Source organism: Malaclemys terrapin, chromosome 20 (assembly GCF_027887155.1).
Source record: "Malaclemys terrapin pileata isolate rMalTer1 chromosome 20, rMalTer1.hap1, whole genome shotgun sequence".
Lineage (NCBI taxonomy): Eukaryota > Metazoa > Chordata > Testudines > Emydidae > Malaclemys > Malaclemys terrapin.
Window position 1 is genome coordinate 12,544,978 of NC_071524.1, and position 67,314 is coordinate 12,612,291.

General features: G+C 63.5%; 2 protein-coding genes across 6 annotated transcripts; one reads left to right on the forward strand and one right to left on the reverse strand.

The window, feature by feature from the left end:
- Positions 1 to 2,352: 2,352 nt before the first annotated feature.
- On the forward strand, positions 2,353 to 38,702 carry ERCC2 (ERCC excision repair 2, TFIIH core complex helicase subunit). Of its 3 annotated transcripts, XM_054010083.1 has the most exons (23): positions 2,353 to 2,424; positions 7,312 to 7,411; positions 9,639 to 9,716; positions 10,143 to 10,205; positions 10,554 to 10,667; positions 11,809 to 11,925; positions 19,032 to 19,148; positions 20,003 to 20,126; positions 21,014 to 21,110; positions 21,186 to 21,319; positions 21,945 to 22,113; positions 23,481 to 23,599; positions 27,231 to 27,300; positions 27,426 to 27,495; positions 28,059 to 28,160; positions 28,383 to 28,446; positions 29,082 to 29,203; positions 30,335 to 30,427; positions 30,865 to 30,937; positions 31,244 to 31,314; positions 37,275 to 37,418; positions 37,589 to 37,732; positions 37,857 to 38,035. In XM_054010083.1, exons 1-23 carry the CDS (start codon positions 2,420 to 2,422, stop codon positions 37,947 to 37,949), a joined length of 2,283 nt encoding a protein of 760 aa, XP_053866058.1. In that variant the 5' UTR covers positions 2,353 to 2,419; the 3' UTR covers positions 37,950 to 38,035. The 3 variants fall into 3 exon arrangements, with proteins under 3 accessions (XP_053866058.1, XP_053866056.1, XP_053866057.1); XM_054010081.1 differs by having other exon boundaries at positions 37,589 to 38,702; XM_054010082.1 differs by having other exon boundaries at positions 37,275 to 37,732.
- On the reverse strand, positions 38,339 to 48,103 carry KLC3 (kinesin light chain 3). 3 transcript variants are annotated; one of them, XM_054010097.1, is made up of 13 exons: positions 47,824 to 48,101; positions 46,241 to 46,520; positions 45,547 to 45,774; positions 44,592 to 44,670; positions 42,278 to 42,503; positions 41,859 to 41,946; positions 41,165 to 41,266; positions 40,908 to 41,081; positions 40,005 to 40,104; positions 39,815 to 39,858; positions 39,514 to 39,641; positions 38,892 to 38,964; positions 38,339 to 38,790 (listed from the first exon to the last, which is right to left on the reverse strand). In XM_054010097.1, the coding sequence occupies exons 1-13, from the start codon at positions 47,880 to 47,882 to the stop codon at positions 38,719 to 38,721; spliced, it is 1,653 nt and encodes a 550-aa protein (XP_053866072.1). In that variant the 5' UTR covers positions 47,883 to 48,101; the 3' UTR covers positions 38,339 to 38,718. The 3 variants fall into 3 exon arrangements, with proteins under 3 accessions (XP_053866072.1, XP_053866071.1, XP_053866073.1); XM_054010096.1 differs by having other exon boundaries at positions 38,339 to 38,964; positions 47,824 to 48,103; XM_054010098.1 differs by having other exon boundaries at positions 38,339 to 38,964; positions 47,750 to 48,102.
- Positions 48,104 to 67,314: the final 19,211 nt, after the last annotated feature.

The following is a 67,314-nucleotide window of genomic DNA, read 5'->3' on the forward strand; positions in this document are numbered from 1 at the left end:
CCAAAGCTTAATTGACCTGGTTCTGTGGATCCTGCTGACTACGCCACTGTGACAATGCGGTTCTGGCGGAACCCAACTGAGAGTGCCAACTCAGGACAAATTGCTCAAACAGGGCAGTTACAGCCCAAGGCTGGGGTTTTTTCCACCTCTAAGGCAAACCAAACCAGCCAGACTAAGAGGACTTCGGTCTCACGCCACTGGGTAACCGCAAGTCTCACAAGCAATCTCCTTAGACACTCCAGTTTCCCAGTATCACCACCAGTGCCACTCATTATGGCGACAAATGGTTATGAAAACCAAGACCCCAGTAAAAGAAAAAGGTTCTCCTGATCCCCAAGGACCAAGCCCCAGACCCAGGTCAATATACAAATCAGATCTTACCCACAAATCACACTGTTGCCAATCCTTTAGAATCTAAAATCTAAAGGTTTATTCATAGAAGGAAAAAGATAGAGATGAGAGCTAGAATTGGTTCAATGGAATCAATTACGTACAGTAATGGCAAAGTTCTTGGTTCAGGCTTGCAGCAGCGATGGAATAAACTGCAGGTTCAAATCAAGTCTCTGGAATACATACCCCACTGGGATGGGTCCTCAGTCCTTTGTTCAAAGCTTCAGCTTGTAGCAAAGTCCCTCCAGAGGTATGAAGCAGGATTGAAGACAAGATGGAGATGAGGCATCAGCCTTATATAGTCTTTTCCAGGTGTAAGAACACCTCTTTGTTCTTAGGCTAGGTCTACACTACCCGCCTCAATCGGTGGGTAGAAATCGACCTCTCGGGGATCAATTTATCGCGTCCCATCGGGACGCGACAATCGATCCCCAAATCGGCGCTCTTACTCCACCAGCGGAGGTGGGAGTAAGCGCCGTCGACAGGAAGTCGATTTTGCCGCCGTCCTCACAGCAGGGTAAGTCGGCTGCGATACGTCGAATTCAGCTACGCTATTCACGTAGCTGAATTTGCGTATCTTAAATCGACTCCCCCCTGTAGTGTAGATGTACCCTTACTGTGGAAAATTACAGCAAAATGGAGTCTGGAGTCACATGGGCCAGTCCCTGCATACTTTGCTGAGTCTCAAGGCATATTTGCCTTCTCTCAATGGGTCCATTGTATAGCTGATGGTCCTTAATGGGCCATCAAGCAGGCTAGGCAGAGCTAACACCAGTTTGTCTGGGATGTCACCCAGCAGCATAGCATAAGTTTGCAATACAGACAGTATAGAGCCAATATTCATAACTTTAACTACAAAATTGATACACACATGTAGACAGCATAATCATAACCAGTAAACCATAACCTTGTCTTAGACACCCCATTTGACCCCCTTTATACAAGATTTGGTGCCACTACAGGACCTTGGTTGCAACAATGATCTATATGGTCCCAGATTATATCAATAACGTCACACCCGTGTCCCCCAGTGAGACCCTTGTGCCACAGCAACGGCGTCCAGCCGTGTTATGGAGCCCACGTGGCAGCAGGGGGAACACTGTAATTTAAGGTTTCGCCTGCCAGTCATACATTTTAACGTTTTTAGAAGGTCTCTTTCTATTAGTCTATAATATATCACTAACCTATTGTTGTATGTAAAGTAAATAAGGTTTTTAAAATGTTTAAGAAGCTTCATTTAAAATTAAATTAAAATGCAGAGTCCCCGGGATTGGTGGCCAGGACCCGGGCAGTGTGAATCACTGAAAATCAGCTGTTGTCTACCCCTGCAGTAGATACTCCATCACTGGCAAGGTTGGATGTTTTCCTAAAACCTCTGCCCTAGGAATTGTTTTGGGGGCAGTTCTCCGGCCTGTGCGCTACAGGGGGCCAGACTGGATGACCACAGTGGTTCCTTCTGGCCTTGAAATGTATGAATCTACAACCTATTAAATAAACTGTGGCTCCCCCCCCCCCGCCCCCCAAAATCCATGACTCCAGAGCTGGGGCATCAAACATTGTGAGACTGGCCATAAAACCCTGAGAACTGGCAGCACCGCCTCGCCATAGGGTCACCCTCCCCCTGGCCCCTCCCTTACCCCCATCCACCCCAACCCAGCACCCAGGGGCGCCCTAGCCCCAGATCCCCCCCAGCAGGGCTGCTCCTGCAGCTCTGGGCTCGATTGCTCAGGCCTGCCCATCCACAGCGCTCCCCTGCGCTGCTCAGACCTGCGCAGTGCAACCAAACCCACCACGCGCGGCGAGCGGTCGGCCTACCCTGCCGCCCAGGCGGACAGGCCCCGCCTCTCCGACGTGACTGACGGGGGATTCACCCAATGGCCGTCGGAGGCTTCACACCTGGACGACCCTCCAGCCAGTAGGCGGAGAGGGCGGGCGTGTCGGACCGAGGTGGGAACCGGCAGGGGGCGGGGCAGGGCCGGGATGAGGCGTGTGCGGGGCTGCGAAGAGGGAAGGGGCCGGGCTCGGAGCCATGAAGTGAGTGAGGGGCGCGGGGAGGGAGGGGGCGGGGACGGCGGGGAGGGGAGCTGCGGGGGGCGCTGGGGGGGGAGGGAGGAGGAGGGGACGGCGGGGGGGGGGGAGCTGCGGGGGGGGAGGGGGAAGGGGCGCTGGGGGGGGAGGGAGGAGGAGGGGACGGCGGGGGGGGGGAGCTGCGGGGGGTGGAGGGGGAATCATCATAGAATCATAGTCTACCAGGGTTGGAAGGGACCTCAGGAGGTTCTAGTCCAACCCCCTGCTCAAAGCAGGACCAATTCCCAGCTAAATCATCCCAGCCAGGGCTTTGTCAAGCCTGACCTTAAAAACCTCCAAGGAAGGAGACTCCACCACCTCCCTAGGGAACCCATTCCAGTGCTTCACCACCCTCCTAGTGAAATAGTTTTTCCTAATATCCAACCTAGACCTCCCCCACTGTAACTCTGGACCATTGCTCCTTGTTCTGTCATCTGCCATCACTGAGAACAGCCGAGCTCCATCCTCTTTGGAACCCCCCTTCAGGTAGTTGAAGGCTGCTATCAAATCCCCCCTCATTCTTCTCTTCTGGAGACTAAACAATCCCAGTTCTCTCAGCCTCTCCTCATAAGTCATGTGCTCCAGACCCCTCATCGTTTTCGTTGCCCTCCGTTGGACTCTTTCCAATTTTTCCACATCCTTCTTGTAGTGTGGGGCCCAAAACTGGACACAGTATTCCAGATGAGGCCTCACCAATGTCGAATAAAGGGGAACGATCACGTTCCTCGATCTGCTGGCAATGCCCCTACTTATACAGCCCAAAATGCCGTTAGCCTTCTTGGCAACAAGAGCACACTGTTGACTCATATCCAGCTTCTCGTCCACTGTGACCCCTAGGTCCTTTTCTGCAGAACTGCTGCCTAGCCACTCGGTCCCTAGTCTGTAGCAGTGCATGGGATTCTTCCGTCCTAAGTGCAGGACTCTGCACTTGTCCTTGTTGAACCTCATCAGGTTTTTTTCGGCCCAATCCTCTAATTTGTCTAGGTCCCTCTGTATCTGATCCCTACCCTCTAGTGTATCTACCACGCCTCCTAGTTTAGTGTCATCTGCAAACTTGCTGAGAGTGCAGTCCACACCATCCTCCAGATCATTAATAAAGATATTAAACAAAACCGGCCCCAGGACCGACCCTTGGGGCACTCCGCTTGAAACCGGCTGCCAACTAGACATGGAGCCATTGATCACTACCCGTTGAGCCCGACGATCTAGCCAGCTTTCTATCCACCTTACAGTCCATTCATCCAGCCCATACTTCTTTAACTTGGCGGCAAGAATACTGTGGGAGACCGTATCAAAAGCTTTGCTAAAGTCAAGGAATAACACATCCACTGCTTTCCCCTCATCCACAGAGCCAGTTATCTCATCATAGAAGGCAATTAGGTTAGTCAGGCACGACTTCCCCTTCGTGAATCCATGCTGACTGTTCCTGATCACTTTCCTCTCCTCTAAATGTTTCATAATTGATTCCTTGAGGACCTGCTCCATGATTTTTCCAGGGACTGAGGTGAGGCTGACTGGCCTGTAGTTCCCCGGATCCTCCTTCTTCCCTTTTTTAAAGATGGGCACTACATTAGCCTTTTTCCAGTCATCTGGGACCTCCCCCGATCGCCATGAGTTTTCAAAAATAATGGCTAATGGCTCTGCAATCTCACCCGCCAACTCCTTTAGCACCTTCGGATGCAGCGCATCCGGTCCCATGGACTTGTGCACGTCCAGTTTTTCTAAATAGTCCCGAACCACTTCTTTCTCCACAGAGGGTTGGTCACCTTCTCCCCATGCTGTACTGCCCAGTGCAGCAGTCTGGGAGCTGACCTTGTTCGTGAAGACAGAGGCAAAAAAATCCTTGAGTACATTAGCTTTTTCCACATCCTCGGTCACTAGGTTGCCTCCCTCATTCAGTAAGGGGCCCACACTTTCCTTGATTTTCTTCTTGTTGCTAACATACCTGAAGAAACCCTTCTTGTTACTCTTAACATCTCTTGCTAACTGCAACTCCAAGTGTGATTTGGCCTTCCTGATTTCACTCCTGCATGCCTGAGCACTATTTTTATACTCCTCCCTGGTCATTTGTCCAATCTTCCACTTCTTGTAAGCTTCTTTTTTGCGTTTAAGATCAGCAAGGATTTCACTGTTTAGCCAAGCTGGTCGCCTGCCATATTTACTATTCTTTCTACACATCGGGATGGTTTGTTCCTGCAACCTCAATAAGGATTCTTTAAAATACAGCCAGCTCTCCTGGACCCCTTTGACCTTCATGTTATTCTCCCAGGGGATCCTGCCCATCTGTTCCCTGAGGGAGTCAAAGTCTGCTTTTCTGAAGTCCAGGGTCCGTATTCTGCTGCTCTCCTTTCTTCCTTGTGTCAGGATCCTGAACTCGACCATCTCATGGTCACTGCCTCCCAGGTTCCCATCCACTTTTGCTTCCCCTACTAGTTCTTCTCTGTTTGTGAGTAGCAGGTCAAGAAAAGCTTTGCCCCTAGTTGGTTCCTCCAGCACTTGCACCAGGAAATTGTCCCCTACACTATCCAAAAATTTCCTGGATTGCCTGTGCACCGCTGTATTGCTCTCCCAGCAGATATCAGGGTGATTAAAGTCTCCCATGAGAACCAGGGCCTGCGATCTAGCAACTTCTGCTAGTTGCCAGAAGAAAGCCTCGTCCACCTCATCCCCCTGGTCTGGTGGTCTATAGCAGACTCCAACCACGACAACACCCTTGTTGCTCACACTTCTCAACTTTATCCAGAGACTCTCAGGTTTTTCTGCAGTTTCATACCGGAGCTCTGAGCAGTCATACTCCTCTCTTACATACAACACAACTCCCCCACCTTTTCTGCCCTGCCTGTCCTTCCTGAACAGTTTATATCCATCCATGACAGTACTCCAGTCATGTGAGTTATCCCACCAAGTCTCTGTTATTCCAATCACATCATAGTTCCCTGACTGTGCCAGGACTTCCAGTTCTCCCTGCTTGTTTCCCAGGCTTCTTGCATTTGTGTATAGGCACTTAAGATAACTCATCGATCCTCCCTCTTTCTCAGCATGAGACAGGAGTCCTCCCCTCTTGCGCTCTCCTGCTTGTGCTTCCTCCCAGGATCCCATTTCCCCACTTACCTCAGGGCTTTGGTCTCCTTCCCCCGATGAACCTAGTTTAAAGCCCTCCTCACTAGGTTAGCCAGCCTGCTGGCGAAGATGCTCTTCCCTCTCTTCGTTAGGTGGAGCCCGTCTCTGCCTAGCACTCCTTCTTCTTGGAACACCATCCCATGGTCGAAGAATCCAAAGCCTTCTCTCCGACACCACCTGCGTAGGGAAGGGGCGCTGGGGGGCGTTGCGGGCGATGGAGGAGGCGGGGACGGCGGGGAGGGGAGCTGTGGGGGGTGGAGGGGGAAGGGGAGCTGGGGGGCGTTGCGGGGGATGGAGGAGGAGGGGACGGCGGGGAGGGGAGCTGTGGGGGATGGAGGGGGAAGAGGCGCGGGGGGGTGTTGCGGGGGAGGGAGGAGGCGGGGACGGCGGGGAGGGGAGCTGCGGGGGGATGGAGGGGGAAGGGGCGCTGGGGGGTGTTGCGGGGGAGGGGGGAGGAGGGGACGGCAGGGAGGGGAGCTGTGGGGCGATGGAGGGGGAAGAGGCAGTGGGGGGTGTTGCGGGGGAGGGAGGAGGCGGGGACGGCAGGGAGGGGAGCTGCGGGGTGATGGAGGGGGAAGAGGCAGTGGGGGGTGTTGTAGGGGAGGGAGGAGGCGGGGACGGCAGGGAGGGGAGCTGTGGGGCGATGGAGGGGGAAGAGGCAGTGGGGGGTGTTGTAGGGGAGGGAGGAGGTGGGGACGGCAGGGAGGGGAGCTGCGGGGCGATGGAGGGGGAAGAGGCAGTGGGGGCTGTTGCGGGGGACGGAGGAGGCGGGGACGGCAGGGAGGGGAGCTGTGGGGCGATGGAGGGGGAAGAGGCAGTGGGGGGTGTTGCGGGGGAGGGAGGAGGCGGGGACGGCGGGGAGGGGAGCTGTGGGGCGATGGAGGGGGAAGAGGCAGTGGGGGGTGTTGCGGGGGAGGGAGGAGGCGGGGACGGCGGGGTGGGGAGCTGTGGGGGGATGGAGGGGGAAGAGGCAGTGGGGGGTGTTGCGGGGGATGGAGGAGGTGGGGACGGCAGGGAGGGGAGCTGTGGGGGGATGGAGGGGGAAGAGGCAGTGGGGGGTGTTGCGGGGGACGGAGGAGGCGGGGACGGCAGGGAGGGGAGCTGCGGGGCGATGGAGGGGGAAGAGGCAGTGGGGGGTGTTGCGGGGGACGGAGGAGGCGGGGACGGCAGGGAGGGGAGCTGTGGGGCGATGGAGGGGGAAGAGGCAGTGGGGGGTGTTGCGGGGGACGGAGGAGGCGGGGACGGCCGGGAGGGGAGCTGTGGGGGGAGGAGGGGGAAGAGGCAGTGGGGGGTGTTGTAGGGGAGGGAGGAGGTGGGGACGGCAGGGAGGGGAGCTGCGGGGCGATGGAGGGGGAAGAGGCAGTGGGGGGTGTTGCGGGGGAGGGAGGGGGTGGGGACGGCCGGGAGGGGAGCTGTGGGGGGATGGAGGGGGAAGAGGCAGTGGGGGGTGTTGCGGGGGATGGAGGAGGTGGGGACGGCAGGGAGCGGAGCTGTGGGGCGATGGAGGGGGAAGAGGCAGTGGGGGGTGTTGCGGGGGAGGGAGGAGGCGGGGACGGCAGGGTGGGGAGCTGGACAGAGAAAGGGGGCTAATAAAATACAGTGTGTGGGGAAACCCGGACGTACTGTACAGTGTCTTCGCTTGCCCATTGCTGGCGCAGCCTCCTCTGCCCCGCTGTGCCAGGGTGCCCCTCATAGCACCGGCTCTCTGACCCCATGACTTGATCTCATTGTCAGGCTGAACATCGATGGGCTGCTGGTGTATTTCCCCTATGACTACATTTACCCGGAGCAGTACTCATATATGCTGGAGCTGAAGAGGACGCTGGATGCCAAGGTCCCTCCCGGGGGTGGGGGGTCTGCGCGGTGGTGGGGAGCACTGGGGGGCGGGGGGTTGGCACATCTCACTGTGCATGGCTAAATACCCGTGCTTGTATTCACCCATGTACCCTTCGGAGCCCCTGAGCCCTGCCCAAGTGGGGCTCAGGGCCGGCTCCAGGCACCAGCCCTCCAAGCATGTGCTTCGGGTGGCACCTGGAAGGGGGCGGCACTCACCAGGGGAGAGCGGGGACGCGGCTGTGCTCTCCGCCCTTCTCCCGGTGCTCTGGCCGGTCGGGGAGAGCGGGGCCGCGGCCGGGCTCTCCGCCCTTCTCCCGGCGCTCCGGCCAGTCGGGAAGAGTGAGGCCGCCCTCCCCTAGTCCTCCGGCCGGTCGAGGAGAGCCGGGCTGTGACAATGCGATTCTGGCGGAACCCAACTGAGAGTGCCAACTCAGGACAAATTGCTCAAACAGGGCAGTTACAGCCCAAGGCTGGGGTTTTTCCACCTCTAAGGCAAACCAAACCAGCCAGACTAAGAGGACTTCGGTCTCACCCCACTGGGTAACTGCAAGTCTCACAAGCAATCTCCTTAGACACTCCAGTTTCCCAGTATTACCACCAGTGCCACTCGTTATGGGGACAAATGGTTATGAAAACCAATACCCCAGTAAAAGAAAAAGGTTCTCCTGATCCCAAAGGACCAAGCCCCAGACCCAGGTCAATATACAAATCAGATCTTACCCACAAATCACGCTGTTGCCAATCCTTTAGAATCTAAAATCTAAAGGTTTATTCATAAAAGGAAAAAGATAGAGATGAGAGTTAGAATTGGTTAAATGGAATCAATTACATACAGTAATGGCAAAGTTCTTGGTTCAGGCTTGCAGCAGCGATGAAATAAACTGCAGGTTCAAATCAAGTCTCTGGAATACATCCCCCGCTGGGATGGGTCCTCAGTCCTTTGTTCAAAGCTTCAGCTTGTAGCAAAGTTCCTCCAGAGGTAAGAAGCAGGATTGAAGACAAGATGGAGATGAGGAATCAGCCTTATATAGTCTTTTCCAGGTGTAAGAACACCTCTTTGTTCTTACTGTGGAAAATTACAGCAAAATGGAGTCTGGAGTCACATGGGCAAGTTCCCGCATACTTTGCTGAGTCTCAAGGCATATTTGCCTTCTCTGAATGGGTCCATTGTATAGCTGATGGTCCTTAATGGGCCATCAAGCAGGCTAGGCAGAGCTAACACCAGTTTATCTGGGATGTCACCCAGCAGCATAGCATAAGTTTGCAATACAGACATTATAGAGCCAATATTCATAACTTTAACTACAAAATTGATACACACATGTAGACAGCATAATCATAACCAGTAAACCATAACCTTGTCTTAGACACCCCATTTGACCCCCTTTATACAAGATCTGGGTGCCACTACAGGACCTTGGTTGCAACAATGATCTATAGGGTCCCAGATTATATCAGTAACGTCACAGGGGCCGCGGCCAGGCTCTCCGCCCTCCTCCCGGCGCTCCGGCCGGCCGGGGAGAGCGGGGCCCCGGCCGGGCTCGGCGCCCTCCCCTGCTGCGCTCCCCACCGGGAGGCTTTTTTGCCTGGGGCGGCAAAAAAGCCAGAGCCGGCCCTGTTGGGGCTCCTGGCATGCAGCCCATCTCCCGGCTTGGGCACCCTGGGCTGGACGGCACACAGGGTGCCCACTCAGAAATTAGCATGGTGAAGCTGTGGGGGCTCATGCCACCAGGCCAGATTGCCAGGCTGACACAGCCTCCCCGCCCCCGAGGTTGGCACGCTGCTCCAGAAGACGGAGAGGTGCCCCAGAGGTCCCCTGGCTGGACAGCCTTAGGGGTGCAATGGGTGGTGGTTGCTGCCCCTAGAGCCTGAGATCTGGTTGTGGGTGCAAGGGTCATTGACCGTGACATGTCCTATCCCTGTCTCCCCCCCACCCCCAGTGTGACACTGCCCCTGCACTGCCCAGGCCACTCTGCAGGGAGGGACCAGTGTGGCCTGGCCCAGGCAGTGCGGTCCTTCTGCAGCCGCCGCTCCTCCCAGGCCTGCCTCTGTCCCAGGCTTGGTGATTCCAGCTCCCAGGGGCTTTCCTCGCAGGACTCTTGCTGTCTCCCCTCTCTTCTCTGGCCCTTCTGGGTCCCTGCCGTAGGCCCTGGCTCAGCCTTCCCTGCTAGTCCCCTGCCCACCCCCTCGGGGCTCCCTGTGTGACAGCTGTTCCTCTCTCCCAGGGCCATGGCGTGCTGGAAATGCCCTCAGGGACTGGGAAGACCATTTCCCTCCTGTCACTCATTGTGGCCTACCAGCGGGTGAGTGCCAGGCAAGAGCTGGGGGCGGGGGCTGCCAGGTGTGTGTCTAGGGGTCCACTGGGAGAGGCACTTTTCCCCCAAGGCCAGAGTGGCCGGGCGGCAGGTGCTGGCCGAGCACTGGCGCTATCCCGCAGACCTCGTGGGTGGGTCTGGGCCGGGGCTGGAGCTGCCTCTCCTTGCTCCACTGGCAGAGCCCTGATCTGGGGACTCTTGGGGTGGGGGTCAGGGCCCCTTCTGGGAAGGCTACGCCCCTCAGCTCCCATAGCCAGGTGGGAGTGCTCACACCATCCCTAGGGCTGTAGCTGTGACGGTGGTGGGGAGGGGAAAGCAGCCTGGGGAGTTTGGTGCCCTGGCTGCTCTAGGCTCGGCATTGGTGGCCTCTGGGGTTAGCGAAGCCCCATGCCATCCAGTAGCATCTCTCCCCAGGCCCATCCGCTGGAGGTGACCAAGCTGATCTACTGCTCCAGAACCGTGCCTGAGATCGAGAAGGTGACCAGTGTGTGTGGGGGATGGACCTGTATGCGGTGGGGCCCCTTGTGGCCCTGTGTTGGGGAATCATGGGGGGGCCCCTTGCTGCCCTGTGGTGGGGAGATCGTGGGGGAGCCCCTCACTACCCTTGTGGGGGGAGGGAGAGTGTGGGGGGGATGGTGACGGGATCCTTGCTGCCCTGGGGGAGGGATGTGGGGGATGATGATAGGGCCCCTCACCGCCCTGGGAGGAGGAGAGAGAGGGGGTGGGGGATCGCAGCGGGGCCCCTCGCTGCGCTGCGGGGAGATGGGTGTGTTTGGGAGGATGTGGGGGATCATGGTGGGCTCCTCACCACCCCTGCTCCGGCAGGTCATTGAGGAACTACGGAAGCTCCTGGATTTCTATGAGAAGCGGACGGGGGAGAAGCTCCCCTTCCTCGGCCTGGCTCTGAGCTCCAGGAAGAACCTCTGCATCCACCCCGAGGTGAGTCGGTTCTGGGCTCCCCACCCTTGGGTCCCTGGTTCTGGGGCACAGCCAGGATTCAGCTGCCCGGCAGGCTGGGGAGGAGCCCAGGGCTGCTCTGCCCACCGTGCCTGCTGCCCCACGGCCAGGCTCTCCGGTCAGGGACCTGCCCTGGGCAGGGGTTGAGGCTGCTCCATTGAGTGACGGTGGAACTGCTGCCCCCTGCCCTCCCCTCCTCCAGAGCCAGATCCCCCTGCCCTGCCCCTTCCTGTGCGTGTCCTGGCCCGAGAGTGACAGGTGACTCCACTGCCCTGTGTGCCCCAGCAGCTGCCCCTTTATATGAGCATGTGTGGTTGAGTCTCAGGGCTGGGCTAGCCGGGGGGCTGCGGGTCGGGAGTGAGGGGCACAGACAGAGCCGTGGGGGTGGAGCCCAGGGCTGGGCTAGCCGGGGGGCTGCAGGTCGGGAGTGAGGGGCACAGACAGAGCCGTGGAGGGGAGCCCAGGGCTGGGCTAGCCGGGGGGCTGCGGGTCGGGAGTGAGGGGCACAGACAGAGCCGTGGGGGTGGAGCCCAGGGCTGGGCTAGCCGGGGGGCTGTGGGTCGGGAGTGAGGGGCACAGACAGAGCCGTGGGGGTGGAGCCCAGGGCTGGGCTAGCCGGGGGGCTGCGGGTCGGGAGTGAGGGGCACAGACAGAGCCGTGGGGGTGGAGCCCAGGGCTGGGCTAGCCGGGGGGCTGCGGGTCGGGAGTGAGGGGCACAGACAGAGCCGTGGGGGTGGAGCCCAGGGCTGGGCTAGCCGGGGGGCTGCAGGTCAGGAGTGAGGGGCACAGACAGAGCCGTGGGGGTGGAGCCCAGGGCTGGGCTAGCCGGGGGGCTGCGGGTCGGGAGTGAGGGGCACAGACAGAGCCGTGGGGGTGGAGCCCAGGGCTGGGCTAGCCGGGGGGCTGCGGGTCGGGAGTGAGGGGCACAGACAGAGCCGTGGGGGTGGAGCCCAGGGCTGGGCTAGCCGGGGGGCTGCAGGTCAGGAGTGAGGGGCATTGGCAGATGAGGCAGGGGAGACGAGACAGCCCCCCCCGTGCGTTACACATGGTGCTCTCCAGAACTGAGGGCTCCGTGGCCAGGCGTCCTTGGCTCTTTGCCCAGCCTGACAGCTGCTCGTTGTAGGTGAGCTCGCTGCGGTTCGGGAAGGAGGTGGACAGCAAGTGTCTGAGCCTGACGGCGTCGTACGTGCGGGCGCAGCAGCAGTGGGACAGCGCCATCCCCTCGTGCCGCTTCTTCGAGGTAGCAGGACTCCTGGGCAAGGGTCAGCCCCTCCCGGCCCATGGGGCCAGCCCAGCTCGCAGCCCCTCCCGGCCCATGGGGCCAGCCCAGCTCGCAGCCCCTCCCGGTCCCAGCCCAGCTCGCAGCCCCTCCCGGCCCATGGGGCCAGCCCAGCTCGCAGCCCCTCCCGGCCCATGGGGCCAGCCCAGCTCGCAGCCCCTCCCGGCCCATGGGGCCAGCCCAGCTCGCAGCCCCTCCCGGCCCATGGGGCCAGCCCAGCTCGCAGCCCCTCCCGGCCCATGGGGCCAGCCCAGCTCGCAGCCCCTCCCGGCCCATGGGGCCAGCCCAGCTCGCAGCCCCTCCCGGCCCATGGGGCCAGCCCAGCTCGCAGCCCCTCCCGGCCCATGGGGCCAGCCCAGCTCGCAGCCCCTCCCGGCCCATGGGGCCAGCCCAGCTCGCAGCCCCTCCCGGTCCCAGCCCAGCTCGCAGCCCCTCCCGGCCCATGGGGCCAGCCCAGCTCGCAGCCCCTCCCGGCCCATGGGGCCAGCCCAGCTCGCAGCCCCTCCCGGCCCATGGGGCCAGCCCAGCTCGCAGCCCCTCCCGGTCCCAGCCCAGCTCGCAGCCCCTCCCGGCCCATGGGGCCAGCCTTCCCCTCCCGGTCCCAGCCCAGCTCGCAGCCCCTCCCGGCCCATGGGGCCAGCCTTCCCCTCCCGGTCCCAGCCCAGCTCGCAGCCCCTCCCGGCCCATGGGGCCAGCCTTCCCCTCCCGGTCCCAGCCCAGCTCGCAGCCCCTCCCGGCCCATGGGGCCAGCCTTCCCCTCCCGGTCCCAGCCCAGCTCGCAGCCCCTCCCGGCCCATGGGGCCAGCCTTCCCCTCCCGGTCCCAGCCCAGCTAGCAGCTCCTCCCGGCCCATGGGGCCAGCCCAGCTCGCAGCCCCTCCCGGCCCGTGGGGCCAGCCTTCCCCTCCCGGTCCCAGCCCAGCTAGCAGCCCCTCCCGGCCCATGGGGCCAGCCTTCCCCTCTCGGTCCCAGCCCAGCTAGCAGCCCCTCCCGGCCCATGGGGCCAGCCTTCCCCTCCCGGTCCCAGCCCAGCTCGCAGCCCCTCCCGGCCCATGGGGCCAGCCTTCCCCTCCCGGTCCCAGCCCAGTTCGCAGCCCCTCCCAGCCCATGGGGCCAGCCTTCCCCTCCCGGTCCCAGCCCAGTTCGCAGCCCCTCCCGGCCCATGGGGCCAGCCTTCCCCTCCCGGTCCCAGCCCAGCTCGCAGCTTCTCCCGGCCCATGGGGCCAGCCTTCCCCTCCCGGTCCCAGCCCAGCTCGCAGCCCCTCCCGGCCCATGGGGCCAGCCTTCCCCTCCCGGTCCCAGCCCAGCTCGCAGCCCCTCCCGGCCCATGGGGCCAGCCTTCCCCTCCCGGTCCCAGCCCAGCTCGCAGCCCCTCCCGGCCCATGGGGCCAGCCTTCCCCTCCCGGTCCCAGCCCAGCTCGCAGCCCCTCCCGGCCCATGGGGCCAGCCTTCCCCTCCCGGTCCCAGCCCAGCTCGCAGCCCCTCCCGGCCCATGGGGCCAGCCCAGCTCGCAGCCCCTCCCAGCCCATGGGGCCAGCCTTCCCCTCCCGGTCCCAGCCCAGCTCGCAGCCCCTCCCAGCCCATGGGGCCAGCCTTCCCCTCCTGGTCCCAGCCCAGCTCGCAGCCCCTCCCGGCCCATGGGGCCAGCCTTCCCCTCCCGGTCCCAGCCCAGCTAGCAGCTCCTCCCGGCCCATGGGGCCAGCCCAGCTCGCAGCCCCTCCCGGCCCATGGGGCCAGCCTTCCCCTCTCGGTCCCAGCCCAGCTCGCAGCCGCTCCCAGCCCATGGGGCCAGCCTTCCCCTCCCGGTCCCAGCCCAGCTCGCAGCCCCTCCCAGCCCATGGGGCCAGCCTTCCCCTCCCGGTCCCAGCCCAGCTCGCAGCCCCTCCCGGCCCATGGGGCCAGCCTTCCCCTCCCGGTCCCAGCCCAGCTCGCAGCCCCTCCCGGCCCATGGGGCCAGCCTTCCCCTCCCGGTCCCAGCCCAGCTCGCAGCCCCTCCCAGCCCATGGGGCCAGCCTTCCCCTCCCGGTCCCAGCCCAGCTCGCAGCCCCTCCCGGCCCATGGGGCCAGCCTTCCCCTCCCGGTCCCAGCCCAGCTCGCAGCCCCTCCCGGCCCATGGGGCCAGCCTTCCCCTCCCGGTCCCAGCCCAGTTCGCAGCCCCTCCCGGCCCATGGGGCCAGCCCAGCTCGCAGCCCCTCCCAGCCCATGGGGCCAGCCTTCCCCTCCCGGTCCCAGCCCAGCTCGCAGCCCCTCCCGGCCCATGGGGCCAGCCTTCCCCTCCTGGTCCCAGCCCAGCTCGCAGCCCCTCCCAGCCCATGGGGCCAGCCTTCCCCTCCCGGTCCCAGCCCAGCTCGCAGCCCCTCCCGGCCCATGGGGCCAGCCTTCCCCTCCCGGTCCCAGCCCAGCTCGCAGCCCCTCCCGGCCCATGGGGCCAGCCTTCCCCTCCCGGTCCCAGCCCAGTTCGCAGCCCCTCCCGGCCCATGGGGCCAGCCTTCCCCTCCCGGTCCCAGCCCAGCTCGCAGCCCCTCCCGGCCCATGGGGCCAGCCTTCCCCTCCCGGTCCCAGCCCAGCTCGCAGCCCCTCCCAGCCCATGGGGCCAGCCCAGCTCGCAGCCCCTCCCAGCCCATGGGGCCAGCCTTCCCCTCCCGGTCCCAGCCCAGTTCGCAGCCCCTCCCAGCCCATGGGGCCAGCCTTCCCCTTCCGGTCCCAGCCCAGTTCGCAGCCCCTCCCGGCCCATGGGGCCAGCCTTCCCCTCCCGGTCCCAGCCCAGCTCGCAGCCCCTCCCGGCCCATGGGGCCAGCCTTCCCCTCCCGGTCCCAGCCCAGCTCGCAGCCCCTCCCGGCCCATGGGGCCAGCCTTCCCCTCCCGGTCCCAGCCCAGCTCGCAGCCCCTCCCGGCCCATGGGGCCAGCCTTCCCCTCCTGGTCCCAGCCCAGCTCGCAGCCCCTCCCGGCCCATGGGGCCAGCCTTCCCCTCCCGGTCCCAGCCCAGCTAGCAGCTCCTCCCGGCCCATGGGGCCAGCCCAGCTCGCAGCCCCTCCCGGCCCATGGGGCCAGCCTTCCCCTCTCGGTCCCAGCCCAGCTCGCAGCCGCTCCCAGCCCATGGGGCCAGCCTTCCCCTCCCGGTCCCAGCCCAGCTCGCAGCCCCTCCCAGCCCATGGGGCCAGCCTTCCCCTCCCGGTCCCAGCCCAGCTCGCAGCCCCTCCCGGCCCATGGGGCCAGCCTTCCCCTCCCGGTCCCAGCCCAGCTCGCAGCCCCTCCCGGCCCATGGGGCCAGCCTTCCCCTCCCGGTCCCAGCCCAGCTCGCAGCCCCTCCCGGCCCATGGGGCCAGCCTTCCCCTCCCGGTCCCAGCCCAGCTCGCAGCCCCTCCCGGCCCATGGGGCCAGCCTTCCCCTCCCGGTCCCAGCCCAGCTCGCAGCCCCTCCCGGCCCATGGGGCCAGCCTTCCCCTCCCGGTCCCAGCCCAGTTCGCAGCCCCTCCCGGCCCATGGGGCCAGCCCAGCTCGCAGCCCCTCCCGGCCCATGGGGCCAGCCTTCCCCTCTCGGTCCCAGCCCAGCTCGCAGCCGCTCCCAGCCCATGGGGCCAGCCTTCCCCTCCCGGTCCCAGCCCAGCTCGCAGCCCCTCCCAGCCCATGGGGCCAGCCTTCCCCTCCCGGTCCCAGCCCAGCTCGCAGCCCCTCCCGGCCCATGGGGCCAGCCTTCCCCTCCCGGTCCCAGCCCAGCTCGCAGCCCCTCCCGGCCCATGGGGCCAGCCTTCCCCTCCCGGTCCCAGCCCAGCTCGCAGCCCCTCCCGGCCCATGGGGCCAGCCTTCCCCTCCCGGTCCCAGCCCAGCTCGCAGCCCCTCCCGGCCCATGGGGCCAGCCTTCCCCTCCCGGTCCCAGCCCAGTTCGCAGCCCCTCCCGGCCCATGGGGCCAGCCCAGCTCGCAGCCCCTCCCAGCCCATGGGGCCAGCCTTCCCCTCCCGGTCCCAGCCCAGCTCGCAGCCCCTCCCAGCCCATGGGGCCAGCCTTCCCCTCCCGGTCCCAGCCCAGCTCGCAGCCCCTCCCGGCCCATGGGGCCAGCCTTCCCCTCCCGGTCCCAGCCCAGCTCGCAGCCCCTCCCGGCCCATGGGGCCAGCCTTCCCCTCCCGGTCCCAGCCCAGTTCGCAGCCCCTCCCGGCCCATGGGGCCAGCCTTCCCCTCCCGGTCCCAGCCCAGCTCGCAGCCCCTCCCGGCCCATGGGGCCAGCCTTCCCCTCCCGGTCCCAGCCCAGCTCGCAGCCCCTCCCGGCCCATGGGGCCAGCCTTCCCCTCCCGGTCCCAGCCCAGCTCGCAGCCCCTCCCAGCCCATGGGGCCAGCCCAGCTCGCAGTCCCTCCCAGCCCATGGGGCCAGCCTTCCCCTCCCGGTCCCAGCCCAGCTCGCAGCCCCTCCCAGCCCATGGGGCCAGCCTTCCCCTCCCGGTCCCAGCCCAGCTCGCAGCCCCTCCCAGCCCATGGGGCCAGCCTTCCCCTCCCGGTCCCAGCCCAGCTCGCAGCCCCTCCCGGCCCATGGGGCCAGCCTTCCCCTCCCGGTCCCAGCCCAGCTCGCAGCCCCTCCCGGCCCATGGGGCCAGCCTTCCCCTCCCGGTCCCAGCCCAGTTCGCAGCCCCTCCCGGCCCATGGGGCCAGCCCAGCTCGCAGCCCCTCCCAGCCCATGGGGCCAGCCTTCCCCTCCCGGTCCCAGCCCAGCTCGCAGCCCCTCCCGGCCCATGGGGCCAGCCTTCCCCTCCCGGTCCCAGCCCAGCTCGCAGCCCCTCCCAGCCCATGGGGCCAGCCTTCCCCTCCCGGTCCCAGCCCAGCTCGCAGCCCCTCCCGGCCCATGGGGCCAGCCTTCCCCTCCCGGTCCCAGCCCAGTTCGCAGCCCCTCCCGGCCCATGGGGCCAGCCTTCCCCTCCCGGTCCCAGCCCAGCTCGCAGCCCCTCCCGGCCCATGGGGCCAGCCTTCCCCTCCCGGTCCCAGCCCAGCTCGCAGCCCCTCCCGGCCCATGGGGCCAGCCTTCCCCTCCCGGTCCCAGCCCAGCTCGCAGCCCCTCCCGGCCCATGGGGCCAGCCTTCCCCTCCCGGTCCCAGCCCAGCTCGCAGCCCCTCCCAGCCCATGGGGCCAGCCCAGCTCGCAGCCCCTCCCAGCCCATGGGGCCAGCCTTCCCCTCCCGGTCCCAGCCCAGCTCGCAGCCCCTCCCAGCCCATGGGGCCAGCCTTCCCCTCCCGGTCCCAGCCCAGCTCGCAGCCCCTCCCAGCCCATGGGGCCAGCCTTCCCCTCCCGGTCCCAGCCCAGCTCGCAGCCCCTCCCGGCCCATGGGGCCAGCCTTCCCCTCCCGGTCCCAGCCCAGCTCGCAGCCCCTCCCGGCCCATGGGGCCAGCCTTCCCCTCCCGGTCCCAGCCCAGCTCGCAGCCCCTCCCGGCCCATGGGGCCAGCCTTCCCCTCCCGGTCCCAGCCCAGCTCGCAGCCCCTCCCGGCCCATGGGGCCAGCCTTCCCCTCCCGGTCCCAGCCCAGCTCGCAGCCCCTCCCGGCCCATGGGGCCAGCCTTCCCCTCCCGGTCCCAGCCCAGCTCGCAGCCCCTCCCGGCCCATGGGGCCAGCCTTCCCCTCCCGGTCCCAGCCCAGCTAGCAGCCCCTCCCGGCCCATGGGGCCAGCCTTCCCCTCCCGGTCCCAGCCCAGCTCGCAGCCCCTCCCGGCCCATGGGGCCAGCCTTCCCCTCCCGGTACCAGCCCAGCTAGCAGCCCCTCCCGGCCCATGGGGCCAGCCTTCCCCTCCCGGTCCCAGCCCAGCTAGCAGCCCCTCCCAGCCCATGGGGCCAGCCTTCCCCCCCGGGAGGTGGCAGGGCAGGGATTTGACACGCCAGCTGAGCACTGTCACTAGAACTGAAGGGCTACTGGGATGCTTCCCAGGGGTACCCCAGGCTGTGAGGCACCTCGCTGCCATCTGCCGGCGCACGCAGGAGCCTTGTCTGTGCCAGCCGGGCTCAGCTCCGCCGTCCCTCTGCGGGTTAGCAATAGGCACACGCCAGCCGCCCAGCTCCCGCATGCAGCATTCACAGATCCGCTGGCCCAAAGCGCCCAGCCCGGCTCCCCAGTCCCAGCCCAGCTCACAGCCCTTCTGTTCGTTTGTACCGAGAGCCAAGCGAAGCTCATGGGACAAAGAGCAAAGGTTCGAGGGAGGAGTAAAATCCTAACCTGCCATCCAGATCCCAGACGTAACTCACCAGCCGCTCACCTGTCTGAGGGGGTGTGGCGCGCGGGTTTTCTCCCAGCGTTTCCCAGCCAGGCCCGCCATGACCCTGCGTTCATAAGACAAACCTGCCTAGGCCCGGGTGGGGATGATCTGTGTTCCCCAGGCACACCGGCCTTGGTCTTTGATCTTAGGCGTAAACAGGGCGCCGCCTGCTGCGTTCCGGAGCTCGTGTGGTGTGGTGGCAACTTTGCAGTCTTGGTTAGCTGGTGGCTTCCTATGCCAGTGGACTCTCACTGTAAAACACACGATACCCAGGAGAGACACGGCCAGTGTCCCCTGCCCGAGCTGAACCAGTGCATCGCCTCCTGGTCGTAACTCACAGGCCTTAGGACGACACTGATAGCCACCACCTCAGACGCTGTCCTGTGACCAGCCGGCTAGGGGCTCTCACTAGAGACCGCACATGCCACCCGTTGGTGCAGAATGATGTAGACATCATACCCAGGGGATCCCCGTAAACCCGTCTGCACCCCGAATGCCCTCTGCCTGGTGGCACCAAGAGGTCTGCCGTCCCCGGGGGAAGCTCCCGGCCCCATCGGCCAGTCCAGGACACCGGCGAAGAGGAGACCCGCTCTGCTGCCCGGCTGCCAGCACTTGCCATTCACGCTGCTGGGAGGCGTCCCTGTGGCCCACTCGGAAGGGTTAATGGGCAGGGAGCCGCGCAGCGGGGACGGTAGCATGAAGGGCCTGAGGAGTGGAGCTGGGGATGGGCTGGCCCAAGGCCCGGAGCAGCAGAGGGAGGGACATGAGCCTGGGTGGTGCTAGGCCCTGATGTGCAGTGTGCTGTCTCCCTTCCCCCCCAAACCCCCCCCCCCCCCAAACAGGAGTTCGATGCCCATGGGCGGCAGGTGCCCATCCCCTTTGGCGTCTACAACCTGGATGACCTCAAAGGGTACTGTCGACAGAAGGGCTGGTGCCCCTACTTCCTCGCCCGCTACTCGGTATGTGACAGGCCATCGTGCCCTACTGGGCCCAACGCTGGGGAGGCTCACTGAACCCGGAGAGCAAACCCCCCTCCCCGGGCGGGCAGCAGGGTGCAGGGTGGCCCAGCTGGGAGCCCAGTCCAGCACCGCCTGTCCCGGGGAAGGAGCTGTGATGCTGGGTGCGGTTGTGCTCCTGGAGTGGGTGACTCCCCCCTGCTGAGCACAATGCCGGCCTGTCCTCCAGCCCCAGTGGCTCTGGCCTCCTCTGCCCCACTGGCTGTGACCCAGGCTGGATACTCCTGCGCTGGGCCCAGTTCTGCTCCAACGCTGGCACTGACCCATGGACTGGAGCGGGTCTGGCCCAGGGCGAGTGAGATCCACTTCAGGCCCATGGCAGACTTCGGGGGCTTGGCCCAGGCACGCTGCCCATGGGCACTTGGGTTGGGCCTGAAGCTGAGGCAGGCGCTGGTCCCCCAGGGCCATGTGTTCCTGAGGAGTCTGAGCGGGGCCAGGCCTGGGCTGGGCGAGCCCCCAGGGCAAAGCAGGTGGCGACAGCCTCCTCCCTGAGCTTCCCCCCAGGGGACTCCGGGCATTCCCTTCGCTCAGTGGCCTAGGCACCCAGAGCTGCCTGCCTTGGCCACAGGGCTGTCCAGTGCCTTGCAGCTGCCCGCTGTGCCAAGGCCAGCCCGTCCCCACTGCTGCTGTGCACAGCCCTGCTGCCGGGCACGGAGCCTCCCTCTCGCCCGGGGGCTGCTGGCTTGTGGCCCTCCAGGGCTCGCCAGGGAGGTGGTATGCCAGCCCGGGGCTGCCTGTCTCTGGGCCCGGCGGGGGGGGTGCGTTCTGGGCATTAACCATTTCCTTCCTTTGGTCAGATCCTCCACGCCAACATTGTCGTGTACAGTTACCACTACCTGCTGGACCCCAAGATCGCAGACCTGGTGTCCAAGGAGCTGGCCAAGAAATCCGTTGTCGTATTTGACGAAGCTCATAACATTGGTAATGGGGGATGGATGGCTGAGCCTTCGCAGGGGGCAGACAGGTGCCCTGCGGGGGGGGCTGCCTGCCATGTGTGCCAGGTCCCTGCCTGCCATTCAGTACTAAGGGCCCCTAGTGGGGGCGGCTGAGCCCCTTTCGCTGGCGCTGTGGGGCTGCCCCATGCTCAGCTGGCTGGCACGCTGTCCTGACTGGTTATGTATGTGCTGGGTGGCCGATCCCTGCACCAGCCCCCTGGGGAACGACTCCCCACCTGATCCGGGTACGGATCTCTCTCCAGATGGCTGGGCGTGGTATTGCTCCCATTCCCTGTCACACCCTTTGAGCTCCCAGGGGAGTGGAAGGGCTCGGATCCCTTCCCATCTACCTCCACTTGGTCAACCCCTCTGTGCTAACGAGGTGCCCAATTGCTTCTGGTGTCTCCCTGCTCGGGGCTGTGCAGCCCGGTGCCTGTGTTGGTCCGGTTGGATCCAGTGCCCCGGTGTCCGCTCTCCGGCGTCGGAACGTTTCCTGGTTCAGGGCATCCCTGCCTCCTCTGCCAAGTCCCTCGTGTCCTGTTGTGGCTCTTTGCTCCCGCCGTGTGGCTGTCACTCGGGACAGGATGCTGCTCTTGCCTGAGCCAGTGGGACTGCCCCAAGCCCCGTGCCGCGGTGTCCCTGGGCCCCAGCCTGTCATGGCTGCTGTCTCTGGGCCAAGGGGGCCTGTCCCTGCCCCCACTGGCAGAACTGACCTGTCCTTTCACTCTGCCTGTGGGGCGTCTGCCCAGCCTGGTCCCGTCAGGGGAGTCAGAGTCTCTGCCCTGCTCCCGCCTGGGGTTTAGTCCCTCCCCAAGGCCCCCTGCCCACCCAACTGCTGGGTTCCCCTGGAGACCAGGTGCCCTGTTCCTGCAGACAACGTGTGCATCGACTCCATGGGGGTGAACATCACGCGCCGGACGCTGGATCGCTGCCAGGCCAACGTGGCCACGCTACAGGCCACCATCCAGAAGTGAGTGCCCTCCCCGTGCCCTCTCCCTGCCCTCCTCGTGCCCACCCGGGTTCACGGGCGCTGGTCCCCTTTCAGGATTAAGGAGACGGATGCTCAGAAGCTGAAGGAGGAATACAGGCGGCTGGTAGAGGGGCTGAGAGAGGCCAACGTTGCCCGGGAAACGGACATCTACCTGGCCAATCCGGTGTTGCCCGACGAGATTCTCCAAGGTGGGCCCTGCTAGCTGGTGGCGGGAAGGTGGCATTGCTGGGGACCAGCGCCTCCCAGTGCAGCTAGAACAAACGGAATTGGCTGGCTGGAGTATGGGATACTGGTGTAGCTGGATCCAATCCAGCCCCAGGGCAAGGGACTGGCCGGCACTGGTGGGGGTAGGCAGGGAATGGATGCAGGCCCTTTCCCCTCCAAGGGGTGCAGGCTCCAGTCCAGCCCCAGGGCAGGGGGACACTGGCTGACCTTGAGGGCACTGGGGGCGGGTGGGGAGGGACACAGGACCTTCCCCCCCCATGGCATCAGTTCCACCGCAGCCTGGGCTGCTGTTGACTCAGAGACTGTTCTCCTGGGCCCTCTGGTGCTGTACATGAGATGAGCTGGTGTTTCTCAGCCCTCTCCCTGCCCCCAATTCCGATCTTGGAACCATGGAGCCTGAGCCCTGATCGCTGGCCACTGGCGCAGGCCCTGCAGTCGAGAGCACAGTGAGCATCTCTGCCCCCTTGGACAGGGGCCTGGGGAGGGGTGGGCTGCAGCAGTAGCATGCTCACCCTGGTCGTGCCCCCTTCTGGGTGGGGCGTGGGCAGGGGCAGGCTGTGACTCAGGGTGAGTCTCTACCCCTTGCAGAGGCCGTGCCTGGGAACATCCGGACAGCTGAGCACTTTGTGGGCTTCATGAAGCGCTTCCTGGAGTACCTGAAGTCGCGGCTGCGGGTCCATCACATGGTGCAGGAAAGTCCCCCCTCCTTCCTCAAGGACGTCTTTGAGAAGGTGTGCATCGAGCGCAAGCCACTGCGGTAAGCAGCTGGCCTGGGCCCGGCCAGCAGAGCCGGCCTGCCCCTCTGCTCTTCCCCCTCCTCGGCCTGGCCTGCCCCTCTGCTCTGCGCCCCTGCCCGGCCTGGCCTGGCCTGGCTTTCCCTGGCCTGCCCCTCTGCTCTGCGCCCCTGCCTGGCCTGCCCCTCTGCTCTGCGCCCCTGCCTGGCCTGGCCTGGCCTGGCTTTCCCTGGCCTGCCCCTCTGCTCTGCGCCCCTGCCTGGCCTGCCCCTCTGCTCTTCCCCCTCCTCGACCTGGCCTGCCCCTCTGCTCTGTGCCCCTGCCCGACCTGGCCTGGCCTTCCCTGGCCTGCCCCTCTGCTCTGCGCCCCTGCCCGGCCTGCCCTGGCCTGCCCCTCTGCTCTGCGCCCCTGCCTGGCCTGCCCCTCTGCTCTTCCCCCTCCTCGGCCTGGCCTGCCCCTCTGCTCTGCGCCCCTGCCTGGCCTGCCCTGGCCTGCCCTGGCCTGCCCCTCTGCTCTGCGCCCCTGCCTGGCCTGCCCCTCTGCTCTGCACCCCTGCCTGGCCTGCCCCTCTGCTCTTCCCCCTCCTTGGCCTGGCCTGCCCCTCTGCTCTGCGCCCCTGCCTGGCCTGGCCTGGCCTGCCCCTCTGCTCTGCGCCCCTGCCTGGCCTGGCCTGGCCTGCCCCTCTGCTCTGCGCCCCTGTCTGGCCTGGCCTGGCCAGCCCCTCTGCTCTGCGACCCTGCCCGGCCTGGCCTGCCCTGCTACTCTGCACCCCTGTCTGGCCTAGCCTGGCCTGCCCCTCTGTTCTGCACCCCTCCTCGGCCCGGCCTGCTCCTCTCCTCTGCACCCTTGCCCGGCCTGGCTTGTCCCTCCCTGGCCTGCCCCTCTGCTCTGCGTCCCTCCCTGTCCCAGCCTGCCCCTCTGGTCTCAGCACCCTTCCCTCGCCTGGTCCACCGTCTGCTCTGCGCCCATGCCCTCCCCACTTGGGCGTTGCCCACCCGCCCCTCTGCCATGCCTTCCCCCTGGGGGCACTGGCACTCCTCCGATATGGGCAGACAGGTCTCGCAGCCTCCCTTGCTGTACAGGGTTTGACTTGTTGAATCTCGGCCCCCTCTTGGCTGAGCTGTCTCCGGCCTGCCCATGTGGGGTGTCATGGAGATGCCTGTGCTTGGTGCTGCCCAAGGTCACTGGATGTCCTGTGCCCTGCTCAGCCCGGCTGGCTCTGCAGCCACACCAGGCTGGGAGTGGGATCAACAACCCCCCTGCAGCCACAATGTGTGGGGCTGGAGGGCAGATAAAGGGGCGTCTCCTCCCCCGGAGGTAACGTGTGTCGTCCGTCGTCCCCCCCCCCCCCCCCGCCCTGCCGCGGTAACCCTCTTGTGCCTGCCATAGGTTCTGTGCCGAGCGGCTGCGCTCCCTGCTCCGCACGCTGGAGATCGTGGACATCGCTGACTTCTCTCCCATCACCCTCATCGCCAACTTCGCCACGCTCGTCAGCACTTACGCCAAGGGTAAGGTGCCCCGCCACTGGGAGCCGCGGCTTCTGGTGTCACCCATGGTGTGGCCTTGGCCTGGTGGCTCCCCCTTGGTTTCCCGGTCAGTCTGAGGGGCTTACAGGGAGCTGAGGCTCACAAGCACGTCCTGCTCTGGGCGTGAAGCCTTCCGGCTGCTGCTGGAGGGAGAGGGGGGCACTGGCACCAGCCCGGTGCTGCCACTGAGAGCTCTGTTCCTCGGTGTCATGGCTGGGTTTGGGTGATGGCCCTTCACTGAGCTCCTCTTGCAGGGTTGGGGTGGCAGCAGCGGCTGGTGTCTATAGTAGGCAGCAGTGAATCTTCCGAGTCCGGCTGGGTGCCCCACCGGTGTGCCGGAGTCCCTTGGGTGGGTGCTGGGCTGCGTTTGCTGTCGGACTGCCCAGAAATCCCAGATAGTGTCCCCCAGCCAAGAAGCCAGGCCCTCTCCCCAGGGCTCACCTTGGCCCCTCCTGCCTTGGAGGGAGCAGCTGTGGTTCTCAGGGCCCTCTGGGGAAAGGGGAACACGAGGGGGCTGCAGGTCTATCTGGGCCAGGGCATGCTGGGGAGGGAAGTGGGGACAGCCGTGTGTCTGGGCCCATGGCTGGAGGGCTGGCGTGCGCCCTGGCCCGTGGGTGGTGCGCCGGCGGGGGGCGAGAGGTCTCTCCAGGCCGGCGTGCTGACGTGGCAGTGGAATATAAATACCACGTACATTTCTTAAGCTTTCAGCCGCGGGGATGCAGCCGTTTCAATCCTCTTAGTGCTAAGCAGCTTGCTCCCCTCCCAGCACGTGGACTGGGGCCTTCCCTTCAGTGTGGCTGCCCTGCGGGCCTGGCTGGCACAGACGCTTGCAGTCCTCCTCCAGCGCTCCTCCCAGAGCAGCACAAAGCAGCCGGGCCTGGCGGGCACCTGCTCCTCTCCTAGTGCTGGCAGTGGGTGTGCAGGGTGGGAGGAGGTGAGCAGGATCTGGGGGGTGGGGTGGGAGGGGGTGAGCAGGGGCCAGGGGTGAGCAGGTGGCAGGGTGGGAGGGGGCAAGCAGGGCCCGGGTGCAGGGGGCGAGTGGAGCCGGGGGTGGGAGGGGGCTCCGTGGTGCCCCCGGAGGGCAAGCTGGATGAGACTGGATGGCTAACGGGAGAAGCCGAGCAGAGAGGCCCCAGCTCCTGAGTGCAGCACTCACAGGCAGTGCAGGGCTCAAGCCCAAATACCTCTCAGCTGCCCACAAGGAAACGCCTGCCCCGCTGTTTCAGGGAGAGCTGGGGCAGACGGCAGAGCAGCCGAGCTGGGCGCTCCCTGCCCTGAGCCGTCGGAGAGCTGGCCTGCAGCCAGGCTGCCCCCACTGGTCCCTGGGCGGGTCTCCAGCTACACAGGCTAGGGCATTCCTGGGGCAATGCAGACCAGAGAGGGGCTGGGTCACCCCTGCCCTGCAAACTCGGTTGCTCCCTGATGCTATGCTGCTGTGGCTTCCGCCTGGGCCGCTCACAGCCAGCCTGCCGTCGGACCTCAAGTGTCTGTTCCAGCAGCTCTCGCCCCAGCAGGCTGTCGGCAAACGCCAGCCACACCGACTTCCACCGGCCTGGGTTACCATTGCAGGGTGACCCTAACTCACTCCCACACCGACTTCCACTCGCCTGGGTTACCATTGCAGGGTGACCCTAGCTCACTCCCACACCGACTTCCACCGGCTTGGGTTACCATTGCAGGGTGACCTTAGCTCACTCCCACACCGACTTCCACCGGCCTGGGTTACCATTGCAGGGTGATCCTAGCTCACTCCCACACCGACTTCCACCGGCCTGGGTTATCATTGCAGGGTGACCCTAGCTCACTCCCACACCGACTTCCACCGGCCTGGGTTACCATTGCAGGGTGACCCTAGCTCACTCCCAGCCCCGGATGTTCCCCCCCAAACATGTTCTGCACAGTCCAGCCCTCTCCTGGCCAGTTCAGATGTGTTAGGTCTGTTGCCACTCTAAGGCAGGGGTGGGCAAACTATGGCCCACGGGCCATATCTGGCCGCGCCAGCCGATTTAATCTGGCCCTCGAGCTCCCACTGGGGAGTGGGATCTGGGGCTTGCCCCAGTCCTGTGCTCCAGCTGGGGAGTAGGGTTGGGGGCCGCTCTGTGCAAGCGTGCCACAGCTCCCGGAAGCAGCATCATGTCCCCCCTACTGCTCCTACGTGTAGGATCAGCGTGGGGGCTCTGCACGATGTCCCCGCCCCAAGCGCCAGCCCTGCAGCTCCCATTGGCCAGGAACTGCAGCCAATGGGAGCTGCATGAGCGGCGCCTGCAGGCAGGGCAGCGCGCAGAGACGCCTGGCCCTGCCTCTGCGTCGTTAGCCAGAGAAGGGACATGCTGCTGCTTCCGGGAGCTGCTTGAACCTGAACCCCTCCTGCGCCCCAATCTCCTGCCCCAGCCTGGAGCCCCCTCCCACACTCCGAATCCCTTGGTTCCAGTCTGGAGCACCCTCTTACACCCCAAACCCCTCAGCCCCAGTCAGAGCCCTCACCCCCTCCTGCACCCTACCCCCAGTTTTGTGAGCATTCCTGGCCCGCCGTACAATTTCCATACCCAGATGTGGCTCTTGGGCCAAAAAGTTTGCCCACCCCTGCTCTAAGGGAATCATTATACAGCAGTCTGCTGCCTCACATGGTGGTCCCTACCAGTTCCCAGCCCTGGATTCGTTCTGATTAAAGAGCAAAGCACATTTATTTAGCTACACGGAGGCAGGTTTTAAGGGAGCGCATGTCGGGGGCATTGAAGTCAGAAATGGTTATAAGAGAACTACAGATAACCTGCTTCCTTGCACTACAGCGTAACAGCCTAGCCTTGGGTTGAGGTGGCTCCCTTACCACATGCTCCCAGTGTAACTGCTGGACAAATTCCCAGGCCAGGATCCGCTGCCCAAGTTCAACGGCTCTTCCTTCTGTTGTCTTCGGGGGAAGTGAGAGCGGTGGACGGAGGGTGCTTTTGCCCCTCCCTTTCATAGTTCAGCCCCCTTTGAAAAGCATTTTCCTGAGGGTTACCCCAGGCAAAGGTCATGCTCAGCGCGATGACGGAGACCAGGAGCATGGTGGTGACAGAGGTTCCTTACTGCTGTTTGCTACTATCCACTGCCTTGCCAAAGATGGCCACTGGGCAGGGGATGACCCATCAACTTGGATGACACCTGGCTACAGGCGTTAGTTTGTCCTTTGTCCTTGAGAAACAGGTTTACCCATTGCCCAGGCGTGTCTGGGAAATGCTTCGGTCCTGATTTCAGCCTCTGTTCATAGCTTTACACACAAGGTTGCTACACGTTTCCCCGTGTTCATGACCAGCGAGTTACTGGTTTCCAGATACCTCACACAGCATGTTTGGTACAAAGCTCCTTACGGTGGGGTGCAGGGAGTGAATACAGGGGCGCAACTGGTCAGTGTGTGTGTGGAGACCCCAGCAGAGCAGCAAGGGGCGGGGGATTGAGTACAGGGGTGTGCCCCAGCCTGGCACAAGTGGGGGGTGAGATGTTGAGCTGTCCAGCTGAAGCCACTGGGGTGGTGCTGTTAATCAGCAGCTCCCTGCCACCCGGGGGAGCCCTGTGGGATGAGGCACGAAGGGAGATCCCGATGGCTCGCTGACTTGAGCTCTGACTCCTGCAGGCTTCACCATCATCATAGAACCCTTCGACGACAGGACCCCCACCATCGCCAACCCCGTCCTGCATTTCAGGTGAGCAGGCGGGGGAACGGGTGTGGAAAGGCCATAGGCTCTGGTGAGCGGCGGGGGGTGGGCAGGCTTGCACGGGGGCTGCTGTTTGCTGCCCACCCCCCAAGACACTCGTCCTGTCCTTCCAGCTGCATGGATGCCTCCATCGCCATCAAGCCAGTCTTTGAGAGGTTCCAGTCGGTCATCATCACCTCGGGGGTAAGTGGCTCCTGGGCCTGGGGGGAGCTGGTCTGGAGCTGGGCCCGGGAAGTCTTGCAGCTGTGGCCGCCGGGGGTGCCGGTGATTAGCCGTTGCTCCGCACGGTAGCTCTGCTAGAAACAGCCCTTCCTGCTCAGCGGGTGCTTCTGCCTCCCCCCGCCTGGTGCATTCAGGGCTGCATCTCTGGTGTGTGCCGTGACTTGGGCCAGCCCAGCTTCTCCGTCCCCTGCAGAGCCGGCCTGGCCTGGGCATAGGTGGAATTCTGGGGGTGCATGGCTGGAGCCCTCTGCTGCCCTGGCTTGCCAAGGGCCCATGGGCTGGGCTGGTGACCCAGTGTTGCGAGTCCAGCTTGGCTCCCATGTGTGTGTGGGGACCCCCTGAACCCTGGCACTACTTGTGGGTCACCCTGAGAGCAGAGCCCTGCCCTGGCACAGCAGAGACACTCAAGCTGGCATCTGTGCTCAGCCACCTCCTCATAGCCAGGCCTTTGGAGCGAAAGTCCCACGGGCTGAGTGGTGAACAGCAGCCCCCCAGCTCATGTTTCACCCCATCTCCGCATGTAGACGCTGTCCCCGCTGGATATATACCCCAAGATCCTGGATTTCCATCCTGTTACCATGGCCACCTTCACCATGACTCTGGCCAGGACCTGTCTCTGCCCCATGGTGAGTGGGCGGCTGGGCAGGGTGGGGGGTAGCTGCAGGGGGCTGGGCCTCGGGGTGGTTTGGGGGGGGGTGGGGGGACCTCCCGAAAGCCCCATGCTTCCCCGGTCTGGGCAGTTGCTGGGCACCTGTGAGCCCCTGCTCTCCTGGGGGCAGCTCCTGGGCAGCTGGCCCCCCTTGGCTCTGGGCCGGGGCCCACTTGCCAGTGTCCTGTTTTCTTTTCAGATTGTGGGGCGAGGAAACGACCAGGTGGCCATTAGCTCCAAGTTCGAGACCCGCGAGGACATTGGTAGGGCTGCTACAGGGTGTTAGCCTGGGGGGAGGATGTGGGCGTCTCCCTGGAGTCACCTCTCCTCTTCCCAGCTGTGGTGATAGGCTGCCCTGCCAGGGGCTCGCCCCGGCTCCCCTCTGCCTTGGCCCTGCGGGCAGAGTGGGGGTCCCCCAGTGACCGCTTGGGCTGTGGGGGTTGTTGCAGCAGCCGGTTCCCCTTGTTCTGCCAGGGGTTGCTGTGCCAGAACTGGGGGGGGGACCCTGCTCTACAGGGTGCAGGGGTGATCTGTGCCATACGCCCCCCCCCCAGGAGTGAGCTGGGCAGTGGGCACCAATGGACCAACAATCTCCCCCCCCCCCCCCCCCATGCTGTGTGGCATGACTGAGCTGGCGGCCTTCCTGGCCATGTGACTCAATGCAGTTCCAGCCCCGTGGCCCTTCCCCCATGGCCGCCTTGTACCACTGGGGAGTTGAACATGTGTGTGTTCTTCCCCCCTCTCCTCCCCCGGAGCGCTGGCTGGGGCTGCCCCTAGCATGGGCCAATGGGGGGCCAGATCTCAGCTTCAGTCCCTGCCCCACCACCGTGTGGGTGTTCACCCCCCACCATGGCCCACCTGGCTCTGAACCCATGAGACCCTCCCTGCCCGTTCGCAGCTGTGATCCGGAACTACGGCAACCTGCTGCTGGAGATGTCTGCGATCGTGCCTGATGGCATTGTGGCCTTCTTCACCAGCTACCAGTACATGGAAAACATCGTGGCCTCGTGGTACGAGCAGGTGTGTACAGGGGGGCCAGTGGGGGGCTGGCCAGTGCTGCTGGAGTGGCTGGGGGGAAGGGTGGCCTGGGAGGCAGTCGCAAGGGATTCCCCTGCTCCACTTCACTGCCAGAAATCCCAGACTTGTCTGCGGAGAGGGTGCCCTGCCCATGCCCTGCCCGCACAGCTGCTGCCAAAGAAGCCCAGCTGGTGTGGGGACAGCGTGGCAGGGCAGCCAGCGGCACAGAGCCCACGGTTAGGGTGTGAGCTGTGGGCACGCCGGCTGAGCAAGCACCGCGTTGGGGGATTCCTAGGCTGAGTTAACGCCATGAATTCTGGTGCCTAATGGGCACTCGGGCATCTGGGATCCAGACTGGCCCCTTGCCATCCCGGGAGAGGAGAGATCCAGCCTGAGCGGGCGGATGGACGTCACAGCTGGGCGTTGCTCACGGAACGTAGGCAGGAAAAGGCCCTTTCAGGGATCCAGCGGAGTGGCTGGGAAGGGCCCTGGCTGCGTTAGCTGGCTCCCCTCGGCAGTACCCACTGCTGGCAGGGCAGGAGCCGCTGGTTCGTCCTGAGCTCTGGCCCTGTCTGCTCGACAGCTGTAGCTGCCCGGCTGGGCACTGAGCCACGGCGAGTCTCTGGGGAAGCAGTTTCTCTCCTGGCTCATCCCCAGCTGCGGTTCTCCTGGGGCTTCCTGCCTGTCTCCTGGGTGAGGCAGCTCCATGCCACACCCTTCCTGGCATGGTGTGCTGGCATCAGGGTGCCCAGCTCCATCCCCCTCCCTCAATCAGGTCCCCCATGGGACTCGACTCCACCCCTCTGAGAGGGAAGGGAAGGGGTGTCCCCTCCTGCTCCCCACTGACCCTTCTGGCAGTGTGAGACCCCGCACTCCTCCCTACCAGGGGTCCCACAGCCCCACGGCAGCACCTGCCTTCCAGCTCCTGTCGGGTGTGACACAGCAGAGCTGCCCGTGGCCAGATGCTGCAGCTCCCGCCAGCGACGAAGGGGAATGTGCTGCTCTCCCCCACAAAGCCGGTAGCGGGACTGGAACCTGCACCTGGCCCTGCCCTGGGTCCCAGCTGAGTGTGGGGCTCCCTGGGCAGCTGGCCTGCTGAGCCCCAGTGTCTGACCCAGGCTGCTTTCCCCACAGGGCATCCTGGAGAACATCCAGCGCAACAAGCTCATCTTCATCGAGACGCAGGACGGGGCCGAGACCAGCATGGCGCTGGAAAAGTACCAGGAGGTGGGCACTGTGCCAGCACCCGCCCAGTCCCGGTGCTGGGGAAGGGAGGGGCTGGCCCCTGCGGCCCAGGCGAGGGGCATGAGGCTGCAGGTCGGGATGGAGCGGAGCTGCCTGGCAATAGGGAGCCGACTCCTCGGGCCGGCTGGTTACACCCGTGCTGGCTGAGCCCTGCCCTGCTACCTAGGGAGGGCCAGGGTGCTGCCCCGGTGACAGTTCTCCATCATCTCCCGAGCGCCTGAACCCCTCGGGTTCCCGCTGGGCTGGAACGCAGCAGCTGGACTGCGCCGTGTCCTGGGGGGGGGATGGAGACTCCTGGGTTGAAACTGGCTGTGCCCGCTCCTGACTCAGCCCTAGCTCTCCCCAGCGCAGCACTGGCTGGGCCCAGGGGCGGGGCAGGGGGACGGTCCTAGCTTGGCGTGACCCCTCTTTGCACACAGGCCTGCGAGAACGGGCGGGGAGCCATCCTGCTGTCTGTGGCCAGGGGAAAGGTGTCCGAAGGCATCGACTTTGGTGAGTTTGCTTGCTGGGGAGTGCCAGGGAGTCAGTGTGGGTCTGCCCCAGCCCCCCTGCTTGGCCTGCTGCTGTTTGGGGGTGCAGGACCGTCTCAGCTCCCTCGACCCGGTGGGTACCGCTGACCTGCTCCCAGCCATGTCCCAGCAGGGCTCGCTCTGGGTGCCGGGGCAGAGCATGGTGCCCTTGGGCCTGTCCTTTCTCTGGCTGGCAATAGCTTGGGCTCGGTTTGTGGCACCGGCCTGGGGCCCTGCCGGGGGTGGTGTGAAGCAGGGTGGCAGCCTGACCTGTGATCTGCCTCTGCAGTGCACCACTACGGGCGAGCTGTGATCATGTTCGGCGTACCCTATGTCTACACCCAGAGCCGCATCCTCAAGGTGAGCTGGCACACTGTGCCCTGCGGGGCTGGGGCCCAGTGCACTGCGGGGGAGGGGCGCAGTGGGGATCAGCCTACAGGGCCCTGCTGGGGGGGGCGGGAGGTGTGACGGAGCAGGGAGCAGGGCAGATTTGACCTGGGAATGTTGCAGGGGGGTTGCAGTGGGGAGGGGGGACTTCCCTTGAAGGAAGCTACCTGAGCTGTAACCTGAGCCAGGAACGGGGGTGGGGAGAATTAACACCTTCTGCCCGGGAGACTGAACAAAGCAGAGGAGCAGCGGGAGGGGCTGGGAGTTTAGTTTCGGTTGGGGCTGGGTGGTGCAACGCAGGGAACCCCAAGCTGGGGTCTAAGCTCCCTGAACCTCCCAGAGGGACCTAATTGAGGGGGTCCGGTCGTACCTACACGCTCTGCTTGAGACTGTGTTCCTGTCCTTAAATAAACCTTCTGCTTTACTGGCTGGCTGAGAGTCGCAGTGAATCTCGGGAAGAGGGGTGCAGGGCCCTAACTCCCCCACAATCCGCAACAACTGGTGGCAGAGGTGGGATCTACTGCACCCCGTGGACGGCGCTTCCTGCAGTAAGTGACTGGGGAGCAGTAAAACGAAGGGGGATTGACGGGGACCAGGCGTGCTGAAGAGTGAGAGAGAGACGGTTATTACCCCTGGGAGTGTGTGACCAGCGAGAAGGACTTTTGCAGTAACAGGGTCCCCCGGGGGGATCGCAGCGAGTGGTCCCAGGGGCGGAGGAGTCTGCAGCTCGACCCTGGCAGAGAGGTGGTGACCTCGAGAAGGGCTGGCACACTAGGGGTCCCCCTGGGAACTGTGGGGAGCTGTGAGCACACAGGCCGGTGAGTGGCCAGCAGGAAGATGTATGCCAAGCGGCTTAAGAGCGACCTGGTGGAGCTGTGCAAGCAGAGGCGGCTGCGCATTGGGAGGCTCACCAAAGAACAGCTCATTGCCCAGCTGGAGGCGGAAGATCGCGCGAATGAACCGATCCCTGTGTCTCAGGGAAGCAGCCTGGCAGATACAGCGCAGGCACCAGTGTCTGTCCCAGCTGGGAGTGGTCAGCCGGCTGCTGAGGGCTTCCCGAGACCCCTCCTTCCTATGCCTAGGGGAAGGGTGGGGAGAAGCCCAGCAAATACCGAGGGCGCCGTGACCCCCCCGGCCAGCAGGGGATCCCCCCGGCGAAGCCCGCCGGCCAGCAGAGGATCCTCCCGGCGACGTTCGGCATCCGGGGAGCGGAATTGGCTGGAATGGGAGAAAGAGCTAAAACTGAGGGAGCTGGAGGATCGTGAACAACAGAGACAGCATGAAGAGAGACAGCGTCAGCATGAACGGGAGGAGAAAGAGAGACAGCATCAGCGTGAACGGGAGGAGAAAGAGAGACAGCATCAGCATGAACGGGAGGAGAAAGAGAGACAGCGTCAGCGTGAAGAGAGACAGAGACAGCATGAACGGGAGGAGAAAGAGAGACAGAGACAGGAGAATGAGAGACAGCATCAGCGTGAACTGGAACTGGCGAGACTGAGGGGCAGCGAACCCCCGGCTGCGGTGAGTGAGGGGGGACCCAGGACTGCACGGAGCTTTGATAAGTGCATCATGGCCCCATACAAGGAGGGGGAGGACATGGATGACTTCCTGGAGGCCTTTGAGACGGCCTGCGAGCTGCACCGGGTTGATCCCGCGGACAGACTCCGGGTCCTTACCCCCTTACTGGACCCCAAATCCGTGGCATTGTACCGCCAACTGGGAGAGGCAGAGAAAGGGGACTACGAACTATTCAAAAGGGCCCTGCTACGAGAGTTTGGGCTGACTCCTGAGATGTACCGGGAAAGGTTCCGGAGTCAAGATAAAACCCCTGAGATCTCATATCTGCAACTAGCCGTCCGCATGGAAAGATATGCCAGCAAGTGGGCTGGTGGGGCCCAGACGAAGGAGGACCTGATTAAACTGCTGGTACTGGAGCAACTGTATGAGCGGTGCCCATCCGACCTGAGGCTGTGGTTGGTGGACAGAAAGCCAGAGAACCCGCGACACGCCGGGCAGCTGGCTGATGAGTTTGTAAAGAGCCGGTCAGGGGGTGGCAGGGAGGAGCCCCAAAGGAACAGGCCCGCCGCGATGCAGAGAGAGAGTCACCCTGGGACCTCCCAAAGGGGGAATATGGGGAATCCCCTCCCACGGGGAAGGCCCAGCATCAGGGACAACCGACCGGCTCGAGGGGACCCACGGGACCTGAGCTGCTATTACTGCGGCCGAAGAGGCCACGTGCGGGCCCAGTGCCCCAAGCTCAAGGACAGACTGAGCAGACCGAACCCGCACCGGGTTAACTTGGTAGAGGCCCAGACGGACGAGGGGCAGGCTTCCCACGCAAGAGGGGCTGGCAGCTTATCAACTGCTCAAGAGAGAGAAGGGCCCCCGGCCAGCTTCTCTGGGGGGCCAGATGCTCCGGATTCAAAGTTCTCCGTTTACTGGGTTGGTGCGGGGCTGTCCCTGCGGAGCGAGTGCCTTGTTCCCCTGGAGGTGGATGGGAAGAAAGTTTATGGATACTGGGACATGGGCGCAGAGGTGACACTGGCCCGACCCGAGGTGGTGGCCCCAGATCGGGTGGTGCCCAACACCTTCCTGACCCTGACCGGGGTGGGCGGGACCCCATTCAAGGTTCCCGTAGTGAGGGTACACCTGAAATGGGGGGCCAAGGAGGGCCCCAAGGACGTGGGAGTGCACCACCATTTGCCCACTGAGGTGTTGATGGGGGGGGACCTAGAGGACTGGCCAAGCAGCCCCCAGACCGCTTTAGTCGTGACCCGTAGCCAGAGCCGGCGAGGGGCACTACGCCCGGACCTTGGGAAGGATGTCCCACCGGAGGCACCGAACCCTTCCCGGGTGGGAAGGGAAACCCCAAGGACAGGCCGCGGGGTGGCTGGGGCTTCCGACCCAGCCGACGAGAGGGAGCAGGTCCCCATCCCTTCCCCAGCCGCCGAGTTCCAGGCCGAGTTGCAGAAGGACCCCTCCCTGCGGAAGCTAAGGGGCCTGGCTGACCTCAGTGTGGTACAGACCATGAGGAGAGGATGCAAGGAGAGGTTCCTGTGGGAAAAGGGGTTCCTGTACCGAGAGTGGGCTCCCCCGGGGGAAGTGGAGTCGTGGGGGATCAGGAGGCAGCTGGTGGTTCCCCAGAAGTTTCGCCACAAGCTACTGTACCTGGCCCATGACATCCCTCTCGCAGGGCACCAGGGGATCCGGCGCACCAGGCAGAGGCTGCTACAGAACTTTTACTGGCCCGGGGTCTTCACCAACGTCCGGCAGTACTGCCGATCCTGTGACCCCTGCCAGAGGGTGGGGAAGGCCCGGGACAAGGGGAAAGCAGCATTGAGACCTTTGCCCATCATAGAGGAGCCTTTCCAGAAGGTGGCCATGGACATAGTGGGACCTCTCAGCAAGGCGACCCGGTCTGGGAAGAAATACATCCTGGTGGTGGTCGATTTCGCCACCCGCTACCCCGAGGCAGTGCCCTTATCGTCCATTGAAGCAGACACTGTGGCGGATGCGCTGCTGACCATTTTCAGCCGAGTGGGGTTCCCCAAGGAAGTCTTGACGGACCAAGGGTCCAACTTCATGTCGGCCCTACTCCGGTGCTTGTGGGAGAGATGTGGGGTCCGGCACACCTGGGCCTCAGCATATCACCCCCAATCCAACGGGCTGGTGGAGAGGTTCAATGGGACGCTAAAAATGATGCTGAAAACATTTATGAATCAGCACCCGCAGGACTGGGACAAGTACTTACCTCACCTGCTGTTTGCGTACAGGGAGGTACCCCAGGAGTCTACCGGGTTTTCGCCTTTCGAACTGCTATATGGAAGGCGGGTAAGGGGGCCCCTGGACCTGATGAGAGACGAATGGGAGGGGAAGGCCACTCCTGATGGAGAGTCGGTGGTGGAGTATGTCCTGACCTTCCGGGAACGACTTGCCGAGCTCATGGGCCTGGCCAGGGAGAATCTGGCCAGGGCCCAGAGGAAGCAGAAGGTCTGGTATGACCGCACAGCACGGGCCCGCGCCTTCGCCACTGGGGATCAGGTGATGGTCCTCATCCCCGTGAGGAAAAACAAACTCCAGGCCGCCTGGGAAGGACCCTTCAAGGTTGTCAAGCAACTAAACGAGGTAAACTATGTGGTGGAGCTGTCGAACCGGGCACACCACCATCGGGTGTACCATGTGAATATGATGAAGCCATATTATGACAGGGGGAATATGGTGTTGGCCGTGTGTGGACAGTGGGAGGGGCAGGGAGATGACCCTTTAGTAGATCTATTCCCTGGGACAAGAGTTGGCTTCCCCCTGGAAGCAATTCCTCTCTCTGATCGGCTAACCCCTGCCCAGCGAGCTGAGATCGGAGGGGTGCTGCATCTGTACCAGCAGCTGTTTTCCAACCAGCCTGGACGCACTAATCTGACTGTCCACCGGGTGCAGACAGGATCGCACCCGCCTATAAAATGCTCCCCCTTCCGAGCCACAGGGAAAACTGCTCAGGACCTGGAAAGAGAGGTCAATGACATGCTGGCTTTGGGGGTGATCCAGCCGTCTTCCAGCCCTTGGGCCTCGCCGGTGGTGCTGGTCCCTAAAAAGCACGGGTCGATCCGGTTCTGTGTGGACTATCGGAAGCTCAATGCCATCACTGTGGCCGATGCCTACCCCATGCCCAGGCCGGACGAGCTCCTAGACAAGCTGGGAGGTGCTCGGTACCTTACCACCATGGATCTTACAAAGGGCTATTGGCAAGTGCCGCTGGATGCAGATGCCAGGCTGAAATCGGCCTTTGTCACCCCTCTGGGGCTCTATGAGTTCCTGACCCTGCCCTTCGGCCTCAAGGGAGCGCCGGCCACCTTCCAGCGCCTGGTGGATCAGCTACTGAGGGGGATGGAGAGTTTTGCCGTGGCGTATATCGATGACATCTGTGTCTTTAGCCAGACCTGGGAGGACCACATATCCCAGGTTAGACAAGTGCTGGACCGACTCCAGAAGGCTGGGCTGACCGTAAAACCGGAGAAGTGCAAGGTGGGGATGGCTGAGGTATCCTACCTAGGCCACCGGGTGGGAAGCGGCTGCCTAAAGCCGGAACCAGCCAAAGTGGAGGTGATCAGAGACTGGCCCGCTCCTCAAACCAAAAAGCAGGTCCAAGCCTTTATTGGGATGGCAGGATACTATCGGAGGTTCGTGCCCCACTTTAGCGCCATAGCCGCCCCCATCACTGAGCTGTGCAAGAAGGGGAAGCCAGACAAAGTGGTCTGGACCGAGGAGTGCCAGGAGGCTCTCCGGGCGCTGAAGGAGGCTCTGGTCAGTGGCCCAGTTCTGGCAAACCCAGACTTTGACAAGCCCTTCAGTTGTTGCGGATTGTGGGGGAGTTAGGGCCCTGCACCCCTCTTCCCGAGATTCACTGCGACTCTCAGCCAGCCAGTAAAGCAGAAGGTTTATTTAAGGACAGGAACACAGTCTCAAGCAGAGCGTGTAGGTACGACCGGACCCCCTCAATTAGGTCCCTCTGGGAGGTTCAGGGAGCTTAGACCCCAGCTTGGGGTTCCCTGCGTTGCACCACCCAGCCCCAACCGAAACTAAACTCCCAGCCCCTCCCGCTGCTCCTCTGCTTTGTTCAGTCTCCCGGGCAGAAGGTGTTAATTCTCCCCACCCCCGTTCCTGGCTCAGGTTACAGCTCAGGTAGCTTCCTTCAAGGGAAGTCCCCCCTCCCCACTGCAACCCCCCTGCAACATTCCCAGGTCAAATCTGCCCTGCTCCCTGCTCCGTCACAGGAGGGGGAGAGTGGGTGCGAACGGAGGCTCGGTATGGGGGTCCCAGCCCTGCTGCCCCCTGAATTTGAGGTCTATAGCAGGAGACTCGTGTCCCAAGGCTGCATTCTGTCCACGGCAGCTGCTCAGGGCAGGGTGTGTGCCCCAACCCCCTTCTTGCCCCCTCAGGCACGGCTGGAGTACCTGCGTGATCAGTTCCACGTTCGGGAGAACGACTTCCTGACGTTCGACGCCATGCGGCACGCGGCGCAGTGCGTGGGCCGGGTCATCCGTGGCAAGACAGACTACGGGCTCATGGTCTTTGCAGACAAGGTGTGTGGGCAGATGGGGCAGGGCCGTGGGCAGGACCGTGGGCACTGCAGGAAGTGGCTGCTGAGTAAGCTTCACACCGGAGATGGCACGAGGGGGAGGTGGCACGCTCTGGTGGGCAGCAGCCCCACAGCTCTGGGTTGTCTGGCCATCTGGGTCTCTTTGGTTGGTAGCGTTTTGCCCGGGCAGACAAGCGGGGGAAGCTGCCACGCTGGATCCAGGAGCACATCACGGACGCCAACCTCAACCTCACGGTGGACGAGGCCGTGCAGGTGGCCAAGTACTTCCTGCGCCAGATGGCCCAGCCCTTCCACAAGGTGAGCGCTGTCCTGCAGCAGGGGGAGGCGGGGATGGTCCCGGCCCTGGAGGGGGAACTGGCTGTAAGCTCAGCCCAGTGTGCTGGCCTGAGCCCTGCTCTCACAGGCTGTGTGGTTTTGGCAGGAGGACCAGCTGGGCCTGTCCCTGCTCACGCTGGAGCAGCTGCAGTCGGAGGAGATGCTCCGCAAGGTCGAGCAGATCGCGCACCAGGTGTGAGCCGGAGCAGCACCAGGGCCTTGTTTGATACTGACTTTTATACTGAAAATGACTGTCTGGGACTCAGCAATAAAGACCAGGCCAGAGCCCGTGTGCTGTGTGATCACCCTGCCCCAGCCACTGTGAACCAGGAGACCACTACAGAAGGGTGCTGTCCCCCTACCTAGCTGGGTCAGCAGCACGGGGCTGGGTGCCCCCACTGCATCACTGAGTCTGGGCATCTGCTGCCTGGGGTGGGGGTGGTATTCCCCCCACCCTGCAGGATTTTAACTGCGGGGGCTGGAGCCCTGCCTGGGTGGTAACAGTGCCGGCCCGCTGCCTCCCAGAGGGGCCGGGGGAGCTTTTCCTCCTCCCGGGCTTGAGCCCTGACACACACCCAGAGCCAGCAGTCGCCAAACACCTTTATTCACGTTGTGCTTGTTCTGCTCTCACCTATAAATAGAATAAATAGCGAGCCCTGGCCCCTGCAATCGGGGGGGCGTTAAGGCAGCTGGAGCAGGGCCAGGCCGAGCCCAGGGGCTTCCTGAGAAAGAGCAGCTTGTGCTATGGGGCCAGAGCAGCCCAGTAGGGGGCAGGCACTGGCTTGGTCTCTCTTAGTTGAGGGGGGGCACATTCACCGCATCCAAAGAGGTCCAACCCGGGGGCTGGCTGGGCTGCAGCCAGCCGTGCCCCTTGCTCTGTGTACTCGAGGGTTAACGGGCAGGCTGCGGGTGTGGGGGGCCGTAGCAAGCAGAGCTGAGACTCCAGCTGGCCTGGTCGTGCCAGTGCCTCAGCCCGCACTGGAGAGGGAGCTGCTGGGGGAGAGGTTCTGGCTGCTGGCACTCAGGTTCCTGCTGGGCACCTGCGGAGAGGGAATAAAGGGGAGCAGGGAGTTAAGGGATACTGGGCCAGGATCCCCGCTGCTGGGTTCGCAGCTGCTGGGGCCCCGGGACCAGTTCTCACCGCTGGGGAAGCCGCTGGCACCGGTGGCCTCTCGCCCACATGCAGGACGTTCAGGGAGCTGGCGCGTTTCATCCTGCGGGAGAGAGCGTGAGGTGAGCATCCGGCATCGCTGCATGCGGGGATCGCACCTAGTGCCACGGCTCTTGCCCAGGGGCGAGTCAGCCTGCCGCCGCTCCACCCTGGGACAGGCCAACACAGCGCAAGGGCTAGAGCTGCAGAATTAACACCTGCCAGCAAAACAGCCGAGCAAACTGCTGGGAAAGGAGCCCTGCTCGCTGGCTGCTGAGGGTAACCCCAGGCAGAACAGACCCGGGGTTTGACAGGTCCCCCCCAGGGACTGGATTAGACACTAGATTAACATAGCTGGGAATGGGGAGTGGTCACCCCTGGGGCATGCGGGGGGCGGTGTCCTGGGGGGCTCTGCTCTTCCCCCCCCTCCCCCCTCCAAGTGGCACACAAGTGCGGTAACTAGTGCCGGGCCGGGGCAGCTCTACAGAGCTCTGGGCTGGCAGGGGCAGCTGCCTCGGGCCAAGGAGCACTTCAACAGCCCAAGGCAACTCTGGCAAGGACGTGGGGGCCAGCGCTGGGCCCCTTGCTGGAGCTGGGTGGAAAAGCCCCTTACCCAGGGCTGGGGTCCATGGTCCGGACGCTCTCGCCTTTCAGCCGGGAGACGAGCTTCTCGCTGCCACGCCGGATGGATTCCCGCAGCTTGGAGAAGGAGCTGCTCCGGCGCACGCTGCCCATGGCATCCTGGGGGGAGACAGTGGGGAGCTGGGGGGTGCAAAGCTCCCAGCAGGGAGGGGCTGCAGCCCCCCCTGGATCCCAGGTCGGCTAGTCCCCCTGCAAGCCCTGCTTTACTAACTGGGCCTGGCCCCTGCACTCTGCTTTCCCCCTCCCCAGCCTGCACAGGCCCTGGCGCTTACCTGGCTCAGGGGGTCTGCACTGCTCTGGCCTGCTGCGGGGTCACCTGGACAAGAGAGGAGATGAAGAGAAACCACACTGAGACCCTGCTCCCACAGCTCCCCTCCCCCAGCAATAAACCTGCCCCAGAGAAAACCCCCCGCCCTGCCCCGAGCCGGCACACAGCTCAGCCCTGTTGCTGGGCGGCCTCACCGTGGTGGGCAGCTGCCCGCTCCTTGTCATGGGAGGTGAGGATCTCCTTGTACAGCTCCTCGGCCTGCTGGTACTTGCCCTGCTTCAGGTAGGAGGAGGCCTGGCGGGAAGGGGAGTGTTACCAGGGGCAGCCCTCATTCACCCACCGCGCCCCCCCCCCTCCCCACTTCCTGGGCCGGATTTCCCCCCCCCCCCCCCCCCCAAGGCCAGACCAGGGGAAGTTTAGCCCTTCCTGTGCAACACCACCCACTCATGCTGCAATTGCAGAAAGTCAAATCCCCCAGCCCTACAGCCAGCCACCAGGGAGCCCCCAGGAGCAGTCATGGGCCCTTCCCCAACCCCTAGTACCCCAACCCCACCCCAGACCCTCCCCCAGGGGCAGTCATGGGCCCTTCCCCCACCCCTAGCAACCCCCCCCTCCCCCCAGGAGCAGTCATGGACTTTTCCCCCACCCCTAGCAACCCCCCTCCTCCCCCCAGGGGCAGTCATGGGCCCTTCCGCAACCCCTAGTACCCCAACCCCACCCCAGACCCTCCCCCAGGGGCAGTCATGGGCCCTTCCCCCACCCCTAGCAACCCCCCCTCCCCCCAGGAGCAGTCATGGACTTTTCCCCCACCCCTAGCAACCCCCCTCCTCCCCCCAGGGGCAGTCATGGGCCCTTCCCCAACCCCTAGTACCCCAACCCCACCCCAGACCCTCCCCCAGGGGCAGTCATGGGCCCTTCCCCCACCCCTAGCAACCCCCCCCTCCCCCCAGGAGCAGTCATGGGCCTTTCCCCCACCCCTAGTACACTAGCAACCCTTCCCCCACCCCTAGTACCCCAACCCCACCCCAGACCCTCCCCCAGGGGCAGTCATGGGCCCTTCCCCCAACCCCCTCCCTCCCCTAGAGCTCCCCCCTCACCAGGTTGTTCTTGGTCTTGGCCACGTTGGGGTCGTGGGGGCCCAGCTGGCTCTGGTAGATGCGCAGCGCCCGCTCGTAGTACCGCTCCATCTCCTCGAACTTGCCCTGGTTCTGGCACAGCAGCGCCAGATTGTTGAGCTGCTTGGCCACGTCGGGGTGCGTGGGGCCCAGGACCTGGGGGGGCGGGGAGGGAGAGCGTCAGGGACGGGGCCAGGCCAAGGGGCTGGGCCTGGCAGCGCCCGCCAGGGCGGCCTTACCTTCTCGCGGATCTCCAGCGCCCGCTTGCACAGCGGCTCCGCTTCCTTGTACTTGCCCCGCTTGCCATACAGCACGGCCAGGTTGTTCAGGGTGGCGGCCACCTGCCGGGGGAGGGGGCGGCATTAGGGCCCAGATGCACCGGCACGGACATGCGTCTCCTTCCCGCAGGGAGCACCCCCACCACAGACACCCTTCCACTCCCAGCAGGGGGCGCTGGGGGGAGGGACAGGGCACCGGCTGTATGAGGAGCTCCCAGCCGGGGGGGGGGCAGGGCACTGCCTGATGGGGGGAGCTCCCGACTACTCCAGCCTGGCCTCTTCCAGCAGGGGGCAATGTGGGGACGGGGGCAGGGGTGCTGGCTGATGGGGGAAGCTCCAGGCGACCCCAGCTCCACCTCTCGCAGCAGGGGGCGCTGTGGGGGGAGCGCCTGGCTACTTTAGCCCCTCCCAGCAGTGGCGCTGTGGGGAGCGGGGCAGGCTGTGGGGGGCTCGCCCGCTGCACTCTGTGGGCAGTGGCTGGCAACGGACCCGTCTCTCCAGAGAAGGATTCAGGACCTATGTCTGGAAACCCTGCTGGACCCAAAGGACCAAGAGCCACTGGGATGGGGGAGGCCCCTCCCTTTTTCCACCAGCCTTTGGGGGACCCACTGTCCCAGGATATCTGATCCAGGGAGCCCCCCGCCCCGGCACTCACCGCCGGGTGCTCCACACCCAGGGCCTGCTCCCGGATGTCCAGAGCGTCGTTCAGCAGGTCCGTGGCCTCCTTGTACTTGTTCTGGTCCCTGCAGCAGGGCAGACAGCAGCGATGTCACCCGGGAGCTTGGCCCACCCTCACTTCACCTGGACCCCCGGTCCCTGCCCAGATACCAGCCAGGCCTGGGACCCCTTCCCGCCTGGGCCACATGCCGCTAGCCACACGGGGCAAGCCCCATGGCCTCTGCCAGCCTCTCTCCGCACCTGGTGCTGCCGGTGTCCTTCAGTGCTGGAGGCGGCTCTGCCACATTCCTGGCTGGGGGAGGTCTCTGAGCCCCGGGGGGCTGCACCGTGTATCAGCCAGGAGCCCATGGGGGAGGAGACGAGGGCTGGCACCGCCCCACTGGCCGCAGCCCTCACCTGTACACCAGCGCCAGGATGTTGAGCATGGTGGCCACGTCAGGGTGGCTGTGTCCAGAGTTCTTCTCCAGGTCCTCCAGCGCCTGCTTGCAGAGCGGCACGGCCACCTCGTAGCGCCCCTGCGAGGCGTATTGGATCACCAGGTTGTGCAGCGTGCGCAGCCGCGCCGGGATCTCGTAGCCGCCCTGCTGTGCCGCTGCCATGGCCGTGCTGGTCGGCTGGCTCCCTGCGGAGAGCCCCGGTGAAGGGAGGCGCCCGCGAGCCCCAGGACCCGGCAGCCGCTCTGCGCCCAGTTCAGGGCCGACCCACCAGGACAGAGACAGGGTCAGCGCCCCCCCACCCCTAGTGCTGCCCTGCGGGGTCCATCCCCAGGGCCTAGCACAGCTGGGGGAGCCGGGGCGAAGACCCCCCTGGCAGGGTGCCTCCCATCCCGACTCCATCCCCTCAGCTCTGCAATGAGCCCGGCCCCGAGCAGAGGCAAGAACCAGGCATAGGTACATGAAGGGGGCTGCTGCGGGGGTCATCCTCACCCAGCTCCCCAACTGATGGGTAAGTCAGCAGAGGCCTCCACACCTCAGGGCTCCCTCCTCTCCCCCTGGGGCCACCTTCTCCCGCCCGCACTGACCCACCTCTCCCCACCACCCCGACCCTCCTCTCACCCCAGGACCCCTTCCCCTCCTACACTCCCCCACCGACCCTCCTCTTCCCGGCCCTCACCAACCTCCCACCAACCCCACTTCTCCCACTCTCACTGACCCTCCTCTCCTTCCTTCTCCTCTCCCCCCGGGGCCACCTCCCCCCCACTGACCCACACCTCCCCACCACCCCGACCCTCCTCTCCCCCCAGGTCCCCTTCCCCTCCTGCACATCTATCCCCACACTCCTCTTCCTCCCTCCAGCCCTCCTCTCACCCCAGGCCCCCTTCCCCTCCTACAGCCCCCCACCGACCCTCCTCTCCCCGGCCCTCACCAACCCCCCACCGACCCCACTTCTCCCACCCTCACTGACTCTCCTCTCCCCCCGGGGCCACTTCCCCCCCTCTGACCCACCTCTCCTCACCACCCCGACCCTCCTCTCACCCCAGGCCCCCTTCCCCTCCTACAGCCCCACACCGACCCTCCTCTCCCCGGCCCTCACCAACCCCCCACCGACCCCACTTCTCCCACCCTCACTGACTCTCCTCTCCCCACGGGGCCACTTCCCCCCCTCTGACCCACCTCTCCTCACCACCCCGACCCTCCTCTCACCCCAGGCCCTCTTCCCCTCCTACACCCCCCGACCGATCCTCCTCTCCCCTGCCCTCACCAACCCCCCCGCCGACCCCACTTCTCCCACCCTCACCGACCCTCCTTTCCTTCTCCTCTCCCCTTCCCCTCCTGCACACCTATCCCCACACTCCTCTTCCTTCCTCTCACCCATGGGTCCCCTTCACCTACCCCACCCCCACACTGGCCCTCTCATCCCTGGCTCGCCGCCCCAGGGTCCTGGACTCAGCAACTGAAGCTGGCTGACACAACGAGGAGTCCTTGTGACACCTTAGAGACAACAGATGTATTTGGGCAGAAGCTTTTCTGTACGTTCCACTCCATGCAGCCGATGAAGTGGGTTTTAGCCCACGAACGCTTCTGCCCAAATACATGTGTTAGTCTCTAAGGTGCCACAAGGACTCCTTGTTGTTTTTGCTGATACAGACTAACACGGCGACCCCGCTGAAACCAGGAGCTGGGCGGATGCTCCAGTCTCGGGCTGGGCTGGGCTCCGGGGCTCTGTAAAAGCCCACGGGGGGGGGGGGGGGGGGGAAAAGCAGTAAAATGTTCACTCCCTTAGTGCCAGGAAGCAGCTGTCTCTAGGGGTGTGGGCAGGCGAGCGGCGCCACGGGGAACATGCAGAGGAACCCATCTGGAACCCATCCGCCCCCGCCCAGGGGTCCGGCTGGCTGGGAGCCCCCAGGGTTTGAGGCAGACGTGGGACTGCTCTGTGACGGGTGGCAGGAGGACAGAGTGGGCCAGGGCACAGGAGTGCAGGGTGGGCCGGGGCAGGCACACAGGAGGGCAGGCAGGCAGGGAGGTGGCTAAGCCAGGCAGGTGGGCAGTGCGGGGCAGGCACACAGGAGGGCAGGCAGTACGGGGCCCACTCCCCCCCCATGGCAGAACTGGGGGGCTGAGCCCGTTGGACCCACTGGGCCAGCGCCTGGGCGGACAGCAGGGAGCCTGGGGTGCACTCCCAGAGCTGAGGGGCAATGAGCCAGCCCCGAACCAACAGCCTACAGCCCACACCCCACAGCCCCCCTGCCTGGGGCTCCCCCGGCACGTACCCTGCCGCTGCTCATCCTCGTCGCTGGCAAACAGGGAGGCCAGGCTATCCTTCCGCTTCTGGGCACCGTCCTTTTCCGGCTGAGGGTACAGGGGGAAGGCAGCTGGGGCCGAGCATTCCCACCCCACAGCCCAGCACCCACCACGCCTGGGCTCCCCCGACCACCCCCCATTTACACCCACGTGCCCCAGAGATCTCAGCCCCACACTGCCGCTCGGCCAGGCCCAGGCTCCTCCCTGCCCGAGGCTTCAGCCAGCAAAGTGAGGACTTGGATGCTGTGCAGTCAGGGACGGGGCCCGGGCCCCACCCGCTCCTCCCCCTCCCCCCTCACCAGCCAGGGGGGCCCGGGCCCCACCCGCTCCGCTCCTCTCCCTCCCCCCTCACCAGCCAGGGGGGCCCGGGCCCCACCCGCTCCGCTCCTCCCCCTCCCCCCTCACCAGCCCGGGGGGCCCGGGCCCCACCCGCTCCGCTCCTCCCCCTCCCCCCTCACCAGCCCGGGGGGCCCGGGCCCCACCCGCTCCGCTCCTCCCCCTCCCCCCTCACCAGCCCGGGGGGCCCGGGCCCCACCCGCTCCGCTCCTCCCCCTCCCCCCTCACCAGCCCGGGGGGCCCGGGCCCCACCCGCTCCTCCCCCTCCCCCCTCACCAGCCCGGGGGCCCGGGCCCCACCTGCTCCTCCCCCTCCCCTCTCACCAGCCCGGGGGGCCCGGGCCCCACCTGCTCCTCTCCCTCCCCTCTCACCAGCCCGGGGGGCCGGGCCCCACCTGCTCCTCTCCCTCCCCTCTCACCAGCCCGGGGGGCCCGGGCCCCACCTGCTCCTCTCCCTCCCCTCTCACCAGCCAGGGGGTCCGGGCCCCACCTGCTCCTCTCCCTCTCTTCCCCTTGCCTGCCAGCCAGCGGGTCCGGGCCGCATCTGCTCCTCCCTCCCGCCCCCCAACCAGGGGGGTCTGGGCCGCACCTGCTCCTCCTTGGTGTCGTACTGCTTCAGCTGGTTCAGGAACTCCAGGTGTTTCTTCTCCTCCTCCAGCTGCGCCACCATCTCCTCGCTCTGCTGCAGCCGCAGCTGGGTCCCCGCCAGCTCCTCGCGCAGCCACAGGTTCTCCTGGCAGAGCCTCTTTACCTGCGCCCGCAGCTTCTGCTTCTCGGCCTCCAGCGCCCCGATGTGGGACGACAGCGCGATCATCATCTGGGCAGGGCAGGGCAGGGCACGGCTCAGCAGGGAAACCCCCTGCCTGCCGCGCTGGCCACCGCACAGCACAGCCCCACCCCCAGGAGAGGGTGGGAGCTCCCCACAGCCCAGCTCCTGCCCCACAGCCCAGAGCGCCCCCTGCTGGGAGAGAATGGGATAGCCGGGAGCTTCCCCCACAGCGTCCCCTGCTGGGAGAGGCCAGGGCTGGCATTGCTGGGAGCTCCCCATACAGCCACCACCCTGCTCCACCCCCCACAGCGCCCCCTGCTGGGAGAACCTGGGACAGGAGTAGCTGGGAGCTCCCACCACAGCTAGTACCACTACCCTGCCCCCCCAACACCTCCTGCTGGGAAAGGTGGGGCTGGAGCAGCACCCCCAGAGCCAGCGTTCCTGTTGCCAGATGCCCTTCCCTTGTTCGCAGCCCCTCTGCCGCACTGGGGCGCTGGCACAGCACAGCCGGTACCTTTGCCTCGCCAAGCCCCAGTTCAATCCCCTCCAGGGACTTGCGGACGAGGTCGTATTTCTCCTCCAGGAGCTGCAGGGCCTGGCCCCCCGGCGGCTCCTCCTGCCCATGGCCCTGGATCAGGGCCTCCTGCAGCCGCTGAGAGATGCCCCTGTTTTCGCTCCGCAGCGCCTCCAGCCCCTTCACCACCTGCCGCGTGCCAGCGATGATGTCATCTGCCGTCATCCTCCCCGGCTGGCTCTCGCCGACCTCCACCATCAGGGACATGGCACAGCTGAGCCTGCAGGGAGAGGGCACCATGAGTGCTGGCATCCTCGGCCCCCAGCCCAGGTAGCTCGTGAGCCCATCGCCCTGGAGCTGGGCAGGGCGGCACCACGCACCCCTCAGCCCTGGAGCTGGCAGCCCTGCTGGTGCTGCTGCGGGTGGGCAACCTGCCCAAAGTGGGGCATCCATGGCCGGGACAGGGAGTGAGCCCTTGTCCTTCCAAGTGTGGACCTGGGGCTGACCTGGCTGTGCAGGGACAGGCACTTCCAAGGTGACCCATGTCTCCAGGGAGGCTACCCGGGGGGCTGACACAGTGGCACTGGGGGCAGCACGGAAGGCCGGACAGGGGAACACGAGGGGGAATCCACGCTGCAGAGAAGCAGACACGTTCCCGACTCTCAGCCTTGGCTTGCGGCCGTAGGGACCACGACTCGCCACCGCCGATGCCCAAAGGCTTGGGGTGACTTGGGGCGAGCCCAAGCAGGGCTGGGCCCAGAGCTGCAAAAGGGTGGAAGGGCCCCAGCTTGCTCACAGCTTGGGGAGGGAGGGGTGCACGTTAGGTGCCGCGTTCCTCCCCACCCCAAGAACCAGTCCCGCCAGCCTGCACTAACCGGCCCGGCCTGCAGCGCAGCAGGCGTGGCGCAGTCACCAAACAACATGCACGGGCAGGGCACAGGTGTGAGCAGCACACCCTACCTGTGCACAAGCACAAGAGGCACCCCACACGCCAGCCACCGTGCACACAAACACGGCACACACATGCCCAGCCACAGCCTGGCACGTGCCTGTGTCACCCCCAGCACAGGTGAGTGCCAAGCTGACACGCACTGCGTCCCCCTGCCGTGTGTTGTACACACACATATAGAAGTACAACATGCACCACGTGCCCCAGCCACGGGGCACGCGCACACACACAGAGTCCATGCACACTCAGGGTGCTTGCACCGATGCACGGGGTCCGTGCACGCACACGGTCCCTGCGCACACTCACGCACCCGTCACAGCAGGGCACAGACACACGTTGCCTGCGTGCCCGCCCCGCACGGCTGCACGCTGGAAGCACGGACACGCGTGGCGCACACGGCGCGCTCCCCGTCCTGCGCTCGGCCGGCCGCGGGGACTCCGACCTGCGCGGCCGGTTCCCGGGGCCGCCTCTGCACCGCGTCCCGCCCCGGCCGGGCACCAGCCGCCAGGCGCGTCCCCGGAGCCCAGCGCCGCCGAGCCCCCAGCCCCGCCGGGACCCACCTGCCAGCCGGGCCGGAGCATCCGCCGCCTGCGCCGCGCCCGGAGCCGCTGCCCTCCCCCGGCTCATCGCTCACCTGCCGCGGCCATGGGCGGCACCCACAATGCACCGGGCTCCACCCCCTCCCTGGGCCATCTTGGGCGGGGCGGGGCGGCCCCCCCACGGCAGAGGGGCGCGGGGCACCGGGGCTGCAGCGCGTGTCCCGCTTCCCCGGGGCCGGGCCTGACCCCAGCGACGTCCCCGGCCCAGAGCCCTTTGCCCTCCCGGCGCTGATCCGGGGTCTGCCAGGAGCGGCTGCAAGTTAGAGCAGCCCCGGAGTGGCGCTGCCTTCTGCACCCGCAGGCTCTGGGGCAGGGAATGGCCACAGTGCAGTGCGCTCCGGCCAGCCCCCGATCCGCCCCCCATGGGCCCTGGGGCGGGGAATAGCCACAGTGCAGTGCGCTCCGGCCAGCCCCCGATCCGCCCCCCATGGGCCCTGGGGCGGGGAATAGCCACAGTGCAGTGCGCTCCGGCCAGCCCCCGATCCGCCCCCCGTGGGGCAGCGAATAGCCACAGTGCAGTGTGCTCCGGCCAGCCCCCGATCCGCCCCCCATGGGCCCTGGGGCGGGGAATAGCCACAGTGCAGTGCGCTCCGGCCAGCCCCCGATCCGCCCCCCATGGGCCCTGGGGCGGGGAATAGCCACAGTGCAGTGCGCTCCGGCCAGCCCCCGATCCGCCCCCCATGGGCCCTGGGGCGGGGAATAGCCACAGTGCAGTGCGCTCCGGCCAGCCCCCGATCCGCCCCCCGTGGGGCAGCGAATAGCCACAGTGCAGTGTGCTCCGGCCAGCCCCCGATCCGCCCCCCATGGGCCCTGGGGCGGGGAATAGCCACAGTGCAGTGCGCTCCGGCCAGCCCCCGATCCGCCCCCCCATGGGCCCTGGGGCGGGGAATAGCCACAACGTAGTGTGCTCCGGCCAGCCCCTGATCCGCCCCCTGTGGGGCAGCGAATAGCCACAGTGCAGTGCGCTCCGGCCAGCCCCCGATCCGCCCCCTGTGGGGCAGCGAATAGCCACAGTGCAGTGCGCTCCGGCCAGCCCCCGATCCGCCCCCCATGGGCCCTGGGGCGGGGAATAGCCACAGTGCAGCGCGCTCCGGCCAGCCCCCGATCCGCCCCCCATGGGCCCTGGGGCGGGGAATAGCCACAGTGCAGCGCGCTCCGGCCAGCCCCTGATCCGCCCCCTGTGGGCCCAGGGGCGGGGAATAGCCACAGCGCAGTGCGCTCTGACCAGCCCCCGATCCGCCCCCTGTGGGGCAGGGAATAGCCACAGCGCAGTGCACTCCGGCCACGCCCCCGATCCGCCCCCCGTGGGCCCTGGGGCGGGGAATAGCCACAGCGCAGTGCGCTCTGACCAGCCCCTGATCCGCCCCCCGTGGGCCCTGGGGCGGGGAATAGCCACAGCGCAGTGCGCTCTGACCAGCCCCTGATCCGCCCCCTGTGGGCCCAGGGGCGGGGAATAGCCACAGCGCAGTGCGCTCCGGCCAGCCCCCGATCCGCCCCCCGTGGGCCCTGGGGCGGGGAATAGCCACAGTGCAGTGCGCGCCGGCCAGCCCCCAATCCGCCCCCCGTGGGCCCTGGGGCGGGGAATAGTCACAGCGCAGTGCGCTCCGGCCACGCCCCCGATCCGCCCCCCGTGGGCCCTGGGGCGGGGAATAGCCACAGCGCAGTGCGCTCCGGCCACGCCCCCGATCCGCCCCCTGTGGGCCCAGGGGCGGGGAATAGCCACAGCGCAGTGCGCTCTGACCAGCCCCCGATCCGCCCCCTGTGGGGCAGGGAATAGCCACAGCGCAGTGCACTCCGGCCACGCCCCCGATCCGCCCCCCGTGGGCCCTGGGGCGGGGAATAGCCACAGCGCAGTGCGCTCTGACCAGCCCCTGATCCGCCCCCCGTGGGCCCTGGGGCGGGGAATAGCCACAGCGCAGTGCGCTCTGACCAGCCCCTGATCCGCCCCCTGTGGGCCCAGGGGCGGGGAATAGCCACAGCGCAGTGCGCTCCGGCCAGCCCCCGATCCGCCCCCTGTGGGCCCTGGGGCGGGGAATAGCCACAGCGCAGTGCGCTCCGGCCACGCCCCCGATCCGCCCCCCGTGGGCCCTGGGGCGGGGAATAGCCACAGCGCAGTGCGCTCTGACCAGCCCCTGATCCGCCCCCTGTGGGCCCAGGGGCGGGGAATAGCCACAGCGCAGTGCGCTCCGGCCAGCCCCCGATCCGCCCCCTGTGGGCCCTGGGGCGGGGAATAGCCACAGCGCAGTGCGCTCCGGCCACGCCCCCGATCCGCCCCCCGTGGGCCCTGGGGCGGGGAATAGCCACAGCGCAGTGCGCTCTGACCAGCCCCTGATCCGCCCCCTGTGGGCCCAGGGGCGGGGAATAGTCACAGCGCAGTGCGCTCTGACCAGCCCCCGATCCGCCCCCCATGGGCCCTGGGGCAGCGAATAGTCACAGCGCAGTGCGCTCTGGCCACGCCCCCGATCCGCCCCCCGTGGGCCCTGGGGCGGGGAATAGCCACAGCGCAGTGCGCTCTGACCACATGCCCATCTGCCCCTTGTGGTGGAGCCTGGGAGCAGGGCCCATGTGCCAGCTCCACCCTGGCTGACAGGTCCCTGTCCTCTGCTCCATTTCAGGCTCCTTTACACTTGCAGAGGGGCCTAGAGGGGATCGAGTGTAACAGACCTGGGCCCACGGACCCTAATCGCTCTCCGGCCAATCACCTCCTGGTGGGGCAGCTCACTCTGCACATTCAGACTGTGCCCATCCCTGGGGCCTCTGGCCATGGGACCTGCTGCTCCGGGACTCCCCTGCAGTGGCCTGACTGAGAAGGGGACCTGCCTCGTTCGCTCAGTGTCAGTGCCACTGCCTGGTGTCCCGTGTCCCCTGTCCCCAGGATAACCCACTGGCCTCCCTGGTCTGTGAGGAGGAGATGGGAGCAAAGCCTCGGCCAGTGCCAGCCAGCAGCACACCCTCGCTCGAGGGGCGGGAGCGCCGGCTGCACCTGGGAAGATGATGTCAGGCAGATCTGCTGCCATGGGCATGCGTGGAAACTGGGGGCAGATCCCTGGCCAGCTCCAAGCTGAACGCGCCTGGCCCCAAGCAGCCGTGAGGCTTCGGGCAAACCCGCCTGCTGCAGATACCTCAAGTCAAACGGACTCCAGGCCGGGGATCGTGGCAGGAGCAGGACCCAGGGGAAACCCCTCTGGGGCTGCAAGTGGGGGGATCCAGAACGGCTGCTGCTACCCCAGCAGCCTGTCCTCCCCTCTTCTGGGGCTGCATTCCACTGTGCTAGCATCCTGCAGCTGGAGGAGTCATGGATACCAAAGGCAGAAGGGACCATAGACAAGGACTAGCCTCCCGGGTCCTGTTGTTGTTGCTACTTGTAGCAGGGCACCGCCCAGGAGTCCCAGAAAAGAGCAGGGCCCCATTGTGCTGGGTGCTGCCCAGACCCCAGTGAAATCAGGGCCCCATTGTGCCAGGCGCTGCCAAGACTTCAATCGAGATCAGGGCCCCATTGTGCCAGGCGCTGCCAAGACCCCAGCTGAGATCAGGGCCCCATTGTGCCAGGCGCTGCCAAGACCCCAGCTGAGATCAGGGCCTCATTGTGCCAGGCCTGCCCAGACCCTGGCTGAGATCAGGACCCCATTGTGCCAGGCGCTGCCAAGACCTCAATCGAGATCAGGGCCCCGTTGTGCCAGGCATTGCCCAGACCCCAGCTGAGATCAGGACCCCATTGTGCCAGGCGCTGCCAAGACCTCAATCGAGATCAGGGCCCCATTGTGCCAGGCACTATCCAGACCCCATTCAAGATCAGGGCCGCCATCTTGCGGGCGCCACAGGACACCTAGTGAGAGACAGTCCCTGCCCTGAATAGCTTCCAGTGTAAGGTGACAAGACAAAAGGCAAGAACAGAGTCTGAGCTCGGGGTGAGGCAATGGCTGCGCAGGGTCCCCCGGCACGGCAGGACAGAGACAGAGCTGGGATTACAGTACAAGGCTCCTGGCTGGGTGGCCTGTCCCCAGACCTGCTGCCTCTCTCCGCCCTGGGCAATGGGGGAGACCAAGTGCTTGTGCCTCTTGAGCGGTCAGATGGAGAATGGGGCTCAGAAGGATTTTTCCAAACAACTAAAAAGCAAGTGTCTGTGGTTGGGTTTTTAACCCTTGCACTCCCAAGTGCCCCCCTGGCACTGCATAGAATCACAGACGATTAGGGTTGGAAGAGACCTCAGGAGGTTCTAGTCCAACCCCCTGCTCAAAGCAGGACCAACCCCAACTAAATCATCCCAGCCAGGGCTTTGTCAAGCCAGGCCCTAAAAACCTCTAAGGATGGAGATTCCACCACCTCCCTAGGTAACCCATTCCAGTGCTTCACCACTCTCCTAGTGAAATAGTGTTTCCTAATATCCAACCTAAACCTCCCCCACTGCAACTTGAGACCATTTCTCCTTGTTCTGTCATCTGCCACCACTGAGAACAGCCGAGCTCCATCCTCTTTGGAACCCCCCTTCAGGTAGCTGAAGGCAGCTATCAAACCCCACCTCACTCTTCTCTTCTGCAGACTAAACAAGCCCAGTTCCCTCAGCCTCTCCTCATAAATCATGTGCTCCAGCCCCCTGATCATTTTCGTTGCCCTCTGCTGGACTCTCTCCAATTTGTCCACATCCCTTCTGTAGTGGGAGGACCAAAACTGGATGCAATACTCCAGGTGTGGCCTCACCAGTCCTGAATACAGGGGAATAATCACTTCCCTCAATCTGCTGGCAATGCTCCTACTAATACAGCCCAATATGCCATTGGCCTTCTTGGCAACAAGGGCACACTGCTGACACATATCCAGCTTCTCGTCCACTGTAATCCCCAGGTCTTTTCTGCAGACCTGCTGCTTAGCCAGTTTGTCCTCAACCCGTAGCAGTGCATGGGATTCTTCCGTCCTAAGTGCAGGACTCTGCACTTGTCCTTGTTGAACCTCATCAGATTTCTTTTTGCCCAATCCTCCAATTTGTCTAGGTCACTCTGGACCCTATCCCTACCCTCCAGGATATCTACCTCTCCCCCCAGCTTACTGTCATCCACTATGTTATCCATGAACTTGCTGAGGGTGCAATCCATCCCATCATCCAGAACATTAGTAAAGATTTTGAACAAAACCGGCCCCAGGACCAACCCCTGGGGCACTCTGCTTGATACCGGCTGCCAACTAGACATCGAGCCGTTGATCACTACCCGTTGAGCCCGACAATCTAGCCAGCTTTCTATCCACCATATAGTCCATTCATCCAATCCATAGTTCTTTAACTTGCTGGCAAGAACACTGTGGGAGACCGTATCAAAAGCTTTGCTAAAGTCAAGATATATCATGTCCACCTCTTTCCCCATATCCACAGAGCCAGTTATCTCATCATAGAAGGCAATCAGGTTGGCCAGGCATGACTTGCCCTTGGTGAATCCATGTTGACTGTTCCTGATCACCTTCCTCTCCTCCAAGTGCATCAGAATGGATTCCTTGAGAACCTGCTCCATGATTTTGCTGGGGACTGAAGTGAGGCTGACCGGTCTGTAGTTCCCCAGGTTCTCTTTCTTCCCTTTTAAAAATATGGGCATTATATTTCCCCCTGATCACCATGAATTTTCAAAGAAAATGGCCAGTGGCCCTGCAATCACATCAGCCAACTCCTTCAGCACCCTTGGATGCATTAGCTCTGGCCCCATGGACTTGTGCATGTCCAGCTTTTCTAAATAGTCCTTAACCTGTTCTTTCACCACTGAGGGCTGATCACCTCCTCCCCATACTGTGTTGCCCAGTGCAGCAGTCTGGGAGCTGACCTTGTCTGTGAATGCCAGAGAAAATGAGGTAGGATCAGAGTCTAAAATGGGGAAAGAACAAGTCAAAAATTACTTAGACAAGTTAGATGTCTTCAAATCACCAGGGACTGATGAAATGCATCCCAGAATACTCAAGGAGCTGACTGAGGAGATATGAGCCATTAGCCATTATCTTTGAAAAGTCATCGAAGACGGGAGACATTCCAGAAGATTGGAAAAGGGCAAATCAAGTGCCCATCTATAAAAAGGGAAATAAGGACAACCTGGGGAATTACTGATCAATCAGCTTAACTTCTGTACCCGGAAAGATAATGGAACAAATAAATAAGCAATCAATTTGCAAACACCTAGAAGATAATAAGGTGATAAATAACAGTCAGCATGGATTTGTCAAGAATAAATTGTGTCAAAACAACCGGATAGCTTTTTTTGACAGGGAAACAAGCCTTGTGGATGGTGGGGGGGGGAAGCGGTAGATGTGGCATATCTTGACTTTAGTACGGCTTTTGATACTGTCTCACATGACCTTTGTCATGGAGTCCCCGGGCGATGCTCTGGAACTGCTCCCCACAAAGCCAGCCAGGACTCTGGGGAGCCTCCTCTCCCTCGGAGCAGACTGTCTTCAGGGCAAGAAGCTCACACGGCTTCACCTCCTGGGTCTGCCCTTGGAGCATTCAGCATATGCCCCTCTGTGCGCTTCCCACAGCGAGTCCGCCCAGGCGGGGTACTGGGGAAGCCACAGGGTCCTGCACCCCCACTTCGCAGTCAGACGTGACTCTCAGCCAGCCAGTAAAACAGAGGTTTATTAGATGACAGGAACACGGTCTAAAACAGTGCTTGTAGGTACAGAGAACAGGACCCCTCAGCCGGGTCCATTCTGGGGCCCAGCGAGGCAGACCGCCGTCTGCCCTCCCTTCCAGTCCCTAGCTAGCTCCAAACTCCAACCCCCGTCCAGCCCCTCCTTCTCTGGGCTTTGTCTCTTTCCCAGGCCAGGAGGTCACCTGATCCCTTTGTCTCCAACACCTTCAGTTGGCACCTTTGCAGAGGAGGGGCCCAGGCCATCAGTTGCTAGGAGACAGAGTGTTGGGCATTTATGTACCCTGGCTCTTTGCTCTGCAGCAACCATACACCCTGATCCCACCCCCTAGATACTTAAGAACTGCATAGGGGAAACTGAGGAAAACATTAAGAACAGTCCCACTTCGTCACAACCTTCTCATGAACAAACTAGGGAAATACAACCTAGATGGAGCTACTATAAGGTGGGTGCATAACTGGTTGGAAAATCGTTCCCAGAGAGTAGTTATCAGTGGTTCACAGTCATGCTGGAAGGACATAACGAGTGGGGTCCTGCAGGGATCGGTTCTGGGTCCGGTTCTGTTCAGTATCTTCATCAATTATTTAGATGAAGGCATAGAGAGGACACTTATAAAGTTTGTGGACGATACCAAGCTGGGAGGAGTTGCAAGTCTTTGGAGGAGAGGATGAAAATTCAAAATGATCTGGACAAACTGGAGAAATGGTCTGAAGTAAATAGGATGAAATTCAATAAGGACAAATGCAAAGTACTCCACTTAGGAAGGAACAATCAGTTGCACTCATACAAAATGGGAAATGACGGCTTAGGAAGGAGTACTGCGGAAAGGGATCTGGGGGCCTTAGTGGATCACAAGCTAAATATGAGTCAACAGTATAACACTGTTGCAAAAAAAGCAAACATCATTCTGGGATGTATTAACAGGTGTGTTGTGAGCAAGACACGAGAAGTCATTCTTCCGCTCTACTCCGCGCTGATTAGGCCTCAACTGAAGTATTGTGTCCAGTTCTGGGCGACACATTTCAGGAAAGATGTGGACAAATTGGAGAAAGTCCAGAGAAGAGCAACAAAAATGATTAAAGGTCTAGAACACATGAGCTATGAGGGAAGATTGAAAAAATTGGGTTTGTTGAGTCTGGAGAAGAGAAGACTGAGCAGGGACATAACAGTTTTCAAGTACATAAAAGGTTGTTACCAGGAGGACGGAGAAAAATTGTTCTTAACCTCTGAGGATAGGACAAGAAGCAATGGGCTTAAATTGCAGCAAGGGCAGTTTAGGTTGGATATTAGGCTTGGAGACAGACGCTCTGCTCGCATCTCCTAGGCTGGGCACTTCCTATGGGCAGAGAAGGGCACCAGGTCACCTTGCCCTTAGCAATGAGAGAGACTGAGCCCCGCTAGGGCAGCAAATGTGTCTTCCTCTCTCAGGGATCAGGGGGGTCGTTCCAGGGCGCACAGGTTCTGAGCCCCCAAACCACGCTGGGACTCAGCTGTGAGTGCATCTCCCCATCTCAGGGGCCGGGGGTCGTTCAAGGGCGCACAGGCTCTGAGCCCCCAAACCACGCTGGGACTCAGCTGTGAGTGCATCTCCCCATCTCAGGGGCCGGGGGTCGTTCAAGGGCGCACAGGCTCTGAGCCCCCAAATCCTGCTGCGACCCAGCTGCAAACCCTTTGTCTCGTGACCCAGGGACTCAGGCTAGTCCCTCTCTGTCTGCTTGTGACGTTATTGACATGAATTGTGACCGTATAGATCATTGTTGCAACCAAGGTCATATAGTGGCACCAAATCTGGTACAAAGGAGGTCAAGTAAGGTGTCTATGACAAGGTTATGATTTGCTGGTTATGATTATGCTGTCTGTATGCATGTATCATTTTTGTATTTAAAATTATAAGTACTGGCTCTATGCTGTCTGTATTTCAAACTTGTGCTATGTTTCTGGGTGACACCCCAGACAATTTGGCATCAGCACTGCCTAGCCTGCTTGGTGGCCCATTAAGGACCATCAGCTATACAACTGACCCATTGAGAGAAGGCAGATACACCTTGTGACTCAGCAAGGCATGCAGGGACCTGCCTATGGACAGAACTCTGAGGTTTTTCCATGCCATGTGCTGGATAGCTTGTCTTTGGAACAAAGAAAGCAGAGGCCACATGACAAGAGACTATAAAAGGCTGCTGCATCTCCTCCATCTTGTCTTCAATCCTGCTTCTTGCCTCTGGAGGAACCTTGCTACAAACTGAATGACCCATCCCAGCTGGGGATGTTCCAGAGACTTGTTTTGAACCTGCAGTTTATTCCATCACTGCTACAAGCCTGAACCAAGAATTTTGCCAGTACTGTATGTAATTGATTCCATTGAACCAATTCTAGCTCTCATCTAGATCTTTTTCCTTTTATGAATAAACCTTTAGATTTTGGATTCTAAAGGATTGGCAACAGCGTGATTTGTGGGTAAAATCTGATTGGTATATTGACCTGGGCCTAGGGCTTGGTACTTTGGGATCGGGAGAACCTTTTTCTTTTACTGGGGTATTGGTTTTCGTAACCATTCGTCCCCATAACGAGTGGCACTGGTGGTGACTCTGGGAAACTGGAGTGTCTAAGGGAATTGCTTGTGTGACTCGTGGTTAGCCAGTGGGGTAAAACCGAAGTCTTCTCTGTTTGGCCGGTTTGGTTTGTCTTGGTGTGCAAAGGACCCCCAGCCTTGGGCTGTAACTGCCCCACTTTAAGCAATTTGTCCTGAATTGGTGGGTCCCACCAAAGCCAGCATGGTTACACCTGGTTTATTACCCAGTCCGCTGCTTTTGCAAAGGGAAGTGGACATGCACCAGCCCTTGCAACACGAGCAGATTTCCCAAGCACAATGCACCGTGTTAGGTAAAACAGAAAGCAGGTTTATTAGCTCCAGGCAGAGAGATTGTAAGTAGTAAGCGCACTGATCAAAGTTGGCCATCTAAAAAATAAAAGGAGAATCGCAGTCTGAGTTCTATAAAGGAGACAGGATTTGAATCAAGCCGTGTCTCACCTGACGGTATTGCCCCTGAATACACAGGCTGGGGTTCTCCTTTCCAGCTGGGACCACCTCCCCCGTTCAGTCTTTGTCCTCCAGATGGGGGTCTAGTCCAGGTGTTGAGTTGTGGGGGGGAGAGAGGCCAAGTGATGATGTCACTTCCCCCTTATGGGGGTTCCAGGGTACTGTTTTGAGGCACAGCCTGCCACACCCTTACACTACAGGGTGCATGGTCACCCCAAGGGACAATGAATGAGCAGGGGATGGTCCCTTATACTACAGGGCGCATGGTCACCCGGAGGCACAAATCACTATTGGCTCGTGTCATTCGCTTGCAAGTATCTGGGAGCAGGTTACATGCCAGAGGCTGTGTGTGAACAGCCCAGGAGTGGGGTTCTCACAGCAGAGCAGGGGAAGGCTGGCTCCCAGAGTCAAGGATTGGGGTGACCTAGCAGATCACCGGTCCAGATAACACCAGGGGAACATCACAACCCCCCATCCCCCGCAGCTGGGCTCCCCAACCCAACCACACCAGGCCCCATCAGCCCTGCCGCCCCCAGCTGGGGCTCCCCACCCCACTCTCTCAGGCACTCTGGAAGCTGCCTGCTGGTGCCACTCTGTGTGGAGCAGAGGGGGGGTGGTTTTGAGCCAGTGAAGAAGGGGTCCCCAACTCCTGTGGCAGACTGAGGGGGGCTTAGCCAGCCTGGCCCAGGGAGCAGGGGCTGCCGCCAGTGTCCCCAATCCACCCCAGCCTGCGGGGTGTGAGCGCAGCCTCTGGGAGGGCCCCGCTGACGTCAGGCTGGGGCAGAAGACAGGCTGGTTTATAGGGCAGTTCTCCGGGGAGCTGGGCGGGGCTGCTGCCCCGGGACTGGGCGAGCCTGGCACTGGGCACGGCGTGATGTCAGCACGGCAAGCCGTGGCAGAGGCAACTCCCCCCGAACAGTGTGTGGGCCCCTCCCACAGCGAACGCGTGTCCCTGCCCGTGTGAGTGCAGGCCCTGACAGAGGCTTGTGGCTTAGCAACGGCAGCGCAGTGCGAGAGGGAGCCCAGGCTGGTAAGACAGAGGGCCGAGCGGTACCCCAGTTCCAGGTTGCACCCCGGGAACCCATCCCAAAGGGACTGCCCCTTGTCCCTTGGGGTGACCACGCGCCCCCTGGTGGAAGGTGCAGAGACGCGTATTATGACGGTTACGTACCATTTTAAGCATTCAGCTGAAGCGGGGGCTCATTGGCTGGTGTATCTGAGCACAGCAGACCCCTGCATGGGCGAGAAGAAGACATGAGGTACCAAGGGCCGTGGTGCTGCCCTGAACTATCCCGTACACTGACACGTTTCCCTTGTTCCATCCCGGTCTGGGCCCAGCGCAGGGTGGGATGGCCTGCCTTTAGCCTGAGCTTTGGGGGTTGGTGGCCTCGCCCCGAGGGGCCAGGCACACCTGGGCCGGGCCCCTCCTTCTGCCGCCCTCCTTGGCTGAGCTCAGGTAACCTACCAGCTAGCGGCTGAAGGGCCCTATTGGCCATTATCGAGAGGGCGACGAGGTGCCCCTCCCTCCCGCACACCCAGGGTCTGATCTTCCCGGGCACTTTGCCAGCAGTGGGGCGGCTGGATGCCCAGCTCTCACGTCAGGGTGAATCCTGTCCCCACTGGAGTCACCGGGCGTTTTGCCGCTGACATAAACAGGGCTGGTTCCAAGGAGAGCAGGGTCGGGCCCAGAGGCCCCCCTGAAATCCATGGGAGTGGGGCCGGGGCCCAGCATAGCTCATTGCTCTTTGCTTCTGTTGCTTAATGACAGCCCCTTTTCCTCCACCGTCACCACTTCCTGAGCATCGCAGGTCCCTGGGGAGTCTGAGATGGGAGGCTGGTTAAGGGTTGGGGGGCAGTGCTCATTCTCCAGCAACCTATAACTCAGAAGCCAGGGGATGGCAGAAATATTCTCTGTCACCCTCAGTCACCTTTCCAGACCTAACCCCCGCCTCAGGCCAAAGCTGTTGGCTGCTAAAACGGAGCTTCATGATGGAAAATGGCTCTCACCTTAACATTAGAAATAAACTGCCCCTGAGCTGAGCACAGAGGAATGGGCCAGGAGGCTGGCACTGACCACCACTTCCAGGGAGCTGGGTTCGCTTCCTAGCTCACCCAGAGACCTCTGGGTAACTCTCTTTAGCTCTCCTCTGCCTCAGTTTCCCCACAATTCTAAATGAAGTCCGCTCTTTACTTTCTGCTGTGACCATAATGGCCACTGATGATTGTGAGGTGCCCAGAGGCCATGGTGATGAGGCCTCCAGAGTTAAGGTTGAGATGAGCTTGACATTTAAAAGGTATTTTTTCCCCAAATGCTCTAAAATCCATCTGTTGACTCAGATTGTCTTGAAAAGTGCTGGGCCCCCTGGGGGTGTGGGGTGGGGGTAGTGGGGCAAACTTGGAATTGTTTGGCACAGAGGTTCCTGGCCCTTGGGCCTGGCACTTCCAAGGGGTTTTCCCAGGACCCTGTTTAAAGGTAATCCAGGCACTGGGTCCTGGCTGGATTATGCTGACTGGAGGCTGCTTTCTCTCGTCATGGCTCTGGCTTTGGCATTTTCCTCCCCAGGATAGTTTGGAAACCTCTCTGCGCTGAACCCCAGGGGCAGGCTGTGGGGAGATTCTTCTCCCCCGGGACGCCCAGTTTTCCCTCCCTCACCGGTGTCAGGATGGCAGCTCCATGGAGCTAGGTCTGGGTTCAATGCAACCGTCTGACTGGTTTCTGAATGGCACCCGCGCTTGGCCCCAGCGACCCCCCGTGGCCGTGAGCTCTGCAGGGCGAGTGGGGTGCAGTGTTGCGAATCCGGACGCTGTTGGGGGCATAAGCCAGTGGGGAATTCCCCCTCTGCTGGCCTGGCGGGTGCCATACCATGCCCCAGCCTGCCCCTGTGCCAGGCCCTGCTGTGCCCATGTTGCTGGCCAGTTGCTCGACTTGGCTGCTGTGGGCAGAGGCCCAGGGCAATGCCCCATGCTGGCTCTGAAATGGATCTGGGCTCCCGTGCTGTGGGCTGGCGCCAGTCAGCTCTGGCAACATCAGCTCCCCACATCCAGGCGATACCGCGGGAGTGGGGCGGGTGTCTTAGCTCAGAGCCTCTCCCTGCGCCCCCAGTGCCACCTGCATCCCCCCACCCAGTGGAGCTGCTCATCCTACTCTTGTGCCCTCCCAGCCTTTTGGAAGATACTCGCCCGCTGTCCCGCACCTCCCCTGTCCCCCGGACACACTCTCTCTCTCTCTCTCTCTCTCTCTCTCTCTCTCTCTCTCACACACACACACACACACACACACACACACAGAGGCAGGTCAGGACATATAGCTGGGTGCTTGAGATGTATGTAGTTCCCCAACAAGCCAGACGATGGCGCTGTTTATCAGTGGCACAGCACCTGCCAGGCAATAATGCAAAATTCCCTCTGTGTGTGTGTGTGTGTGTGTGTGTGTGTGTGTGTGTGTGTGACACTAATTAGGGCACTTCCTCGCTGCTGCGTGAACATGCCATGCAAATTATTTAATGGGCTAATTTGCATATTTGCACATAACCATCAGCTTTGTTTTTTCAAAGCCGCAGTGTGGGGTTTTGTGCTGACGAAAGGGCGGCGGGGGGGCGGTAGGCAATGCCCCATGCCAGCACATCACGCACTGCCCTGCCAGCCTGGCTCAGCCGACCTGCCCATAGGAGAACCAGGGCTTAGCCCCCAAGGCTGGGGCACCCTGCACGGGGCACAGTGCTGCTTCAGGTCTGGGAGATCTGGGTAGGGGACCCCAGTGCCACCAGGCAGCGTCCCCCTCGTAGGGGAGTCTGACAGTGCAGCGCCCCAATGCACAGGGCAAGCAGAGCCCAGCTCACCCCTATCCCAGAGGCTGTGGTGCCTGGTGCAGACAATGAACGTCACATCCAGCGCAGTGCAGTTGTGGGGCCTTCCCTCCCCACTGCACATGGTCCGGGGGGGCGCAGGGCCAGAGTGAAGGACATGGAGGAGACTGAGAGAGGGAGAGACCCCCCCCCATTTCCCCACGTGCAACTGAGGGGGATCAGGGAGGACGGGAGGATCGGGGGGTTGTGACGAAGCAGGGGGTTTCTTGTTGTTTTCAATGGTTTGCATGCAGAGGGGGTGGGACTCAGTTTCCCTAAGTGTTACTGGTTTAACAAGGTGGTGGGAGAGGGAGTTTGTTGTTACCGAGGGCCAGCGAACGGCCTGGAGAATGGATACCCCAGTGACTGGTGACCAGCAGGCCCAGCTCGGGAGTCACAGCCGGTTCTGGCCAGTGGGAGGACAATGGGCTGTGGAGAGAGAACCCCGGTGACCTGACCAGCCACTGGTTCCAGCCAGAGGGGAAACAAAGGACGGATGAGAGGAGAGGCCGGGAGGAGAGGAGGCCCAGGCGACCCTGTTTACCTGGGACAGAAGACAAAGGACAGAGGCGTGACTTGGGGGCCAGTGATAGCAGATGCCCAGCTGGAAGGAGGGGGATTCTGGGCTGGCAGGGGAGAGTAACCAGAGCCCACCTGAATGCTGGAGAGACCTAGATGTGTTGTGCTGAGGGAGGCCAGGCCTGAGGCCCTGAGAGCTTCCTGTGCTGTGTTCAGTCGCTCAATAACCTTTCTGGTTTACACTGGCTGAATCTCACTCCGGTCTAGAGATCAGGGCTGCATTATTCCCTCTGGGACGAAGGACCCAGGGGTCCAGAGCAAGTGGACTCCCTGAGAGGGCCCACGGCGAGAGACAGGCATGCCAAGGCTCAGAGAGGTGCGGTTCCAGGAGGCAGAGGGGCTTAACCCCCGAGACAGAGTGGACCCCCAAGAAGGGCTGTCACACTGAAGGGGGTTCCTCCCGGGGACCATACGGCACCAAGAGAGAGCGTGAGTCCTGTGTGTCCATGACAGGGGTGAAGAGGGGACCGGAGAGGTTGGTGTGAGGTTGGGGTGGATTGGCAAAGGGTGGGGGCAGGTTGGATTTAGAAGGCAGGTCAGCCCTCACCGTGGAAGTAATATAGCTAGGGTGGGCCCCAAAGATCACGTCTTTGGAAAACGACCCGCTTGCTTCTCCCCGACAAAGACGGAGTCACAGCAATTAAACAGGGTGTTGTTCGACACCTTCCAATAAACTATACCCTGGGACCTACCCGGGCACAATCCACACGAAGGCGCAGCTGTGTCACCCCTGCCCTCTAACCTGGGGAGCCCTTTGCAATGCCTGGCTGCTGTAGCCTCCGGCCGGGACTGCTGCCACAGAGCCTCCAGCACTGAAGTCACTCGCAGCTATGTGTGTGTGCTGTAGCCGGCCAGCCACCCCCGGGCTCCTACCAGCCTTTGTTATACTGCGGGGTGACCCCAACACGCTCCCAGCCCCGGGTTCTCCCCCAGAAACATATGTCCTGTTCTGCCCAGCCCTGTCCTGGCCAGTGCAAATACGTCAAGTCTGTTACTCCGTTAAGGGAATAATATGCACACGACTTGGGACCCCTAATGGAGTTTCCCAGACCTGACCACACTGGGTTAGAGAAAACAAGAAAACGGGTTTATTCCCGACAAAGAGAGAGATTTGACGTGAGTACAAGAAATGAGGCAGAAAAGCCAGAAATGGTTACAAGAAAAATAAAGAGAAAACGCTTCCTGGTGCCTAAGTGAACCAACTGCTTTCGAGTCAAAGCAGGGTTTTCTCACCACAATCTTCCAGCAGTCTGACGGCCCAAACCCTTGGGTTAGGACCCGTCCCTCAGAGTTCAAGGACTGCTTCCTTTGTCTCTTCAGTGTAGTGAATGGGCCAGGCAGGAAGGAGGTGGGGCTTGGGGTATTTGTCCCTCCTTTTTATAGTTCCAGTCCCGCTCTTGAACATCATTTCCAGCTGAGACCCAGGAAACAAAGCGTCTGTGTGGAAGGATGTTCCCTGCTGGTTTTTGATGAGCAGAGCCTCGCCACTGGAAAAAAAAAATTAGTGGAGATATCCCATCTCCTAGAACTGGAAGGGACCTTGAAAGGTCATTGAGTCCAGACCCCTGCCTTCACTAGCAGGACCAAGTACTGATTTTGCCCCAGATCCCCAAGTGGCCCCCTCAAGGATTGAACTCACAATGCTGGGTTTAGCAGGCCAATGCTCAAACCACTGAGCTATCCCTCCCCCAAAAAGAAAAGCCACAAGGAAAGAAAAAATGAGAACAAGAGATGAAAAAGTGACAAGACATTCATAAAAACACAGGCTCAAAAAGCAACAACAATTAACAAATATTAGGGGGAAACTGAATAGGTTGAGGGCAAAAGCCCTTAGGTGGACCAAGCAGAAGTTTTGTAAAAAAAGGACAGAACAAGGCTAGGTGACAGTATTAGCTACAGCCCAGCCTGCTCTCCCCAGGGGGAGATGAACTGCTTAGGGAGATGTCTGGCAGAGGTCCTAGTGCTGCCCTCCCGCACGGGTTCACAGGCTCAGGCCATTGGCCAGTGGTTTCCTGTTGGATCAAGGAACCTTGGGGTGCAGCGGGCTTGGAATAACCGTGGGGACTCACTACACCCGGTGGGCCAGGCCCAGCTCCACGCATGGCTGCTCCGCCTGGTTCCGGTGGCTTCAGAACCATCAAATGCCATGATGGCCACTAGAGGGCTCTTAAAGTATGGCCCAGCATCCTGCCCAGTTGCCAGCCCCTTGGGTCCCAGCCGGACGGCCAGGCTCACAGCTCCCTAGCTGCAGGGACGTGTCTCGGGAAACCTCAGCTCACAGCCCCGGTGTCGAGCCCAGCTGGGGCACAGAACCTGTGTCTTGGTTCTCCTCGGTGCTCCCCCAGTCCTGGTGTCGGCCGGGGCTGTTTGGCCCCTGGTGCGAGCGAGAGGTTGAGCCTGGCTGCCTGTGACCCCAGAGATCCACCTCAGCAGCTGGGAATGGCGTGAGCACATTGGTGTTCTGCCCACGCTGCCCCCGGGCCACACCCCACACGGGTGGCGCTCTCAGAGCCCCTGGGGGTGCCAAGGGCCCGGAGCGGGGCTGAGGGGCTGGCCCTGGGGGGGCCGAAGAGGAGGGAGTGCCTCTACAGAGCTCAGGGAGCTGGGAGGGGCCCAGCCTGTCCCCTCCGCCCCCCACAGGAAGCCGCTCCTTGGGGCAGGGGGTAGCAGTGCGGAGCTGGCAGGGAGGGCAGGGCCCAGGTCTCCTGGAGAAGTCACACGCCTGAGCGCAGCCCGCCTGGCCTCTCAGCACCAGCGGGTTTATGAGGTGCTGCAGCTCCCAGCCGGGCCCTATAAGGGCTGGAAAGGGCCAGGCCCAGGCCCAGGTGTCTCTGCTGCCATCACAGGAGGACAGTAGGGTTACCATACGTCCGGATTTTCCCGGACATGTCCGGCTTTTGGGGGCTCAAATCCCCGTCCGGGGGGAAATCCCCAAAAGCCGGGCATGTCCGGGAAAATCGGGAGGGCTGGGTGGTGCTCGGCCGGGGCCGGCGGTGCGGGGCCGGGGGCATGGTGCCGGGCCGGGAACCAGGGGCGCAGTGCAGGGCCAGGCGCGGGGCCGGACGGGGAGCTGGGGGCGCGGTGCCGGGCCGGGGTCCGGGCTGGGAGCCGGGTCGGACGGGCCCGCGGGGAGCCGGGCCGGCGGGGAGCCGGGTCGGACGGGCCCGCGGGGAGCCGGGCCGGCGGGGAGCCGGGTCGGCCGGGCCCGCGGGGAGCCGGGCCGGCGGGGAGCCGGGTCGGCCGGGCCCGCGGGGAGCCGGGCCGGCGGGGAGCCGGGTCGGCCGGGCCGGCGGGGAGCCGGGCCGGCGGGGAGCCGGGTCGGCCGGGCCGGCGGGGAGCCGGGTCGGCCGGGCCCGCGGGGAGCCGGGCCGGCGGGGAGGCGGGGAGCCGGGGAGCCGGGCCGGGGGTGTGCCGGGCCGCCGGGGGCCGGCAGTGCTGGGCGGGCCGGGGGTGGTGGGCCGGGGCCGGCACCCCAGGGCCCGAGCCGACCCAGGCTGGAGCCGCCGGGGGGGCTAGCCTGGGCTGCGCCTCCTCCCCCCCACACCCCCCTTACCTGCTTCAGGCTTCCCGCGAATCAAATGTTCGCGGGAAGCAGGGGAGGGGGCGGAGACTTTGGGGAGGGGGCGGGGTTGGGGAGGGGGTATGGGCGGGGCTGGGGGCAGGGCCGGGGGCCGTGGAGTGTCCTCCATTTGGAGGCACAGAATATGGTAATCCTAAGGACAGGGAACTTCCTGGGTCAGGCGGGTGGGTGCCCAGCTGCAGGGCGAGGCCACGGGCCTTACACTGAGTTAGTCCCTGAAATCCCCCCTCGCCCAGGCCCAAGGCCCCGGGGACACCCCTCCCCCATGGGGACATTGGGCCAACCCAGGGGGGAGCAGCTGTATGGAGGGGGACGTGGCTTGGGCCCTGAAGGGGGAATACCAGGGGGGGGCACTAGGTGGGCTGGGGCTGCCTCAATGCACTCCTGGCTGCTAAGGAGACACGTGAGGCAGGGATGGGGGGGATCCCATCAGGAAAGGCAGAGCGACCCCAGGAGTGAGACAACCACTCAGCCCCCCCCGCCCCCATTGCTGGATCCTTGCCAGGGCCGTGACGGACGGCGGGTGTGTGGGGTGCTGCCCACAGTGTCCTCCCTCGACACCGTGCCCCAGGCTGGTGCCAGCACCACACACACACCTGGCCGTATCTCGGCGGCTTGCGGCTCACTCTGCCCTTTCTGGCCTTAGCTGGAGACGCACCCGGGGCCTCTCTGAAGCGGGGCTGGGGGAGTCCTGCCCTGGGCGCCGGGCCTTGCCCCCTGCTCGCCACGGGCAGGTCCGGGACGGAGGCTCAGAGCCACGTGCTGGAGCAGTGGAGCTCGGAGCCTGCAGCCCCCTCATGCGCCGGAGCAGCAGGCAGCGGGCACGGCTCTTCGGGGGTCTACGCTAACGACGCGGAAAGTGCGTCAGGGCTGGTGCTGGGGGGGGGGGAAGGGCCTCGAGGGACCCAGTGGTGATTACAGCGCGTGGCTTTAATAACAGGCACCGAGGTAATTAGTGCTCAGCTCCTGCTCCTCCCTGCAGGGGGCACAGCTGGGCCCTGCCTCTGGGCAGCATTTCACTCCCCGCACCCCATGCTTTGGTGCACACACTCAGGGGGAGTGGGGGGCAGTGCCAGCATCAGGGGGCGGTGCGTGGGCTGGCAGAGTTTGGAGCCGGGGGACAGGACGGGGGCAGTGCTTGGGCTGGCAGAGTTTGGAGCCGGGGGACAGGACGGGGGCAGTGCTTGGGCTGGCAGAGTTTGGAGCCTGGGGACAGGACGGGGGGCAGTGCTTGGGCTGGCAGAGTTTGGAACCGGGGGACAGGATGGGGGGCAGTGCTTGGGCTGGCAGAGTTTGGAGCTGGGGGACAGGACGGGGGCAGTGCTTGGGCTGGCAGAGTTTGGAGCCGGGGCACAGGACGGGGGCAGTGCTTGGGCTGGCAGAGTTTGGAGCCGGGGGACAGGACGGGGGGCAGTGCTTGGGCTGGCAGAGTTTGGAGCCGGGGGACAGGACGGGGGGTAGTGCTTGGGCTGGCAGAGTTTGGAGCCGGGGGACAGGACGGGGGGCAGTGCTTGGGCTGGCAGAGTTTGGAGCCGGGGGACAGGATGGGGGGCAGTGCTTGGGCTGGCAGAGTTTGGAGCCGGGGGACAGGACGGGGGCAGTGCTTGGGCTGGCAGCTTTTGGAGCCGGGGGACAGGACGGGGGCAGTGCTTGGGCTGGCAGAGTTTGGAGCTGGGGGGGCAGGGGCAGTGCTTGGGCTGGCAGAGTTTGGAGCCGGGGGACAGGACGGGGGCAGTGCTTGGGCTGGCAGAGTTTGGAGCCGGAGGACAGGACGGGGGGCAGTGCTTGGGCTGGCAGAGTTTGGAGCCGGGGGACAGGACGGGGGGTAGTGCTTGGGCTGGCAGAGTTTGGAGCCGGGGGACAG

What these genes read in the sequence shown, in the direction of transcription:
- ERCC2 (XM_054010081.1), top strand. An exon ending in AGAGGACGCTGGATGCCAAG is followed by an intron (nt 7,412 to 9,638) that starts GTCCCTCCCGGG and finishes CCTCTCTCCCAG; the next exon opens with GGCCATGGCGTGCTGGAAAT. An exon ending in ACCTCTGCATCCACCCCGAG is followed by an intron (nt 10,668 to 11,808) that starts GTGAGTCGGTTC and finishes TGCTCGTTGTAG; the next exon opens with GTGAGCTCGCTGCGGTTCGG.
- KLC3 (XM_054010096.1), bottom strand. Translation starts at nt 47,882, where the DNA reads ATGGCCCAGGGAGGGGGTGGAGCCCGGTGCATTGTGGGTGCCGCCCAT. An exon ending in CCAAGACCAAGAACAACCTG is followed by an intron (nt 40,105 to 40,907) that starts GTGAGGGGGGAG and finishes CCTTCCCGCCAG; the next exon opens with GCCTCCTCCTACCTGAAGCA. An exon ending in GCGGGCAGCTGCCCACCACG is followed by an intron (nt 39,859 to 40,004) that starts GTGAGGCCGCCC and finishes TCTCTTGTCCAG; the next exon opens with GTGACCCCGCAGCAGGCCAG.